The sequence below is a fragment of the Trachurus trachurus genome (genome assembly GCF_905171665.1).
Source record: "Trachurus trachurus genome assembly, chromosome: 10".
NCBI classification, from domain to species: Eukaryota; Metazoa; Chordata; class Actinopteri; order Carangiformes; family Carangidae; genus Trachurus; species Trachurus trachurus.
This window is the reverse complement of record NC_139894.1, coordinates 38,082,241-38,154,329: the sequence shown is the minus strand read 5'-3', so window position 1 is coordinate 38,154,329 and position 72,089 is coordinate 38,082,241. Positions and strand designations below refer to the sequence as shown.

The following is a 72,089-nucleotide window of genomic DNA, read 5'->3' as shown; positions in this document are numbered from 1 at the left end:
TTTGGGGCCGAGTTGCCCCGCTGGAGGCCGTCTGTGTGTGGTCGTAGCTCCTCGCTGGTAAGTTGGCGTTGTTCGCCCTCTCCTTTCCTTTTACCTGCTGCGTAATCCTCCTGGCTAATGTTAATATTCTGTGTCACAGCTGAAGCAGGCGGAAGCGTGCATCCACTCACCTGTCTGCTGTGACGCTGCGCCGGCGAGGTCCACGCCGGTGATTTGTTGCTGTGGCGCTGCTGTCTTGTTAACTGTTTAATCTTGCCTTACTGGAACTGTGTTTTGTTGCTCGTCGGCTTTCCAGAGCCCTACTGGAGTAGTTGCAACGACACGCTCTTCCCTGAGCTGGCTTATAGCCACCGGAATCTCTTTTAATTTCTTAACTGCTGAATAGGATTTATTTTGTATTTTGTTTAGTTCAATTATTATTGAGTTGATTGTTTCTGTTTGGTTCTTCTAGTAAAAATATATTTGATTTTGTTAATTTTGGTTAGTGAATTCTGATTTATTGTTTTGTTTGTTTACCCAAAATATATATATTTTGTGAGTGTGTGTGTGTGTGTGTGTGTGCGAGCAGGTGTGCGTGTTTCTTTTGATATTTTATTATCCTATTGCTGCACTCAGCTGTGAGGCCCGTTTTATTAATCTGTGTCTTTTTCCTTGTGGACAGGTGCTGTGGGCCAAGTGGCGACCCAATCCCTGGTGGTGGTATTTTCTTCACGAACCCCCCTTCATTTGTGTGTGAGTGTGTGCAGTGTCACGGGTGTTTTTGGTTAGTAACCCCTCCTTTGATTTGATTTAGGTTCGCCACGATGAGCCCCAGCCCTGTTCACCCTATTTCTCTGGCCCTAGCTCAAATGTTTATGCAGCCCATGTTGATTTGATGCATTGCATTCCTTAATTGTAACAATAAAAAGAAACTATTTTTATACTTTCTTAAAACGTCTCTGCCCTGTGGTGTTTCGAACTTGTGGTAGCCTATAGTAGACCTAACCGTTCTGATTAGTGTATATAACTATCTCCTGGGGCGAAACTCCCCAGGTGGCGTTGTTGTCAGAGACTTATACAGCCTTCGTCTCGCCACAAAATGAAAAGAAGTTAGAATTTTACCTGAATGCAAGTACACAAGCATAGTTGGATAAGAAGTAAAATTGTCCTAACCATGTCAAGTGCATAAAACTTGTGACATTTGACTAATGTTGAGAAGGAGAACATTACACTGCCTCAATTTTTTTTTTTACCAGAATGACACATTATTGATACAGACAGACATATTTATGCTGAATCACATAAGTAAATTCTAAAGACATGGGGAAAAAATGTCAGGGCGCTGTTATGATGAAATACCTCTGCTAAAACCATCACAAACTTTGCAAAATATAGAATTTTGGTTAGGCCTACTGTGTTAGCTCCGTTTGATATCCTACTAGTTTCTACATTATACATGCTTGTAGCAGTCTGAGAAATTGTTGGGGCTATTAACAGCCCTCTGGCGATATTTTTTTATCCGTAGATAGCAAGAATACAGTCAAGAGGGATAAGTATAACGTTACTACACTATTTACAAAATTGCTCATTCACGAAAATAGCTCGAAGTAACGACGAGACAGCGCATACTAACCGTTAGCAGGAGCTAACATGTAAGTAACAGTTTAATAACTCACACAAAGTAAAAAGTTAAAAATATAAAGACGCATAATATTTGTAATTTACCACTCCGAAACATCCTGCTGCAGCCGCAGAGTTCGTATTTCTGCCGGAGCCTCTCCCTCTGGGTCAGACTCTGGCTCAAACATGTAGGGTTGAACAGAGTTCCTCTCAGCCATGACCAGTGTACACATTAGCACATGGCTACCGGAGCCCAAGCCACAGCCCCTTCCGGAGAGATGGGCGTGAAGTAGGCGTGGTCAGGTGCAGCTCATTACATTTAAAGCAGAACTATGCAACTTGGCCGGAAATAGCTCGCTCCTTCGTTGGTTTCTCTTTTTTTCCCTCTCCGGGGCTCCCCCACAGTTCTGGGAGGCACATGTCACTGTCGTAAAAAAAAAACTCGCCGCCCCACCTCCTCCACCCCCTCCCTACACGTGCTTGTGTTTACTGCTGAAGGTAGAGAGCGGTGTTTGCTAAGCACGGAGCTAACGCTAACAGGGAGCTAATGCTAACACGGAGCTAACGCTAATACGGCCACACACAGACAAAGACACAAAGACACAGACATACACACACACATGAATAAAGGTTCCAAAACGCGAAGGCGTGTGTGTGTGTGTCATGATGTATTACATTATCTTATAAAAGATCCATGGTGTGTGTGTGTCTGTTAGCATTAGCTCCGTGTTAGCCACAAGCCGAACTTCATCAGTACAAACATGTTTCCATGGTTTCCTCCGACTTTCCGAACTCAAACCAATCACGATTCATGACATGCATGACGTCATCTGCGTTCTTATCTCGTACTGCCGTAAGGCAGTTTCTCGCGATAGTTCTATCCATTGATGAGATTTACACCGAGACGGAGGACTGATCTTGCAAGTGCGGTTTTCAGCCGGTGGGGGGGGTGAGCGCATTGGCCTAGACCCCATTCACCTCATAATAGGTCACTCTACCATCACAGTGACTCTGAGCCACAATAATTACAGCCGAAATCCTGCATAGTTCTGCTTTAAAGAGACAGGCCCTGAAACAGACCCTTCTGAACAGAGCTGTTTTTAGCTGATGAAGAGAGAACTACAATGTTTGATCCAAAGGCAATTTTGACCGAAGCATGTCACAGACATGTCTTTAACACACCTGGGAACTATTTTAATTTGTGGAAAAGGGGCATAATATGGGACCTTTAAAAGAAAAAAAACCCTGAAACGAATTAAATACAAACTCACAACAAATCGCCTAAACGATTAACATTTCATAAATTATATAAAGTGATATTTCGGCTACTTTGGCCCACAACTGTCAGGATCCCTGGGGATTTTCACAATAAGGGCACCGAATCGGACAGAGATGCTGTCAACGACGTGAGGTGAGTGTCTCGGTGAGTGAGTCAAACTTTGTTGTGGTTGACGACTTCATCACTGCTTCACTCATGAAGTAGATCACACGTTATGTTGTTATTAATTTTTTCGACCTAACTTCTCCAACCAGTGTTTAAATTGTTGACCTGTAGCTAACCTACCTGCCCAGGGACTACGGATGGAAAGTAGCTAGTAAGCTAAATCCGGTACAAGGCATCTCTTCTCATCTCGAGAATATGTTATGTTATTTTGTACATTGTCCCTGATACAAATAAACGTATTAAACTAAACTAAACGGTTAGCTCCAGAATATAATCAATGCTAGCAATGCTAATTGGTTTACAGGTAAACTAGCTAGCCGTTGTAGCCGGTGCCGCCTGAAAAGTTCAATATTTTCAACTTTATTCACGCCGCTCCAGACGCTTCATTCGCGCCGCGTCTCATCGTGCCAGACGCTCCATTCGCGCCGCCTCCGCCTGAATCGCGTGTCAATGCGCCATTTACACTGATTTTCAATGTAGAGTTGCCACTCCATTCGCGTCTATCGCGTCCGGTGTGAACGCCCCTTAACACCCTCTCTGTGTTTTCCACAGATTTTTCTCGAGCTCCACCTGCAGCGCCTCCTTTCCTCTGCCCCTACACCAACCAGCCTGCCCATCAGTACTCCTGCTCTCCTGTGGATGGAGTGTCACTCAGCTCAGATGCTTTTGAAGGAGCTTCAACATGTCTGCTTTCTGAGTCCCAAACTGTACCTACTAAGAATGGCTTTCACAGCGAAACACAGCTGGCTTTAGTGAAAAGGATAGTGCTAAGACACAGACATGCTGGGTGCTAGGATTTTACAAATGTTGAACAATTAATAAATGAATTTGGAATGTATATTACCTCCAGAACTTCCATTGGCTCACAATTCCTTATCACATTCAGTTCAAAGTCCTTCTCCTCACCTTCAAAGCCCTCCAGAACCAGGCCCCATCCTACCTCACTGACCTTGTTGGACCATCACAGCCCTCCTGGTTGTCAGAAGCGATGCAAGTCATCAGGGGCACTTCATGAATCTTTCTTTTTTTTCCGTCTTGTTGTTGTTTTTGGAAATTTGTTACTTTCTATTGTTTTGATGCATTGTGTTCATGAATTATATGTTGTAAGTTGGAACTCAGAACCTGACTCTGATGTGTTTGTTAACTGCACTGTACTGACATTTTTATTTTACAACTATGAAGCATGAAACTTTTCTCAGTCCTAACCTCAAGGTTCGCACTGATACTGAGACCGACTGAGACTCGAGTCGGTCTCAGTGCGAACCTTGCGCATTGAAATGCACTGCTACGCCAAGACCCCCTGTAACTCAGAGAAGGGACGGTGGACTCTGAAAATTCTTCCAGCCCTTAGTCAACATGAGGGTGAGTAGATAATGAGCGAAATATCATTCTAGGGTGAACTATCCCTTTAAGCCTAGGCTTAAATGTAGTTAGAGTGTCTGCCTCTCTGACCCATGGAGAGAGCTGGTTCCACAGTAAAGGAGCCCGGTAACTGAAGGCTCTACCTCCCAGTCTGTTTTTAGAGATACTGGGAGTCACTAACAGACCTGCATTCTGGGAGCGGAGTGCTCTGGTAGGACAGTAAGGAATGATGAGGTCTTTCAGACTTTGTATACACGACTCAAAACACTGTAGTATTGTGCCAGGCCTGTGTGGAGCTGGCGTGGCGCTATAACACTGCCACACAAATGCACCACATCAAAGAAGACGGGAAGCTTCCCCACTGAATTCAAACTTTAAACATTATAAATCAATAAAATGATGACAGGGAGTCGTGTCCGTGGAAATGTTATCAAAAAGTTCATGCATCAGCTCACGGTGGAGCCACATCTGCCGAATGTTATGTTATGTTTATTTATTTGATATGGACATCACAAATACATTGTGGCATCACAAGGGGGCAGGTGGTAGAGGGCTGCTACATCCCTGACAAGATGGCCGCCGCACACACTACACTTCCCAGAAGACCTCACTGCTCTGACAGGTGTAGGTGTTTAGCCTACCTGATTAAGGCAGAGGAGAAAAGAACAAAGGGAGACAGAGGACAGAGAGCACGGGGTGCTGGAGGTGGAAGGAGCTGGACGGCGACAGAGGGAACAAAGACATCGACCAGGGAAGTGATTTAAGGAAAAACTAAGAAAGACGGACACTTTTTGTTGGACATTTTGTTGAGTATTGAAAGAGAAAAAGGACCCTCCTCCTCCTACGGGAGTGTTTTCAGTTGGACTTGTATGGGGCTGCGGGGTGGAAGAATAAACCGTCTGCTTTTGATTTTTCTGATTCTGGCTTGTTTTTCCAGTTTTTGCACTGCTCCAGCCTCACCTGCCTGGGTTACCTCTCATGACATCACATATGGTGGAGAATGTGGGCACTGGGGCTTAAGTGCTGAAGAGTGAGAGTAAAGATATTGAAGTCTTGATTCACCAGTTTTCTGACCTTCACACCGCCGACGACCCCACTCAAATGGAGAAACTGGTGCAGATGCTGCAGGAAACGAATAATGCCTTGTTGCAACAGCAAATCCGGGCTAATCAACTAAAGGAGCAGGAACTTCGGCAGTTGACGAGGCCAAAGCCCAAGGCGGGGGAGTTCATCCCTAAACTGGGGGCCGACGACGAGGTGGACGCCTATCTTCATGCCTTTGAGGTTACAGCCGCTCGAGAGGGATGGAGGCCCTTAAAGCATTTCAAGACTTAGAGGCTAGTGTGGCACAAGACTATGACATATTAAAGGAGGAGATCCTGAGCCGGAGTGGTCTCACTAAATTTAGCATGGCTCAACGCTTCCATAATTGGTCTTTCCAAAGTGGGTTAACGCCTCGGTCCCAGATGCATGACCTGATACGAGTGACCAAAAAGTGGCTAGAACCCAACAAGCACAACTCCCCCGCCATAGTAGAGACCCTGGTTACAGATCGTTATTTAAGAGCGCTGCCATATGAGGCCAAAAAGATCATTAGTCACCAGGGCCCAGTATTTCAAACGTGATCTGACAGGATTATCCTGGTCGGATTGGATTAAATCTAGATCTGATCTGAAAACTGGGTATTTCAACACAGATCAGGAGAATCCTGATCCTGAAGATCAGGGTTTCAGCTCTGGTAATCCAATCCTCCCTTGAATCCAGATAAAAGGCTGATTTGGGTATTTCAAAAGTTAAGTCAGATATCAGGATCAACTTGATACCAAAATTTCAGGATCATTCTGATCCCACCTCAGAGGTGGATTTGACTTGGATTGACAATGTCTCAGCTTCACTTTCCTTGATTTTGTTACTCAATATGTTCATTACACTTAATCTAAATTGTTAGTTATTAGGTTTTAACAAATAATTGAAGTAATTGAAGAAATTTAAAACATGGCAAAAAAAAAATTGTTTGGCCATACATCTTGAAACTGCTGTATTTATTAATTTAAATCACATTCAAGCACTTTCCAAGCATTTACAAGGCATATTTTCATGCTTCTGATTTAATGAAGACAAATTTGACTTCAAAATAAACTTGAAAATGCATTTTTACAATGCTTAAAGTGAATGATATTTTAAAACATGCAGTAATGTATTTCAAAACGTGTTTGTATACAAACTGATTATTTTACTTCATCAATTATTGTGCGATAAATGAACATACGGTAATCATGTAGTGAGAGGCTTCTAGGCTACATAAGGAAGACAAATTAAGAGGAAAGTGTTTCTAATCGGGTCACTGACCAAGCTATAGGCTTATGCTATGAAAAATAATGCAATCACAATTTCAAGCAATTTCAATGGCTTTATTTCAAGTACAGTTTCAAGCACTTTATTCAAAATCCAAACACCAAGGTTTCCAAGGATTTCCAAGACTCTTGTTGCAATGTTGTCCTTATTAGCAGTGGTATTGCTGAGTGGTCTATGGCTGTGAGTGGGCTCTGTAAGTAAAAAGAGATGGTGTATGAGTATATCTTTGTCATAGTCAGAAATAAACAATAGTCACAGAAATGGTCAAAAACATGATATCACCATCATTACTGACACTTCTGAATGAACTGTATTGTTCACGTGCTGTGTAAGTTAATGTTACGTTTCCTAATTACTGCAGCAGTGTGGTCTGCAGTGCACACAGCACAGGTAGCCTGCTTTAAAAAGAAAAAAAGTCCCCTGCATAACGTTAATAAACTCTGAACAGATTGGTGTAAGTGTAAAACAGTTAAGGTATGATGTACGTCAGATTAATTCCCTTGTAAATTAAACCAAAGTCCGCAAAATTGATCAACACAGCAGCTACGTCGCTAGCCCGCTAGCTGCTTAACACACAAGTCAATGGAGCCGAGTTAGCTCCCGTTAGCACGGCCGTGGATCAATTAGGGATCGTTACGCTCTCGTTTCAAGTAGGTGACAAATCAAATAGCTGGCTTGCATGATGTGTTGGTTGGCGTTCGTATGGTCTTAAAACCGCTACACATTAGACGGCAGTAAACTTACACTTTTGACGTGAAAGTCGTGCTCACAGCTGCTCCTTTGGTGAAGTAGTCCGCCATGTTTCAGATCCGGAGGCGGAGACTTGAGATTTGGAAATCAATATCCGGCCATGTAGGGATCACGGTGATCCACCCTGCCAGTGTTTTGAAATACTCAGATAAAGTCAGCAGGATCACCGTGATCCATGACTGAGAAAAGGAGGATTTCATTATCCGGATTATTCTGATCCAGATTACAAGTTTTGAAATACTGGGCCCAGAAGATCACCACCGCCATGGAGCTAGTAGAAGCGGTGGAGCAGTACCAGGCTGCCTCTGACATGCTGCGCCCCATCCGTAAGGAGCCCACCGCTGCGGTCCCAGTCAGGCAAAGTGTGCCCCGCCCAAAAGGGCCCAAACTTTCCAGCCCCTTGCCTAGAGCTTTTTCCCAACCCGCCCCACAACGATATCCAGCCGCAGAGACTCGCCAGTGCTTCCGTTGTGGGGAGCTAGGCCATATCTCCTGGCAGTGTGAAAAGCCTGATGAATCCATGCCCACTGCGGAGTCAGCCAGCAGCCCCCAGGCCCACTTTGCGGCCCTCCTGGGAGAACAAATAGACCACCGACCGACTTGTCCCGTATCCGTGAATCACCGAGATGTAGAAGCGTTACTGGATTCTGGAAGCGCCAAGACCCTGGTCCGTGAGTCAGTGTTGGAGGCATCGTCCCCTGCTCAAGGTGGTCTGGTCCCCATTGTTTGTGTTCATGGGGACACCCATGAGTACCCCACGACCGTGGTGAAGCTAATAACCACTCGAGGCTCCTTTAACGTGGAGGTGGGAGTGATCAAGGCCCTCCCAGTCCCCATCCTGATTGGCCGGGACTGCCCGGCCTTCCCCCTGCTGTGGAGGGAGGCCCAAAAGAAGCTCCAGCGGGAACCCCGTAAACGTAAGTCCCCACATTGTATGTTGAGTAACCTCAGGCATAAATCTACACAGCCAGGCTCTTCTTCACCAGGGGCAGCCCAATTCTTGGCCAGGGACGTGAGTGGGGAGGGATCAGCCCTGGAGGAATCGGGGGACTCCTACCGACCCCCGGCACAGAGTGAAGATGACACGGGGGGTCCACGACCCGCCCCACCACTTAAAGGTCAGTACGGAACCGCTCAGTTACAGGATCTCACCCTGGTGAATGCGCTGAGAAATGTTCAGGTCATAGAGGGCACTGTAGTGGGACCCCGGTTAGCTCCTTGCTACCCCCACTTTGCAGTGAAGAACGGCCTCCTGTATCAAGTAGGAAAGAAGAAGGATAGGGTCACTGAGCAGCTCCTTGTTCCCCAATCTCATCGTCTCACCGTTCTGCAGCTAGCCCACACCCATTTACTGGGGGCCCACTTGGGGGTAGAGAAGACAAAGGAGAGAGTTTTGCAGAGGTTCTTCTGGCCTGGAGTTCACAAGGAAGTAGAGAATTACTGCCGTAGTTGCCCAGAGTGCCAGGTCGTCGCCCCAAGACAGACTTACAGGAATCCCCTGGTCCCGCTACCCATCATAGAAACTCCCTTTGAGAGGATAGGGATGGACATTGTGGGACCTCTACCAAAGAGTGCTCGGGGACACCAGTACATTTTGGTCTTAGTCGACTACGCCACTCGGTACCCGGAAGCCGTCCCTTTAAGAAAAGCTAATGCAAAACAAATAGCAAAAGAACTGTTCATTTTCAGTAGCCGGGTTGGGATCCCCAAAGAGATTCTGACAGACCAAGGGACCCCGTTTATGTCCAGGGTAACCAGGGATTTATGTGATCTCTTGCAAGTGAAACAGGTGAGGACCTCAGTGTATCACCCTCAAACTGACGGACTGGTGGAGAGATTCAACAAGACTCTGAAGGCTATGCTGAGAAAGGCCATTGACAAGGATGGAAGAAATTGGGACCAGCTTCTCCCCTACCTGTTGTTTGCGGTAAGAGAAGTTCCACAATCCTCTACTGGATTCTCACCGTTTGACTTGTTGTATTCCCACAAACCTAGGGGCCTGCTAGACATAGCCAAGGAAGCTTGGGAGGAGCAACCCTGTCCTCATCGTACCATGATTGAACATGTGGCAGAGATGCGAGACCGGATGGCCGCAGTGTATCCCATTGTGAAGGAACACATGGAAAAGGCCCAGAGAGACCAGAGTGCCACATATAACAGAACCGCCAAACCCAGAGAGTTCAAACCAGGAGACAGAGTCCTAGTGCTGGTCCCCACTGTGGAATGTAAGTTCTTAGCTACGTGGCAAGGGCCCTTTGAGGTAATTGCAAAGGTGGGGGAGGTCAATTACAAAGTATGACAACCGGGGAAGAGGAAAGGTGAGCAAATATATCATGTTAACCTGTTAAAATGGCATGATCGGGAGGCGATGTTCACTTGTCTTCCCCCCAGAGAACAGGAAGTCCCTCCCCGAGATGAAGTGCAGTTCGGTCCAGACCTCTCTCCTCACCAACGGCAACTAGCAAAGGAGCTAGTAGATAGCAACCTGGATGTTTTTTCAGCCCTCCCTGGGTGCACCCATCGGGCAGAGCATGAGATACGCACCCAGCCAGGAAAAACAGTAACTCAAAAACCATACCGGATACCGGAGGCCCGCAAGAAACAGATTCAGGAGGAGGTAAGGAAGATGTTGGAGTTAAATGTGATCGAAAAGTCCCAGAGTGCCTGGTCCAGCCCCATCGTCCTGACAGGCAAGCCGGACGGAACGGTACGTTTCTGTAATGATTTCAGAAAAGTAAATGAAGTGTCCGAGTTCGATGCATATCCCATGCCCAGGGTCGACGAGCTGATTGAAAGCCTGGGCCAAGCTCGATTTATAACCACCCTTGATCTTACAAAAGGTTATTGGCAGGTCCCTCTGTCAGCAGAGTCCAAGGAGAAGACGGCCTTTGCTACGCCGGGAGGCCTGTGGCAGTACCGGATGATGCCCTTTGGCCTGTTTGGAGCTCCAGCTACTTTCCAGCGCTTGATGGATCAGGTACTGCAACCACACCACGAATATGCCTCTGCCTATATAGATGATGTGGTTATCCAGAGCCCGGACTGGGATAGCCACCTACCGCGGGTGCAAAAGGTCCTGGACTCCCTCCGCCAAGCTGGCCTAACGGCGAACCCCAAGAAATGCAAGCTGGCCTTTAGTGAGACCAACTACTTGGGGTACACCATCGGGCGCGGCCTCGTCAAACCACAGGAGGCGAAGCTGGGGGCCATCCAGGACTGGCCCCGACCACTGACAAAGAAGCAGGTGAGGTCCTTCTTGGGACTTGCAAATTATTATAGACGATTCATACCTGACTTTGCTACGGTAGCTGCCCCCCTCACAGAACTGACCACAAAGAAGCACTCCAGGATGGTGAAATGGACTCCCGCAGCCGAAGAGGCGTTTGGTAACCTAAAGCGGGCGTTGTGTTCCAAACCTGTCCTTACGGCCCCTGACTTCAGTAAAGAGTTTGTGGTCCAAGCAGACGCCTCAGAGGTGGGTCTGGGCGCGGTGCTAGCCCAAATCACAGAAGGTGAGGAACACCCAGTTCTTTATTTAAGTCGCAAATTGTTGCCCAGAGAGAAAAACTACGCCACTGTGGAGAAAGAGTGCCTTGCCCTAAAATGGGCCCTCGAAACACTCAAATACTACCTGTTGGGAAGAAGATTCACCCTGGTGACAGATCATTCACCCCTGCAATGGATGGCTAAAAACAAAGAGACCAACAGCCGGATCACTAGGTGGTTCCTAAGCCTCCAGCCATTTAACTTCTCTGTCATTCACAGGCCGGGTCGGCGCCATGGAAATGCAGATGCCCTGTCCCGCCGTGATGCATTCTGGGCCTCCTTCAGCCTGCCGAGGACGTCAGGCCTGGGGAGAGGGATGTGTGGCATCACAAGGGGGCAGGTGGTAGAGGGCTGCTACATCCCTGACAAGATGGCCGCCGCACACACTACACTTCCCAGAAGACCTCACTGCTCTGACAGGTGTAGGTGTTTAGCCTACCTGATTAAGGCAGAGGAGAAAAGAACAAAGGGAGACAGAGGACAGAGAGCACGGGGTGCTGGAGGTGGAAGGAGCTGGACGGCGACAGAGGGAACAAAGACATCGACCAGGGAAGTGATTTAAGGAAAAACTAAGAAAGACGGACACTTTTTGTTGGACATTTTGTTGAGTATTGAAAGAGAAAAAGGACCCTCCTCCTCCTACGGGAGTGTTTTCAGTTGGACTTGTATGGGGCTGCGGGGTGGAAGAATAAACCGTCTGCTTTTGATTTTTCTGATTCTGGCTTGTTTTTCCAGTTTTTGCACTGCTCCAGCCTCACCTGCCTGGGTTACCTCTCATGACATCACAACATTAAGACTGTTCCAGTGGACAGACCAGATGCTTTGCTTGAGTGTGTTTAGCACAAGTGCTTATTTTCAACACCAGTCCAAATAGGGACACACATGACATTTCATATTTCATTTAGACTTAGTTTAGACTGCTTTGTAGTCTGAGTGGACAAACATGATGCTGGTAATAAGTTACACATTTGTGAACACAACTAGCGTTTAATAAATAAAAAACGCGTATTTATTCACTTCTACCATAAATGAGGACATTTCTCACAGACTTAGAGAAGAAAATATTCAAATAAGGTGCAGTTAAAGAGCTGATAATAACAAAAGACGTAACGTTAGCATCCAACAGCTGTTTATTAGCTACAACCGCTAGCTAGTTTACCTGTAAACCAATTAGCATTGCTAGCATTGATTATCTTCTGGAGCTAACCGTTAGCTACAGGTCAACAATTTAAACACTGGTTGGAGAAGTTTCGAAAAAATGAAAAACAACATAACATGTGACCTACTTCATGAGTGAAGCAGTGATGAAGTCGTCAACCACAACAAAGTTTGACTCACTCACCGAGACACTCACCTCACGTCGTTGACAGCATCTCAACGCGATCCAGTGCCCTTATTGTGAAAATCCCCAGGGATCCTGACAGTTGTGGGGAAAGTAGCCGAAATATCACTTTATATCATTTATGAAATGGTAATCGTTTAGGCGATTTGTTGTGAGCTTGTATTTAATTCGTTTCGGGGGTTTTTTCTTTCTTTTAAATTGTCCGCCGCTGTAGCCAACGTGCTTCAAAACGCGGAGCTTTTACTTTGAAGGCTGGTTCCGGCTCTCGACTTCCTTTTTCAATTTTCATTGTATAAGTTGGAGAAAGGAACAAGCGGGCACTTCGGTGCGCTGAATTGCGTTGTACGTCTCACGTCAATCAAACAGGAAATACCCCTAAAAATGACATTTCTCATGGTACGAAGTGAACAACGTAATTGAATTATACTTCGTACACGGACCAACTTGCCCCTATGCTCAATTTACCCCAGTCACCCCTAGTACATGAAATCAACCCCATATTGCCAGCTGTATTATGTAACCCTAACTCATTATTATCCACCCATCCATTTGCTATGGTGCTTATCTGAGCAGCATCACAGGGGGCATGAGTCAATCCCAGCTGACGTTCAGCAAGAGTGGTGTACCATCCATTAGCCTAATCAATAAACCTTTCTGTTTCTAATCCTTCCAGTGTTTTCCCACTTAACAGTTCAGTTTCACTTGTCTGACTCCTTTTCATCATGAGCACAATTCTCCCTCCCAGCTCCTGATTGATAAAGGACAAGGAGCATACACAACTAACTTAAACAGATGTATTTGTCCATCATGTGGACTGCTACTTTAACAAAACAAAGGAGGTGAAGACAAGACAACAGGGTTTAAGAGCTCCCCATGTCCTATATTGCTGGTTACATTTCTTCATCTGGAACTGAAGCTCCAAACTGGATTAATTTGTCTATGTGTAATGGATATCATCTCACATGTCACAACATGGAACATACTGTATAAACCAGGATATATATATATATATATATATATATATATATATATATATATATATATATATATATATATATATATATATACACACACACACAGGACTGTCTCAGAAAATTAGAATATTGTGATAAAGTTCTTTATTTGCTGTAATGCAATTAAAAAAACAAAAATGTCATACATTCTGGATTCATTACACATCAACTGAAATATTGCAAGCCTTTTATTATTTTAATATTGCTGATTATGGCATACAGCTTAAGAAAACTCAAAAATCCTATCTCAAAAAATTAGAATATTTCCTCAGACCAAGTAAAAAAAAAAGATTTATAACAGCAAAACAAAATCAAACATTTGAAAATGTCAATTAATGCACTCAGTACTTGGTTGGGAATCCTTTTGCACGGATTACTGCATCAATGCGGCGTGGCATGGAGGCAATCAGCCTGTGGCATTGCTGAGGTGTTATGGATGCCCAGGATGCTTCAATAGCGGCCTTTAGCTCATTGGCATTATTGGGTCTGGTGTCTTTCAGCTTCTTCTTCACAATACCCCACATATTCTCTTATGTGGTTCAGGTCAGGGGAGTTGGCAGGCCAATCGAGGACAGTAATGCCATGGTCAGTACACCAGTTACTGGTGGTTTTGGCACTGTGGGCAGGTGCCAGATCAAGCTGGAAAATGAAATCATCATCTCAATAGAGCTTTTCAACAGAAGGAAGCATGTAGTGTTCTAAAATCTCTTGGTACACAGCTGCATTGACTCTGGACTTGATGAAACACAGCGGACCAACACCAGCAGCTGACATGGCTCCCCAAACCATTGCTGACTGTGGGAACTTCACACTGGATTTCAAGCAACTTGGATTTTGCTCCTCTCCAGCCTTCCTCCAGACTCTAGCGCCTTGACTTCCAAATGAAATACAAAACTTCTGGACCACTCTGCAACTGTCCAGTGCTTCTTTTCCATAGCCCAAGTCAGACGCTTCTTCCGTTGTCTTGAGTTCAGGAGTGGCTTGACCATGGGAATACGGCTATTGTAGCCCATTTCCCGGACACGTCTGTGAACAGTGGCTTTTGATACCTGGACTCCAGCTTCAGTCCACTGTCTTTGAAGCTCCCCCAAATTCTTCGAGTTAATTAGACGATTCAAGTGATTAGTTAAATAGCCTGCAGGTATACTTTTTCATGATATTCTAATATTTTGAGATAGGATATTTTAGTTTTCTTAAGCTGTATGCCATAATCAGCAATATTAAAACGACAAAAGGCTTGCAATATTTCAGTTGATGTGTAATGAATCCAGAATGTATGACATTTTCATGTTTTTAGTTGCATTACAGAAAATAAAGGACTTTATCACAATATTCTAATTTTCTGAGACAGTCCTGTATATATACGTATATGTGCACTGAATTTTTGAAAGGTGTTTCAATGATAGTTATTAGCACTGTCCCTCACCAATAAAAGGTTCAGTCATTTTCTACATAGAGCAATTTTGCGCAGACAATTACAAAGCATAAGGGCTGAATAATAGGATTAAAATTAAATTGAGCAATTCCGAGTCCAGTAGTTGTTGCTCAAGCCCTAATTAGATTCTAGCGGTGATGAGTTGAGTACAGTTCTGTGCGTCCTTAGGAACTAAAATGGGCATACACAGCTCTACGGTGAAGCAACTGCATCACAATGTCAGAAATATTTTACGAGGCAAACTTAGTGAAGGTGATGATTTGGAAACAGGTTTTTGAGAGGACGACAGAATACCTCAGAGCAAAGGCTCCTAAAGCAAAATAAATAAAAAGTAAAACTAATGCAGACTGGAGAATCAAACGCATCAAGAGATTTTTGTTTGAATGAAAAGTGAGAGCTTAATTTTGCCTGACTGAAGCAGAATTATAGACACACAGTATAAAAGTGGCACCAGGAGGTGGTCTAATCAATCAATAATATAATAATATAATATAAGATCTGAAAGCCAACTACATAAAAAAAAATCTTTACTGTCATACGGTTTCCTCTGTGATACTTGAGATCATTATTTATATTCATTTCTATTTTATTATTATTATTCATATTTTAATCTTGTAAATCTGTGAATGAAATAAAAACAAAAATAATCTCATTTCTTACCTGGAGTTGACCTGCGACCTGTTTCAGAAAGTGGGGTTAGTGAAAACTCTCTGCGAGTTTTCCATGTCAGAGAGCTGGATGAGAGTAATGCTGAGTCAGTTGCTATGGCAGTTGAATCCGGTGGAGCAGTGAGCAGACTGTGGATGCTGCTCTTCTCTCCTTCTCTCCTCGCCCCTCCTTTTATACATCAGGGCTCTGGACTTTCACTTTCACTCCCCTCCCCAATGGATACTTTGAAATCACTCCATTTCTCAGAAACCACATGACCCCCCCCCCCCCCCCCCCCCCCCACTCCACCACCACCACCACACACACACAATGATAAGGACACTCAGCATCTCCACCCAGTGGCAAGGACAAGTTTGTGAACCCTTACTTTTCTATCAGCACTGTGACAGTGTTATGGATATGTTCAGTAAAGACATGAAATATTATAATTGTTTGTGTAGTATTAGGTGAAGTGTAATGGATGTGCACTCACTAACCCATAAAGGACGTGCTAACCAACTTGCCAAGTGGTTGTTAACCTCTTGGCGAAGCGGTTAGCATCGTCACCTGCCAAGCAGGAGACCAGGGTTCGACAAATGACAAATGAATGCAAACAATTCCAAAGCGTTCACATCCTTTCTCTTTCAGTCTGTCATTTCAGCACCATAGACAGAGCCATGGTCTCATCAGTGCACAGCACAGAGAGGCTGTGGGCTGCACAGGGAGGATGGACATTTTTGTGAGCAAAGGGCAGGCTTGGGGAGTAACGGACTACATGTAACGGCGTTACGTAATCAGGATACCAAAAAAGGGAAACTGTAGTCCGTTACAAGTACAGAAAAAAACCCCGTAATCAGATTACCGGTACATTTGATAAAAACGGAGATTACTTAGCTGATTACTTCACATTTTAAAAATCAACCACAGGCTATAGAGCGGCCGTAGAAGCCACTCGCCGTCTCGTTGTAGTTTCAGAGGTGAGGCACAGACAGAGCTGCTGCCTCTTCTGCCCGTACGGTGTGTGTGTGGCTGAGGCTACGCTGCCTCATTGCGTAACTCTACTGAGTGTGAGCGGCACGTACGTTCACGTTGCTTTCGTGAATTGTAAACACAGACGCCCCCTCGGTTTTAGCGTCCAGCCGTTTAGCGGCTAATTCAACAGCAGTGATGGATAACTCTACCGGAGAGGCTCAACAACGTAATGAGCTTCATTTGAGGAATAAACAGCAGCTTTTACCTGACGGAGACCGACGCCTGAGCTACGGTAGCTAACAGCTAACAGCTAGCAGGTTACAGACTTTCTCTATCTCTCCCTCTCTTCTTTACACACACATGCGCGCGCGCGCACACACACACACACACACACACACACACACACACACACACACACACACACAGCCCAGGTTGTCTGTCATATCTGTTGTAAACCTTGTAATACTAGCTTGTTGAGTACAGTTAACATTATTGTTGCTTCGGTTTGAGTGTGTATTAACTCGTGGTTTGTGCCGCGACTGTCACTAATGTTGATAAAGTGATGATTTACAATCGAGAGTTTATCCATTGTGTTTTATTTTGAAATTTAGCGGATGCTCGGTGCGTTTCATTTCCTGTTTCCTCTGCGTGGATTGATGCGTGATGGCTGCGTGACTGAATTTGCATGTTTGGTATTAAAGTTATCCAAAAGTAACTAAATGTAATCCGTTACATTACTTTAATGTTGTGGTAATTAGAGTAAGTTACTAATTACATTTTCTAACAGGTAACTTGTAATTGTACTGGAATACATTTTTAAAGTAACCCTCCCAACCTTGGCAAAGGGCCACTAGGTGTGTGTGTAGAGGTTCTAAGGTCCAACACATGAACCACAGATACAGTGGCTAGTGAGCCAGCAATACCTGAAGCTGTGGCCACGAACAGAGACCCAGTACAGCATGGAGCTTCTACGGTCCCCGACAAGAGCCCAGCCAGGACAGCAGCATCTTGATGTGGTGGCTGATGACCAGCGCACACCAGGACACGACTGAATAGGTGCAGAACTAGTCAAACAGGGAGGGAGCTGCGTTAACCACCACACCAATAATCTGTTTATCAAATGGAGAGTATTACAGTTTTAAAACTGCACAGATAATATACAGATAATAATAACAGATAATAACTGCACAGATAATATACAAAGCCAAGAAAGATTTACTCCCTAATAATATTCAAAAAATGTCAGAGGAAAGAGAGGGGAGATGTGAGCTAAGAGCTTAAAGCAGAAGTAAGCGATCCGGTCGTTTTGGCTAATGCTGCGTTCCAGGCAGGCTTTTGAAACCGTAAATTACAGCTTCAAGTCACAACTTACGACTTTGTAGCGTTTCAGGCAACCCACTCGTGTTTTTCCGACCTGTTTTACCGGTGAAAGTCACTATAACTGCCACTCGTAACTTCCGACCCGTGAACTCGTACCAGATCAAACTGGTATGACTTCACAGGTCGGAAAAACACGAGTTACGAGTTGCCTTGAACGCACCATAACAGTCCTCGTCCCTACGTCACCACATTCACGGCGTCCCTTGGCTGCACACACAGCCCTGCATGCCGTTCTCTCTCCTCATTGGATAAAAACTGTAGGATACGAGAAATGTTTTCTCCTCAGCTCAGAGCAGAGCAGAGTGACTGACAGACCTGTGTTTCAGACCAAACACTCTATGTAAGTGATTGCTGTCGGAAGATATAACTATTTAAGACTTATATTAACACAAAAATATCACTTACTTCTGCTTTAACTTAAAACAACCAAGAATAAATACTACATTAAAAAGCATGTGTATTTCTGTGGTCGGAGTAAAACTGTGGAACAGCTTGTCAGAGGATCTCAAACAATGCAAAAACTTAACACAATTTAAAAATAGATGAAAACATAGTATGATAGAAAGCTATAAACAGGATTGATTAATTGGGTGTTGATTGCAACTTTAATGCTGTTAAATTATTTATTTCTTTTATTTTTTGGCTAGACTTGTTAATTATTGGATAATTATTTTTTTCTATGACTCTGATACTGTTTAATTATTTATTCATTTATTTTATTTTTTGGCTACATTTGTTAATTATTGGATACTTGCTTCTTTCTATGACGCCATGAAGAGCTCTAATGGATTTAATGGAATATTGAATTAAAGGGTAGGCATCTATAAGCTAGATAGCTGCAGCCTACACCTTTTTGATCTATTTATGAACTAGTTGAACGAATGATGGTTTTATGGAAGGTTGACTGACTGATTGATGCTCAACTGTAAATCATTTTGTGTAAAACATCAAATAAACTACTACTACTAATTGCAGCTCCCAACCTGTTTTACTGTAATATCCTCTGCCTTTAAAGGAAGGAGAGACATCGTGTCCTTTAGTGAATGAAGTCGTGGACAAGGAAGAACTTATTTAAAGCTGTTGAAGAGCTGTTGGGTGTTCTGTCGCTCCTGGAGGATTTATTACCTCTATGAAAGACAGCTACTGTTTCACCACACATCGTGGATAGGCTATAATTCAATAATAATTGTCATTAGATTCTTCACCAACGGCAGCTTCTTTAAAATATGAATTTCTTTCTTTTAAGTTTTTTCTGTCTTTTTTTTTATTTAAAACATTTTTTTTTTCCATCGGAGACAGTGAGCGCATCAGCTAGACAACATCTCATCTGGCCGTATATAGCACTCAAGACAAGAGCAGGTTTTCATGTGGGACAGTGTGAGCAGACATTGTTATACTTAACATTGAAGATACAATAAACCTCTGTCGGCCCTTCGGTGTCCATAGCCTAACTATTCAGCAATTAAATGAACCGAAGCCAAATATTACAAGAATTAAGTAGGCTATTTGCTAAATGTCTTACTGTTTGATTCGAACTGGATAGGCTATAGCTGAACAAATCAATAGAGCTATCCAATAGAAATAGACATTTTCGAGAGAGTATATATTATGTGTATGATCATGAGAAAATGCGAGGGTTCTGCCTTAGTGTGGTTCCGTCCGAGCTGGTTTCATACCCTCAAGTTGGATTAGATAGAACAGACTTTGGAGTCAAGAGGTAAATGATAGGACATGAAATTCCCAGCTGACCTGTCTGTGGAAGGTGATGTCAGATGGGATGATGAAAGGGATCATAGGAAGATGAGGTTGGGGCGAAGAAACACAGTGCCTGGTCCTTTTTTCATTTCATTTCATTAACAAATTAACGTAGGCTACTGTGCTTCTCCAGGGATGCTCATACAGCATACAGTCCTATTTACGACACAGGAAGCAGACAGTTGCCCTTCTCATCCAGAGTACGAAATCTTACATTGTGTTGCTTTAAATACCTCGACAACTAAAATGAAAGATTTGAAAATGAATCCTTCATTGCACAAAAAAAGCGTGTCTCCGTGTTCTCAGGATTGGTGACACCCACAGGTGTGAGTGTGTAAAGTTGCTTCTCTACAATATCACACTCCAGTGGTCATTGGAGAACCTGCAGTTTTTGACACTTGAGTATTGACTTTAATTTTTCAGCTCTGGAGTTGATACTTGGTAAAACCTAGTACTGTGACAAATACATTCTAGTTAAAAAGACTAAAATGGAATCAAAGGTAACAGATTCAGAATCAAAGCACATTTATTCTAACATCACCTTTCACAAACCATAGGACATTACAGTGACTTATCAGACACAGAGACATGAGTTGAATTCAACATCAAATCAAAACAGGATCAGATTTAAAACCATTTCCCCCTACAACATTTTTACAATCTAACAGAGCCTGAGTATAAAAAAGAAGAAAAGTGTCTGGAAGAAAGAAGCTTAAAAACATCTCCTACACATGATTGTGCTTTACTAATTAAAAATAAAGTATAGCTTATACCATTCCCTGTTATGCAAATTCCCACATGGAAATAAGGCAGAATCAGCCTCCTTTATTGTATTAAATTTCAAAAGGCTTTGCTGTGATATCCAAAATAATTCATTCATTCATGATACATACACAAAACCAGAGAATAGTAATGATTGATTGATATAATTGTTCTGTATGGTTTCCAAGAAGGGTTTTAATGGAAGCTGGAAATATGTGAAGGTACAATACAGCATGAGTCCTGCTGCTCCGTTGTGTATATAACTTCATGTTTTATTGTGACAATGAATGGTAATCATGTAAGGTCTTGACCTTAACCTGTAAAGTGCCTTAAAGGACAATTCTGGGCAAATTCAACTTGGGGCTGTATTTTCCTAACATTTTAGGTCTAAAAGAAGGAATCTGAAGATTTTCAGTTTAATTGCTCCTGTTTTGCGCTAGTTGTGTCTGTCCCCGCATCGCCACGGCAGCGATGAATGGGAGTGGATGCAAGTTCTACTGCTTAGGCTGTTTACATCCCTCAAAGCCGCATTTTTTTTCCACAGACAGCATCAGATGGAGACTCAAACATGCACAAGAAATGTATTTACTTCAAGCAAGCCGACATGTTTGTAAAACTAGATCTAATTCAAAGTCTCGCGCGAGACCCAAGTTGATGCGCTCGGTGTGTTCATGTGCAGTGGGAAGCTCCCGTTTGTGTCATAAACACAGGAATATCAACTCTTGACTTGCTTCAAGTAAAAAAAACTTCTCGGCACATGTTTGAGTAGCCACCTGACGCTGTCTGTGGGAAAAAATGTACACTTGAAGCAAGTCAAGAGTTGATATTCCTGTGTTTATGACACAAACGGGAGCTCCGACTGCACCTGAACACACCGAGCGGCAACTTGGGTCTCACGAGACTCTGGGAGACTTTGAATTAGATTTAGTTTTACAAAGCATCGGCTTGCTTGAAGTAAACAAACTTCTGGGTGCATGTTTGAGTCGCCATCTGACGCTGTCTGTGGCTTTGAGGGATGTAAACAGCCTAAGCAGCAGAACTTCAATCCGCTCCCATTCATTGCTGCCGTGGCGATGCGGGGACAGATGCAACTAGCGCAAAACAGGAGCAATTAAACTGAAAATCTTCAGATTCCTTCTTTTATACCTAAAATGATAGGAAAATACACCCCGAGTTGAATTTGCCCGGAATTGTCCTTTAAGATGATGTTTGTTATGATTTAGCACCGTACAAATAAAACTCAGTTGAACTGAACTCATCAAGTAGACATTCACAGGCAAATATGGAATTAAACAGTTGGTTAGATTTCACAGACGTGCATTTATTCCATTTACTCAAAATCTCAGAGGTCTCAAACTTCTGATCGGACACGAAGGAGGAACAGAGAAAGTGTCGTTTATTTTCCCTCCTCACAGATTCATTCACCCCTACATGGTCTAAGTCCCTCTACAGGATCAATTCTCTCTACTCTCAGATGCCACAAACACTAAACCGGTCCATGTGTTAGTCCCATTGTGCCAGCAGTATTCCTAACAACCCCATGCAGCTGGTCCAGAAGGCTGTGGACTGGGGCGGGGGACCAGCAGAGCTGTTCAGGAGGTATTCCACCCGAGACCAGGAGCCATTATTGGGCAAAGGTGTCACTCCCAGCGTCCGGCACATCACGTTATAGATGTCCACTGATCGGATTGGAGCTGCCCGGAGATTTCGCTTGAAGTCTGGATGAAGTGGAGTAAAAACAAGGATCAGATGTTACGATATCCTGATGTTATGATTCACTATATTTCACTTTTCCACAAACATTTCACCAGCAGCTCACTGGCTCAGTAGAGACCGTGGCAGACAGGAGAAGAGCATGGCCGCTGAGGGATGCTGTCAAACAAATCTGTTACTTGCTTGACAGATTAAAGGTGTCAATAAATTACCCAGAATGCACTTTAAAGGGGACACATTATGGAAATGTCACTTTTTGAAGGCTTTTGCCTTCTGGCCCCAAAATGTGAGAATTGACAATAAAATCAGTAATTTTCAGGCTCCCTAGGTTGAAATCCATGTGGTATTACAAGCTGTTCCCTCAGTTGTCTTTCAATGATGTAACTAGTTTTCTAATTTGCATAATCCCTCCTCTACCAGTAGAAGGGGCGGGGCAAGCAGTGGTTCATTTGCATTTAAAGGGACAGACACTGAAAGCAGCCGTTGTGAACAGGGCTGTTTAGAGAGGATGAAAAGAGCTGTGATGTTTCACAGACATGTCTTTAAGACACCTGGGAACTATTTTAATTTGTGGAAAAGGGGCATGGTATGTCTCCTTTAAAGATATGATGCGTGTGTTACCAGGTCCCGTTGCCAAGAAAAAGCCTCTCATGTCGAGGAACTCGTTGTCGTAACCATGCCAGCCGTTCTGCCAACCTGAGGCCGGCCCAGAGCCATTCTGCCAGAACGGGAGATTCGACTTGTTCTGGAGTGGACGCACAAACACACACACACATAAACACACACTTTTTAAAGGGATAGTTCACCCAAAATTCAAATTTCACTCATTTTCTACTCACCCTCATGTCGACTAAGGGTTGGGAGAAGTTTCAGAGTCCTCCGTGCCTTTTTGGAGTTACAGGGGGGCAAATCGCGCGAGATGTGCACTGACACCGGCAGAGCAGTGAACTGAGACACTGGGAGCTTCCGCTACAAACAAGCTTAAAATATAGACTTATTTAACTTTTTTCAGGACAATTTCTCATGTTGGGGCTTCAATACAAGGCGGACATTACATACGAGCACTATGTCCAAAAAGACACACCAAAAAACATCCAAATACCTCCAAAGATAAGTGAGCCCCGTTTACTACCGTCATATGGACATGCAGTGCTGCACCGAGCCCCCTGTAACTCCAAAAAGGCACGGAGGACTCTGAAACTTCTCCCAACCCTTAGTATGTCGAGGGTGAGTAGAAAATGAGTGAAATTTGAATTTTGTGTGAACTATCCCTTTAACAACAAAAGATAAACAACGTATGCAGTACTGTCATGATCACAGTGTATGTCTGAGCTCTGAAAATTGTGTTGAATGTATGAATGAAATCTGCAGCCTGGAGAAATCATTAGCAAAGATAATACTTGTTTTTTATTTTCTGCATTAGTCACATCCATAATTAAGAGATACTGCTTCTTACTCACTGTCCTACTACTTGGCGATCAGTGGCACTGGAAGCTATGAGCAGTTTTGATAAAAAAAAACAACCTATAAATCCTATAAGTGTGGCAACAAGAGATCCTGTCTTATTTCTGGATGTGATGGGTCTAGATTGAAGAGGAGCAGGTGAGGGAGGAGTTGATGTCTGCAGTTAGATAGAACTGCTGTTGTGTGTTATGTGGTAGTTTAGCTGTTTATGATGATGGTGATCCCACATCAGTGAATCTGTTGTTTAAGGCCACCTACACGCAGAAAACCCTGGCATAAATATGTATCACATCACCCGCATGCATGACATACATGAAGCTAAAACCAGCTCCATAATGATCCTTAACCCTCCTGTTGTCCTCCTGGGTCAAGGAAGGACGAAGGGAAAAAGGAAGGAAATATAGAAGGAGGGAGGGAACCGATTAGGTGAAAAAGGAGGGAAGGGAGGGAGGGAGGGAAAATGGATTGTGGAAAGAAGGAAGGAAAGAAAGATGGAGGGAGGGAACAGATTTGTTCAAGTAAGGAAGAAGGAAGGAAGGACAAAGGGGGAAAGAAGGGAGGAAAGAAGGAAGGGGAAAAGGATGGAAAGAAAGATGGAGGGAGGGAACAGATCAGGTCAATTGGATCAAAAGAGGAAGGAAGAAGAAGTAAGAACAAAGGGAAGGAACGAACGAAGGAAAAGAAAAAGGATTGTGGAAGGAAGGGTGAAAGGAAGGAAAGAAGGAAAAATGGAGGAAAGGAACAGATTGGGTCAATTTGACCCAGAAGGACAATACAACAGGAGGGTGAAGTTTGCAGCGAAAACAAATGATGATTTTAAATCACATCACCCTACTGCAGGGTTTTCAGCTCCCCTGTTGTTTACCTTCATCTAACCCTCATCTCTGTGTTGACTTCAAGTTGAGCTGTTCTATGTAAGACAAGCATGAAGAGAAACACACTTGTCCTGGTCAATGTGACAATAGAAGTGACCTGTGATGCGTTACCTCGGTGATAAACCAGCCCGGCTCAGCGACCAGCGTCAGGTGGGAGACGAACCTCCCTCCTTTATAATGGAAGCGCTCTGGGATCTCCTGTTTCTTATACACACGCATGTTAGGGACCCGCGACAGTGCATCATACACCTGGAATAACACACACACACACACACACACACACACACACACACACACACACACACACACACACACACACACACACACACACACACACACACACACACACACACACACACACATAACAGCTTTACAGAACTACTGCTGGTTAATAAGACACCTGCATCTTCACATGTCAAAGCTTGTCAGATGCATAGTTCCTCCAAAAAGATCTGAGACTAGTTGCATTACAGAAATCACCGCACATGTGACTCAAATAAAGGTTTGACAAAATCAAAAATGTAGTTGTTAAATACTTTTTTCTCTCTTACAAACAAAAGTGCTTCAATTCTGCTTTACAAATAGCTAATTCAGAAACTAATGAGTAGTGAACGTGATGTAATCACACACTCCTGAAGAAGGGAAATACAGAGACTGCTTGCTGAAAAACTGTCCCTGAAGGCAACGCGCATCAGCGGTTTTGTATCAATTTCCCTCTAAAACAACTCTGTCTGGTAATGTTGTGTTATTATCTCATAGCGTGGTGACAACGCTGGTCACAACTTGTCCACCAGAGCGTTTTGGAGTTGTTGGGTTGTGTATTTGATGAGTTTGATGAGGGAAACCAAGAAATCCCATGAGCCACTGTAGCGTAGCTCTGAGCAGCTCACGACAATAGGGATTATGGCAATGGGCCAATTTGCCAAAATGTTGACCTATCCCTTTAAAGTCTCTGAGAGGTTATACCATGAATCTCTCCATTAAAATAACCCCAGGACAATTTATTTCAAGCCGTAACCCCCCTTTAACGACTTCAAGAAGATGACCTCCGTCCTGGCTTTCTTCTTTGGGACATTCAACATCGTTCTGTGTATGTTTACCTGCTCATGTATTTTATCTTAATTTATTTTTGTTAAATAATAATAATAAAAAAAACAGCTAAAATATTGGTATATCTAAGCACAATATGAATATCTCCATGAATAAGGTATGATGACTAATAGAAAGATGCTGGTCCTGGTCTCACCTTCTGGGAGCTGCTGTCTTTGGTCCACAAATTAACCACCGGTCCCCTGTCCATCATCTTGAGGATGTCTGACATGTTGATGAACTTGTCCAGCTCTATCACCTTCTCCATCCAGTGGATCTTGGTCATACCGTGGTCTGAAAACAGCACGATGTTCAGCTTGTCCACCAGGTTCTTCTCCTGCAAGGCCAAACAGACCAAACCAGAAACAGATAAACACACCGTGCATGACAGAGGAAGTGGAGCTGTAATAACAACATAACAACATAATGACACACTCACTTTGACTTTCCTGTTGAGTATCTGCAAGGCTCCATCCAGCTGCTGCACAGCTGTTCTGACCTGTTGAGAATCCGGACCAAAGTGATGGCCCTCCACATCCACTTTCTCATAATATATGGCTGCCATGTCTGCTTGGCTTTTGCTGTACATACACACACAGACACACACACACCACCATTAGAACAATTTATGAATACCGGTACTTTCATTACTGCAATTTCATTGTTAAATACATTCCAATATGTTTTGCACAATTTGTTGGGCAGTGATTTCAAAGTAGCCAGCCCATAGCCCTGTCCAGAGATTTACAACATACATTGTTGTGAATGGACCCAAAGAAACGGGGTGGCGTTGCTAACGGGAGGAGTGCAGAGAGTCTTCTACTGCAATTAAAGTACTTAGGGGCTATTTGTAGATCATACAACCCCACTTAAAAAAAATGCTACTATCCCTTTAAGACACCCAGATAATGCGATTGGAATTCGATTTTCTCCGTCATCCGAAATTGCCGCACGTCAAAAAATAAATTCGACCTCATGTTGTGTCGATCATGTTTACACACTGAGTCCCAAACTTTTGTCCGTCATTAAAGTTTTCGGAACAGGTTTAATAATCAATATCTATCAAACTGGACCACTGACACAATAATAAAATAAACTGTTGAAGTGATCATGATAATAAGCAGGCAGATCCCCGCTATTGGCTCCTCTCAGGATGGACACAATATTTTAATTTTTCTCTTTCATTTCTCAACAAGTGAGAGAACCACATCACTGCGTGACAATTTTTATCTCCCTCTCCGAAATTTGGAACACAAAATAAAAACGCATGCGAATAAAACGGAACGGACTCAGTGTGCAAGGAGCCTCTACGTAATGTTTTTTGTCGGATGACGGATACGAAAAACGCATGCGAAAAAAACGGACTCAGTGTGCAAAGACCTTTAGTCGGAGTATAACTGGACAATGCACGTGTGCATGCTCCACAACAGTAGAGACGGCACCAAGTGGAGCAGAGAAGCCGCCCGAACCCGGCAAAGTAAAGAAAAAAACCCAACATCAGCGCCGAGTCAATGCATTTCACACAGCGCAACCAGCGAGAAGAGAAAGAGATAGAGAGAGGAAAAAAGGAAGCCCGTATCCTATTCTCAGCGTGAATCCGGCCCAGACTGGCGCGTCTGGTCGGGAACTGCAGTTGAGAATTTATTATTAAGCTTACTACGTTGTTTATATTCAGTTTTTTAGCCCGCTGAAACAACGGGTGGCGCTGCATGAGGGGGCGGACCCGTCAGTTATTCCATTTTCTCAGTTGCATGTTAATTGAGACAAGGACAGAAGTCCGATTAGACGCCAAAATAGAGTTTTGGGCATAGCTGGATTAAGCTCTGCATGTAAACGTACTGACTGACAGAACAGGAACAAACACTCTACTGAAATTTAGCAAGTGATCTAAGTCTGATGGGAAATAGTGTTTGCTAAGGGCTGATAACAAAATAAATAGTATACAACAATGATGTGAACCAAAAAACTACTGAACATATGAGTTGAGTTGGGTTTTAATGAATTTCTAATTCTAGAAAAGAACAAGGAAGTTGTAGCTTCACCGTGGCTTGCTAACATGGGGCGTTTGTGAACCGTTCATTGATCCGGCTCAGGTCTTCATTTTTATTCTCATGACAGTCACTCTGGCTCTAAAAGCTGCTTCTCTCTGCTCTACTGCTCTGACAGGAGAAACACCTGAGGGCTGCAGGTCACGCTGGCTGTGTTGTTACCTCAGGACATTGAGAGCGTTCTCTATCGCGTCTGTGAGGTTCTTCTCTGATGGGCTGCTGGCGTATACTTCGCAGAAAGATGGACGGACACCCAGAATCTCTACCTCACAGCCTGAGGACACACACACACACACACACACACACGCATAAACAGGGATGTAAACTTACTGCATTATTTAGAGACAGGTTCTTTGGAAGCTTTTCCATTTTCATTTTCCAACATGTGCCTCCGTGTCACAACTCGGTCCTGAAGCTGATCCCCCGGTACCAAGATTTTATGAAAAATATTCCTTTTTTAAAATTGACTGAAACTTTCCTTATGTGAGCAAATCATGTTGTGTGTCCGTGTAATGTGAGTTTTTCCAGACTTTCAGATTTTTCCATTAGTCATTTTTGGTGTATATAAAAATGTGCTTAGTCACCGTTTCATCACTCTCTACAGGAAGCATTTCAGTGCTCCAATGTTTTATAGGAATAAAAAAGACATTTTAACCTTATCCTAAAGATACAGTGCAGTAATATTTCAAATTAGTCAGCTGCCCTCTGTCAGCTACATCAGCTCCATAACCCCACCACCTTTTCACAGACAAGCAGTATAGTCAGTGGACAGCCCACTGTTCACTTTTTAAGGGATACAGTAGTTCAACATTTTGGCAAATTCGCCTATCACCATAATCCCTATAGTCTTACCAGTAGGTTCATTACCTTGAATTGTCGGTGCAAGCTGTTTTTAGATCAGCGGGGCAGAGACGTGAGCTGCTCAGTACTTTCACATTTCCCCCATCAAACTCATCAAATACACAATCTAAACTGCAAAATGCTCTGGTGGACAAGTTGTGACCTGTACATTCATCACGCTATGAACTACAACTGGAAATCATACCCAGACACGGCTGCTGGGCAGAGTGATTTCAAAAGCATAAGTAGTTCTAAGTATTTGCCTCATGTGTCGTAATGTTACATAACTATACGTCATTATTTCATAGCGTGGTGAATGTGCAGGTCACAACTTGTCCACCAGAGTGTTTTGGAGTTGTTGGATTGTGTATTTAGTTTGATGAAGGAAATGAGAAAGTACTGAGCAGCTCACATCTCTGCCCCGCCGATCTAAAAACAGCTTGCACCAACACTTAAAGGTAATGAACCTACTGCTATGACCATAGAGTGCCGAAGCGGAAGCAGGAAGTAACGGCCGCATGGGTCCTCAACTCGGAGAAAGGCTCCATGTAAATGAACGGGAGTCAAAGTTTTATTTCGTGATCCGATTGAATTGTGCCATGAGAAAAAAATATGTCCTCTACCTGTTTAAAACATCACGTTTCATGAAGAGAAATCAGCAGTTTGTTGTAAAACTATTGTAGAATAAAATTCAGAAGAGTCCGTAACCAGAAAGACTACAAGTCGCGTAGGTGACGTCACCACATGGCGCCCTTTCCCGTGTCAGCTGGTGACGTATTTTTTGTGGGACACCAGATCTGTAGTCCGTAGAGCGTCTTCACACTAAATACATTCTTCTGTTGCTGTTTTACGATAAACTGCTGATTTCTCGGCATGAAACGTGATGTTTTAAACAGGTAGAGGACAGATTTTTTTGTCATAGCACAATTCAAACGGATCACGAGATAAAACTTTGACTCCTGTTCACTTACATGGAGACATTGGCCCAATCCCAAACCAGCCCCTATCCCCTAACCCTATCCACTACCCCTCTGTTTGCGCGTTCACACGGAGATCCGCCATATTAAGGGCCGTCCCAAACCAATTCCCACTGAGTGGAAGTGGCTTGTCAAGCCCTTAAATAGCGAGTCTGCACCGGTGCAGGCTCGCTGGTGGTTGCAGCAGAAATTACGTCCGGACAATGGAGGAAACGTCATTCAAGTGTAGTTCCGTCTACTTGTTCCAAGTATTTTAGATCAAACACACACTTTATCCGTGGACGTCGGAACTCGGCTATTTTCTGAGAGGGAGGGGGGATTTTTGTTGGGAGAGTTGGGGGAGAGACGCACACTTATCAATGATTAAAGATTCTCTCAAATAATAGCCAGTATTCAATTGTTTACACAGACAAATAAAGGCCGGCCCTAAATACAAGCTGGGTAAAAAAAAAAAAAAAAAAAAACTCAGTCCCCTGGAACAAACTGACAACGATCAGAAACTCTTTCAACTTTGTGGACTGTTTGCATGTGAAGACTGACTGGAGTGAAGCTGACCTCATCCTCTGCTTTAGAGAGAGACAATCGGACCTGAGTCTCTGCTCCGTCTCCGGTCCCGAACGGGCTCGGACACGGAGCGAGGGGTGGGGGGGGGGAGTGAAGCGCTACAGCGCAACAGTGACAGAGCTGCAGGTCTGACAGCGCAGTGAGGAGAACAGTACGTGAGGATGAAGATGAACTAATGAATGATGAGCTTGGTCACTAATGTGTAAAAAATAAACTGAGGGATTTAGAAATTGAAGGCTGAGCTGTCACGCTGATGCAGGCTGCTGATGCAGGCTGCTGTATAGAGCCAGGCACCAGCAGGCTGCATATCACATCAAAAGCATAGATCTATGCATTAGATGAAATAAATGTTAGTCAGACAAATTGAGTTTAAATTCAGATTCTTTTTCTTTTCTTTTTTTTAAGCGTAATGCTGTGGGTATAGGGAGGCTGATTTTAGGTTTTATGTTAGGCTATTATGTTATTCTTGAGTTAACCCATTCCAATTCCTATGTAAATATTTTGTCCTTCATATTGCACTGTTTTGCTTCTACCCTCTGTCCTCATGTCTGTTCTTCATTTATATAAAGCACTTTGAATTGTCTTGAGTTTAAACTGGTAAACGGCATGACAGCTGCAGCACAGGCAACGCGTCTCCATGATAACGGTTCCTTCCTGTTTCCGGTAAGGTAGCGAGGGCGTCTCACTTGTTTGGCTTTATGTTTATACCCTCCCCCTTAGTCAGGAGTGCCCTCCGCAGCTGGGAGTGGAACTCCATTTGGAGTGACACTCGGTAGTGAAGTGGTAGTGAGTAGGGACTAGTTTGGGATTGGGCCTTTGAGGACCCATGGGGCCGTTACTTCCTGCTTCCGCACTCTATAGGGATCATGGCAATAGTCGAATTTGCCAAAATGTTGAAATATCCCTTTAAACAGCCAGCCTGCTGACTGTAGCTGGAGACAGAACAGGAACCAGCAGCTGTGGTCAGGAGACGTAGCTACCGGCCACGAAAAAGAAAGCAAGATGTAAAATCAGTGGATGAAGAGCAGCAGCAGTCAGACCAACATGTGCCTCCTAGGCTTCGTTCCCTCCTTGCACTGTTTTAAATTGTGCTAAATAAATGTGACAGCCGTGCTCACCAGGCCAGTAGTACATGTAAACCTTCTTCCCCAGCTTCTGCAGCGTGACCCACAACGGCTCGGACCCGTTCCACCACAGAGGCAGCCGGCTGTCGGCATTCAGCCCGATCAGGAACTCCTTCTTCGAGTCTTCGTCCCACATGAAGTTCCCAGTCATCTGGTGGCTGTCACAGTGACGGCCTGGAACAAACCCACACACAACATCACAACAACAGTTAGCACTAAGTCTGAGAGAGCAAGCTTAATGACACACTGTAGTTTTAGGAAAATAGGAAATATTCAGTTTTATGTTGTTTCAGTTTGTAAAGACGCTCAGAGCCACAGACTGACACACCAAAGATTTTACACAAAATCATTTGAAAGCAAAACAGAGTCAGCATCAAGCAGGCTGGATGAGTGTGTGTGTGTGTGTGTGTGTGTGTGTGTGTGTGCGTGTGTGTATCTCTAGCCAGTCATCCTTTCAAAAGAAGCTCCATAAAAAACACACACATCAGCACATCATGAGGAGGCAGGCTGCAGAGCTCACAGCCCATTGGTCAGGACAGCCTGTTGTTGTAGGGCTTAGAACCATAGGGCACTGCCACACACGCACGCACGCACGCACACACACACACACACACAGCAACCAACCAGTGAAAACAGCTGATAAGTTGTGAGGTTTTTTCCTCCATGACATATTTTCAATTCCAGAAAACCAAAACATCCTCATCCGTCTCACTTTATTACAAAGGAGCACTTTTTAAAGGTTCGGGTTTGGCTTAGATCATGTTGGACTGTCTGAGTCCATCAGGACCAGACTCAGTCCATCAGGACCAGACTCAGTCCATCAGGACCAGACTCAGTCCATCAGGACCAGACTCAGTCCATCAGGACTAGACTCAGTCCATCAGGACTAGACTCAGTCCATCAGGACCAGACTCAGTCCATCAGGACCAGACTCAGTCCATCAGGACCAGACTCAGTCCATCAGGACTAGACTCAGTCCATCAGGACCAGACTCAGTCCATCAGGACCAGACTCAGTCCATCAGGACCAGACTCAGTCCATCAGGACCAGACTCAGTCCATCAGGACCAGACTCAGTCCATCAGGACCAGACTCAGTCCATCAGGGCCAGACTCAGTCCATCAGGGCCAGACTCAGTCCATCAGGACCAGCCTCAGTCCATCAGGACCAGACTCAGTCCATCAGGACCAGACTCAGTCATCAGGACCAGCCTTGTCCCTGTGAGTCAGCTCCAGTCCTGCTGATGTCATGGACCTTCTGATAGAACATCTACACAACTGGCTCTGTCATCAACACTAACACTGATTCACTCATTATATTTAACACTAGCACCGCCGTTGGACACTATCTACCTATAACCGCCTTGAGTCCTTCATTGGACCAACTGTAATAAAGCGTTAATTAGAGCTGTATAGGTGTTACATTTGTCGTAGTCTTTTAACAGCTAGTCTGGGCCATGAAGTAGGCTGCACCCCGCAGCCTCCACGAGGAGGGGGGGGGGGGCATACCGTAGGAACCCCGCTCCCGCCTGTAAAGCTGGGTTTCCACCGTATAAACAATCTTTTTTCTTTTTTTTCTTTTACGGCAACACCCATAATCCTTAGTGTTCTTTGTTTGATATGTCAGGTGGAGCTGCTGCCCATCATACCGACGCAGGATGGGATCATTCTCTACAGAGAGGGACACAACACAGAAGCACACAGCAGTCTAGTAGCTCTTCTTACACTGACTCCTAAACCTCTGGCCGTCTCATCACAGTCATAACACAAAGTCATCAGGGTACAACACATGTTTCTCAGATGTTGTCCTACAGGACTTTACGCCACAGTCCTAAGACTAGGTTATCACTGATCATTCTAACAGACTTCCACAGAATAAGACCACACATTTTTCCACCACATAGACATCCAATCCATCATGTCTTTGTTATAATCAATATAATCTAAAGAGGTGTAATCCACATTCAGTAACAATGCGCTTTCCTACATTTTGTCTTTGTCGACTCATTATGTCTTTCTTTCTTTTTATTTATTCCAACCAAGGCAATTTCACAATTTGACAATATCATCACAACATTTCTTCCATTGGTTGGAAGGGAGCACTTAATATCTCATTTTCCAAGTAATCTGTCACTGAGCAACATTCTTGCTATAAAACATACAAAACAAAATAAACAAAATGACAACAACAACCAATCGCCATAAAATAAACAAAACAACAACAAAAACATAAACAGAACTTAAAGTTGACTTATCTGTCAGTCACTGAGCAAACTGTATCTTACCATAATGTAAACAAGACAAGCATAATGAAAACATAAAAAACAAAAAACAGCATTACAAACCATAAGAATCATTGGCTACATTTATCATCATTAGGTTCAGGGCTGCCTTTTCTTCTTTCTTCTTCCGAGGAAGTCATACTTCCCATGGGTGAAAACTCACCAAACTTTACAGAAATGTTCGACCCCATGCCAGATTTACTCAACTCCAAGGACATGTGCCCCCCCCTCCTCGGGGGGCCACAATAAGCGTTTAAATTTAAAAACTTTAAAAATTCCTACAAAGTTAACGGTACGTGCTTCAGTGCTGAAACTTCACCACAATGTCGCCTCAATACTGCTGAAACTTTTGTCCACTTAAACTCATTACAAATTATGAAGTCCATCACTCTGTTTTTTTCAATAACTGTAAAACTTATAAAATGAATCTCCCCCTACAATTTTTGCTCAATTGTCACCAAACTTGCTACAGAGCATCTCCAGACTGTCCTCCACAAAACCCGTTTCTCGGATTTTTGATTGATCAAAAATTGAGTCTACAGTGCATGAAAACGTTTGAATGTAAACACTACTGTAAACATAGACTATCCAATTCCAGCTAAATACATTTTCAATCTTCCTGAAAAAAATTGAGAATATTTTGGAGTCATGGTTGATGAAGTTTAGTATCAGAATAATATAAATATCAGAATCTTATCTCAAAAACTGAATTTTTGAGAACATTTTGAATTCTGCTCTCATGGGAACAACTGCAGTGCGACAGCTTCACAACTTCCATTTAACTGTAGCCCCAACATTGGAGAAAGTTTTGTACATTTTTTTTCCTTCACTCTGTTTTTTCATAGACCAATTATGCTTTTCCAGCTTTTCAGACTCATAATGATCAATACTATCCTGTCTTCCTATTCTCCCGTTTGTTGCTCAATTGCCAAAATTTGCCAAAAATAGCCCGGAACCGACCCATCACTGACCCATCTGATTGCTATTTCCTTAAACATGTTCTTGTCTTGGAAAACAATAGTACAAGTCTTCAATTCATTACTTTGAGAGTTCCATAGTTTGACTCCAGCTACAGAGATACACATCTGTTTCAAAGTTGTCCGAGCAAACGGGTGTTTAAAATGAAACTTCCTCCTTTCTTCTTCATCCTCTGATCTAAGAACAAACAATTGTTGTAAACTTTCTGGCAATATTCTATTTTTTTGCTTTATACATTACAGCCAGTGTTTGTGTTTCTACTAAGTCTTTGAATTTCAGTATTCCTGTTTTAATAAACAATATGTTAGTATGTTCTCTGTATCCTGCATTATGAATAATTCTTACTGCCTCCCACCAGAAGGTGGCGGTGGCGCACCACAAAGCTGCTACAGAGAGAGAAGAACTGCTTGTTGACTAAATTATGGCACAAATGTCACCATGTGACTGTGACGCAGCTGTAGGCGGAGCTTGTACCAACCCGTGATGTCATCAGGGCACTCAGTCTTTTCCCAGTCAAAGCAAATCCCTTAAACTAACACTAAACAAAGCATCACACCTACATATCTATAGGAGAGGTTTATCAAAGAGGAATAATGTATATTTATTCTGTTTCCTTTTTTTCTTATCCCTAACTACCAACTTTTTTCATTATTATTATTATTATTATTATTATTATTATATTGTTAATACTAATCATGTAATTATATGTGTGATATATTGGAGCACCTGTCCACTGTTCTGTCTACATCTGTTTGTTTGTATGAAGAGAGGGAAAAAACTATTCCCAGTCAGAGCTAGAAATAATCACCAGAACAACAGTGGAACATTATCTCTACTGACCAACAAGCATAAACCTAAGCCTAGCATGCCAGTGTAGAATACCACTTATGACTGGGGTCACTACAATGACTTCTGTAGCTTGATTACATTCAGGTAATACACCTACTTAGTAAGCTTTATGATTCGAGTCAGAATCTTAGATGATATCTGTAGTCATCATTTCTATAATATGAACTTTTTCACTATTATGTGAATCACAGCCCACTCTGCTGACACAGACTTCTATTGCCCTGACCATCCACCATGACCTCATCCTGACATGGATGTGCTCCTGTCTTTACTGCACTTTTCCCTCTGCTCCTGTCATGGTTACTAATTCATTAATTTAATTAAGTGATTACATCCAGCACGACCGCAGTGAGTCACTGTTAATAATGGTAAACACATTGAAGCTCACCACTGAAATGAGTTTTAAATGGGTTTTTTCCTGCCGTTTCTGCTGCTTTGGATGTTTACTGTCAGTTCAAAGAACAACCTCTAACGCTGCTGATTCTCTCTCTCTCTCTGTATCTATGTAATAAAAATGTCCATAGAACTGAATTACATTTGTACGTTGATCTTTGTTGAGTTGACCTGTTTTATGACACATTACATTAAGTTGTAAAACACAGCTTATCAAAGTAAGTAACTTATTGACCTTGATCTGTGTGAACTGAGCCTTGAACCTTGTGAAATTTAATATGAACAATGTTATCTGAGTTAATGCAGCAGCGTCATGTAGTCTGATCAAACTAGACACAGGTCTATCTGTCTCAAACACACCTGGCAACTTTGTGTACTGCAAGGCCTTAAAGGGATAGTTCAACATTTTGGCAAATTGGCCCATTGCCATAATCCCTATGGTCATAGCAGTAGGTTTGTTACCTTTAATTGTCGGTGCAAGCTATTTTTAGAACGGTGGAGCAGAGCCGTGAGCTGCTCAGAGCTACGCTACGGAGGCTCATTATGGGATTTCTTGGTTTCCCTCATCAAACTCATCAAATACACAATCCAACAACTCCACAACGCTCTGGTAGACAAGTTGTGAGCTGCACATTCACCACGCTATGAGATAATAATGGAACGTGACGAAACGGAGCTGTTTTCGAGGTAAATACAGAGTCTGCTTGCTGAAAAACTGTCCCTGAACACAACGCGCATCAGCAGTTTTGCATGAATTTACCTCTAAAACAACTCCGTCTCGTAACGTTGTGTTATTTTCTCATAGCGTGGTGAATGTGCAGCTCACAACTTGTCCACCAGAGCGTTGTGGAGTTGTTGGATTGTGTATTTTATTTGATTGGATTGAGTTTGATGAGGGAAACCAAGAAATTCCCTTAGCCTCCGTAGCGTAGCTCTGAGCAGCTCGCGGCTCTGCTCCGCCGTTCTAAAAATAGCTTGCACCAACAATTAACGAACCTACTGCTATGACTATAGGGATTATGGCAATGGGCCAATTTGCCAAAATGTTGAACTATCCCTTTAATTACCTCAATGATGTTTCCATACAGATACAACAGATATTTAACCACGGTCCCGCCATGAGCATAAACTGTTGTTCAGTTTCCCTTTTATATGTGAATTTAAACTTATCAAAAAGTTGGAAAGAGCCCTTTTCAACATAATAAAATAGCAACTGCATTTTTAATCCGGTCTTGTAACTTGTGGTGAAATGCTGTGTGAATAAATCTGTGTTTTTCAGCAATTTGTGTAATTTGAAAATGTCAAACGCAACTAGATAAGATAAGATAATTTGCATCCCTGAGTTGCTCATTTAACAACAAAATAATGAACATTCACAAGGACAAATACAACCCACACAACAACAACTTACATACACCATATTGTACTGAAGTGCACAGATGGCATACAACATTAAACAGGTGAACAAATCATTGAAAATTAACGTGCTGTCTCTTTTTTTACAAAGGAATTCTATGCATCATGCTTCGTCACACAATCCCCCTTCATTGCTGGCCTTCAATTAACCATAGAGGGTGAGGCTAACGGTAACAGTCAGTTTTTTTGCCTGCTATGCAATGTCAGCTACAATCATAAAGGAAGCCACATTAAAAACCTAATGGGAAGGTTTTTTTTAATAATATATTAATAGGCTAATAATATATTTTTATTTTAGTGTACTTGCCAATGAGTCAATTTAAGTGCTGGCTGCAGTGCAGGTTAAAGTGATACGCCAACTTTTTTTTCGTGTCTTGCCTCACTCCCGAGTCCATGACCAGCAGATAGACACCATCCTTTCGACTGTGCGTGCAGTAACAAGGGAGATAGAGCCGTATTGCCGTAATTAGCTTAGCTCAAACACTGGAAGTGTATAGGTAGTGTTAGCCTGCCTGCTACCTGAGCCGAAATCAGCACAGAAGCTGATTTCATTTTAGCTCTAAACTCTGTAAATATATCACTTTATCAACATTTCAAACATGTTTAGGTGAGAAAGTAGCCGTTTAGATCAGCAGTGTGTCGTTAATTTGTCTAAATACCAGCTGTTTACAATTTTGTTCGGACGAATTCGGCGCTACTCAAGCTAGCCGTTGTGACCAACGCACTTCCAGTTACTTTCACAAAATAACACCCGTTGCCCTTTACATACAGAAAACCATGACGATAGAATTTGTGCTTTTACTCTGAAATAGGAAGCTAACCTACCCTCGATGTAGCTAGCTTGAACCAAAATAAAGCGTCTTTGCTTGAACCCTCCGTTTTGACCGATCTCGTCCCGTTAGTGGCATTTGACCGCTCAAGATGCCTTACCAGAGAGTTTTGTCAGCTCTGAGACCAAGATCGGTCCGTTTAGAGTTGCTGAAGAGTTTCTCTGATGACTTTAGGTGGAGGCAGGCTACTATTACCTATACACTTCCAGTGTTTGAGCTAAGCTAATTACGGGTGATACGGCTCTATCTCCCTTGTTACTGCACGCACAGTCAAAAGGATGGTGTCTATCTGCTGGTCATGGGCTGTGTTCGAAACCGCATACTTCTCCTACTACTCGTACTACTCATACTAACGATTTGAGTATGCAGTATGTTCACACTGCGCAGTATGCGATTTGCAGTAGGCGAGAAGTTCCCGGATGCATACTAGATTCGGCCGAAATGTTGAGTATACATCATGAGGTCACTACTCAAGATGCAACGCAACGTGACGTCAAGGACCGCCTCTTCCTTGCTTTTTTTTTTTTTATTTATTTAAGTGTTCAAAGTGTACAAAAAGTGTCAAACACTGACACATAACACAACACGAGAGCTGTTTCATATTCAGAAAGACAATGGATAAAATAAATAAATACAGCAAGGATCTCATTCAAATAAGTAGAAAATGAAGAAAATTAGACAAACAGAAACAAAACAAAAATAAATAAATATTGTCATGTCAATACATAGGTGTGTAATAATCACTGTTAACAAATTCCATTAAATGTCAGGAAGTACAATAAATACCTTTTCATAGTTTTCTAAAAAAGTTGTGTTCTTCTTATTTTTAACTAAGGCTAGGGATTTATAGAGAGAATTGAATTCAATTAAAAAATGAGAAAAGGTTGGTTTGGAGGTTGCAAACTTTTGCTTATGAATAAAGTATTTACCAAATAAAATGAAAAAATTAACTAAATACTGAAGACTCCTGTTCTTCTTATTTTCATAATAACATATAACATCTTTAAGGGAGAAGCAGTATGACATGTTTACATGGGAGAAAATATAAGAACACAAGTCTGACCAAAATTTCATTGTTACATTACATTCAAAAAACAGATGATTTAAAGTTTCTTCAGTATGGCCACAGAAAACACAGGAGCTGTCCAAATCTATACATTTTGAAATAATCCCCAGTCCAGAGCAAGTATGATGTAGCGAAGACGGCGGGCGGATCTTCGTCTCAGAGCAGGCAAAACTCTCCGGTAAGGCATTTTGAACGGGCAAATTCCGTTAACGGCACGAGGTCGGTCCAAACGGCGTTTCCAAGCTAGCCACAGTGGGGACAGGTTCACTTCCTGTTTATAAAGTAAGAGCACTGACGTCATTGTAACGGCTTATGGTCAATTGCAACGGGTGCTTTATTTTGACACAGAAACCGGAAGTACAGTGCTCACTACGGCTGGTTTTACTAACGCCAGAGAAGTCCGACTTCGTCCGACTAAAATTGTAAATAGGTGTTATTTTGTCATTTTTTCAACACCATGGGGATACGAAGTAGTACTTTCTCGCCTGAAAATGTTTCAAATGTTGCTGAAGTTATATATTTACACAGTTTAGAGCTTAAGTGAAATCAGCTTCAGGACGGCTGATTTCGGCTCGGGCAGGAGCGAAATGCATTGTGGGTTATCATAGTACGCAGCAGTGTGAACGCTCTGCATACTGTATGATCGATTAGTATGTAGTATGGAGTATGGAAGTATGCAGTATGGAAGTATGTAGTATGGAGTATGTGGTTTCGAACACAGTGATGGACTCGGGAGTGAGGCAAGACACGAAAAAAACAAAATGTTGGCGTAGAGATGCAATGCTGTAGCATTTCATTTTTTATATTCATTTCTACATAGACTCAAAAGACACACATGAATAACCCTCCACAACGACTCTAAAGTCATGTAACTTGAGACTTGATTCACATGAATACACAGATACACAGAGCAGCTGCTGAAAATATTCTAGGAGTAACAATGTATCTTGCACAGTGGCGGCTCAGCTGACTGACAGTAACACAGAGACACTCAGTGACCATGACCTGGACACTACATAGTGTCCGTGACCATGAGGCCTGCAGGTGAAGTAGAGTCTTGGGTTCTGCTCTGATCCAGACTGCCTGCTGCTCTGAGCTGCTGCCACCGCTCTGACATGTTCAGTAGTGATTCTGCCTCGTCAGCATTCTGCATGTTCGCTCACAAGGAAGGACAGTGTCGTCCAGCACAATCAGTGTCACCTCAATTCACAGTCCAACAAAGTGAACATTTCTGTGTGTGAGGCAGCAGCTTCAGTTCTCCCTCTGCTCAGCTCTTCTTTTGTGCCTCTCTCTCACCCTCTCTCTCTTTCACTCCCTCTCTCTGGAGGCACACTGACAGGGTGGGAGTCTTTGGCAATCTCATGATCCACTCTGATTCACATTTGTTTTTGTCCTGATTCAGATCAGCATCATTAAATATTAAAGTAAGACATATATGGCTTGGTTAATGCACATGGAATACACTATTTCAAGCATGTGTGTTTTGGGAAATGGATTTGGGGATTTCAAACTGCCATGTCGTCCACATGAGTCTAGCGCAAATGGTTTTTTTTGTGGGATTATCTTTTGTGACATTCAGAAAAAAAAAGAAGAAGAAAAATGGAAATTAATAGAAACATGACATGACAACATGACACAAGTAGTGACATTTTGGAAACCAGATATATAGAGAGGTAAAACCCTGAAAATGAATGATAAGAAAGAATAATAGTAATGTTACAGTAACTACTGTTGTTGCAGTTTTCTGATTTGTTTTTGTCCCCTGAGGACCTGACAGGACATGAACTGGATCCAGGCTGAGCAACCGGTCGCTAGCTTCCACCACTGTGCGCTGCTTGTTAAAGGGATAGTTCACCCAAAATTCAAATTTCACTCATTATCTACTCACCCTCATGTCGACTAACAGCTGTGAGAATTTCCTCCGTGCCTTTTCTGAGTTACGGGGGGGTCCGCGCAGTAGTATTTGTCCATATAATGGTTGTCAATGGATACCAACTTTCTTCGTCCAAAAAGACACACCAAAAAACCTCCAAATACCTCCATACTGCTCGTCTGTAATGTCCCTCTTGTATTGAAGCCCCGACATGAGAAATTGTTCCGCCGGTCAGTGCAAATCACGGACACAGGAAGAGCAGTGAACTGAGACACTGGGAGCTTCCGCTACAAACAAGCTTAAAATATAGACTTTTTAAATTATTTTCAGAACAATTTCTCATGTCGGGGCTTCAATACAAGACGGACATTACAGACGAGCTGTGTGGAGGTATTTGGATGTTTTTTGGTGTGTCTTTTTGGACAAAGAAAAGTTGGTATCCATTGACAACCATTATATGGACAAATACTGCTGCGCGGAACCCCATAACTCAGAGAAGGAACGGAGGACTCTGAAAATTCTCACAGCTCTTAGTGGACATGAGGGTGAGTAGATAATGAGTGAAATTTGAATTTTGGGTGAACTATCCCTTTAACGGCACACTCCTCTCGGGCTGTGAGGACTGGGCCCAGTCTGTTTCCAATGAGTGAGCTAACACACTGGACTCCAGCCTGTGTTGTGAGATGACATAGTGACCCCCCCCCCCCCCCCCCCCCCCCCTGCTCATGCGCTGAATAAGACTGCACTGCACAAAGGCGCAGCTGTGTCAACAACTGGCAGCCGTTGTCTGTGTCCACTTGAGTGACACCTTATAAGGGGGGGCTCTGCAGGCCGGGCTGCACCGGGACTGTCTTAGAATCAGCTCAGTCATCCTGAGTGTGACTAATCCCTCAACAACTACAACTATGCTGAAGTTTCCACCTCACAGACCCAGCAAAGGCTCTGACAGAGAGGGGGGGGGGGGTCTTTGTTTTTGGTCTGCAGCATTAGTCTGAATGATAATACCTGATGAGGCCAAGAACAGTTGATCTCACTAACCTTGTTCTCTGGCTTCTTAGTTAGGAAAATTCCAGAATGATGACCACATCACATAACACGATGAAGTGTCCTTGACGCAGATGTCATTTCTCCATTCTGTGCCCAGCTTGTTTCAGCAATTGTTTTAGCATCTCCAGCAGGTTGCATCTAGTTTGATTCTTTGACAGTCTGAACAGCCAGAAACCCACACCAGATCCCATTTTTACAAATCCAGATCATGAGCTGTCATGAGACTTTGATCGTCATCTATTTCAGTTCTGCTCGTCGTAGAGTCCCCAAATTTACACATAATGTGTATTAAAGTGTCTATTTTCATAATTAAAAAAAAAAGCAAAAAACGTAAAATCTCGTTTTTGGCACTCAACGCATGGGAACGAAAAACGAGAAATTACGTGGTTGGCACTCAATGAGTTAAATAACTTTTTTTTAATAATTCTATGTGTTTCACAGTTAAAGGTATAATACGTAGGAATTCTCCCCATCTAGCAGTGCGGCTACTATTCTAAAACCTTATCACAGCATAGGCTATCACTCCGCCTCAGGCACGTATGACTCGTATGAATGGAAGTTGTTGTCATGTATCCATGACAATGGACTGTTGCAGTCCGTAGCAAAAGACAGTCTGTGTTTTTACGATGTTAAAAAACGGACTAAAGTAGATGAATTCACATGTTTAAGGTGAACTTTCACCTCCGGGGAGGGTTAACAATGGTAGAGGGGACTGAGCAGTGACTTTCACCTGAAAAAAAGCGGAGGAAAAGACGAGATGCAGAGCTACTTGGAGCTAACGTCTAGAGAGGTGGGACTATTTTTTCCACAGTGGGGCTATTTTATTGGATAATATGTATTTCTGGTTGAATAAAACTACATGAAATTGATTGCGTATCCCTCTTCCATATTGCCTTTATTGGTAACCGTTCGCGTCGGGCCGAACAACGCCCCTTAGCCGCGGTATAAGCGAGCATATACCACGGCCTGGAGTGATATATTGCTTAAGTATTCTTGATGTTGCATTCACGTGAAATTGGGCAGACGTCAGACAGACAACAGACGCTGCATGTAACAGGATAAACAAGCATCTATGTAAACAAGTGGTCCGCCAGCACGAGGCAAAACAATACAGGCATGACAATATGTTGTCATGGTGATGTCCGACGGCCGTCTGCCTGACTGCACCTGAATGCAACACCAGTGCCTCTGTCCTTCCTCACACTACACAGTGGTGACAGTTTTAACAGGCCGAGCCCACAGCTCCGCTCAGTTTCCGTGGTTACCTACGGTCACGCTGCCACTCAACGTAAAAAATGGCGATGCAACATGGCCGCCTCGGTTCGGTGCATCGCCCTCTTATGTATTTGTAACAACTCATTCTAAGGTACCAGAAAGCTTTCATTTGTATGCGGGTGTGATTCCACTTCAGTGAAATACGTATTTATGAAAGACATATTTGATTTTTGTGAATAAAAAGCCAAAAAAGTTACATACTGGGGCTTTAAAATAAAACGTTTTTCACAAGCCACAGCTGATTTACAGAAGCATAGTTCCCATGGAAGACACATGTAGATCAGATTGACTGTCAGTCAGTACCATCTGATTCTGATCAGATTTGCAAAGAAAAAAAAAATTGGATTTGGGCTGCAGTCTGAACAAGGCCTTTAGTTTACTGTAGACCCAGGAGCTCTGTTACCACATCATTAACTTGAGGTGGCAAAAAGCAATTGGCCGACTGTGTTGCTGTTTACACAGGAGGGTGATGATCACAGTTACCACTGGAGTGTTTAACCAAAGGAACATTAAAGTCTCTGTGACACACTGACAATCAGGGGAATCATTTTACTCCACTGTTAACTGTCCTCAGTAGGGAAGGAGGGAAACACACACACACACACACATCGTCCCAAAGCCTGGATGATTTTACTTCAAATAAATACTAGAATTATTTCAACAACCCTGATTATGTTTATTGATAGATTACTTTGGTGCTAATTAGTCTCTCTGTTGTCTCATGCCGTCATTGACACCTTTGATCAATATCAAAGTACACAAGTTTCTTCTAATATCTTCTAAGAAAACAATTTATCATAACGAAACTAACAAACTGACGAAGATTAGGTCGGTAAGAAAGAGGTTCTAGCTAGCGGTTTGCTAGAATATGTAAACTTAGACCCCACAACACACACTCACACATGCACAACTACAGTGAGTGATGAGGGATCACTTTGAACAATCTCAACAGTTTGATAAAACAAAGTTCATGTAAAGAGGAGGAAACATGAAATGGCTACGCTGCTGGCTGGTTGGGCTGGGGACAATTAAGTTAAACACTGAATTGAGAAAATAATCAGAAGATTAACCCAGAATGGAAATAAGGAGGAGTTACAATTGGATATAAATGATCCAATAAGAGCTTCAGCATGACGTACAGTGGGTACTAGTTTCATTTGGACGGTTTCACGCGAGATTCACGCGTGAGTCACGGGAGAGTCACGCGGATTTTTTGTGGAGGAGTAATTGTGTTTTCACCAGAAGCTGCAATGTGCCCAAACAACCGCCAGGTGGCATCTGTGAGCAGCAGATCGCCTCCATAAGAGAGCAGCACGGAGCAGTGAACACGAATGGGGAATGCAATAGGCTATAATAATAATACAGTATAGTTTTTCAATGAGAAAAATGTAACGATGGCAGCTATACGTCTCACTCTCTTTTATCGATCCTCTTGTCAGCTCCAAACACACCCATCTGCACCGCGATTATGGACCACAGCGTGGTTTTCCACACAGCAGTTAATTAACTCAGTGGGTGATGCTGCCGGTGTGTTTTTAAAATGAGCCAACTACTGTACAGTAGTGTTCATTCCCCACCTTGTTTGACTGAGAGTGTAGCTGGTTGATTTCTCATGAATGAACGGGCAATAGCCTATGTCACGTTCGGGCTGGGCGATAAAACAGGATATCCTGAAATAACTTTCCCTCCATAGAAATAGGCTACAAGATGTGTGGATATAGGTTTCATTCATCCATGTTTTGGATGAATGGCCACAGCAGCCGCGACCGAAGATGCAGCCGTGCTGATGTGACCGCAAAAAAAAAAGTCAGTCGGGGTCAGCTGGTTTACAGCCGGCCGACTCTGAAACACTCGAGACACAATAACATTAGTAACGCAAGAAAGGTATAGTTCACTTAGTAGAGCAGCTCTCACTGTAAGAAAATATTTTATTTCAGTCTGGGATCGAATCCCAACGTGCAGTTTTAGTGAACAATACATTTTATCTTATCATCATTATTATGATCACTGATAGCCTATATGTGCGGCTATATCTATACCGTATGTGTGTGTTTGTGTAATGCAGGGGTGCTTTAAAAAAAAACACAGTTGTCTGCACAGCAGGCATTTTTCTCACAACCGACCTCAAAAGCGAGGGCAGGTCCGCCGAAGCATCATTCCGGGTGTTGTCTTTGTTGTTACTTTGTTGCTGCTCAACAGAGCGCATATGGCTACTTAATTATGCACGTGCTGACCATATATGATTGTGCTGAGGAATTCTGGGGGTGGAATATGAGGTGTGTTCATGCCCGCACCATTCTTGGGTCCGGTGTGATTTATCAATGGAATATTGCGGAGTTGTGCGTACGCACAGCTTGATCAGTGTTTCCCACAGAAAAAAAAAAATAATAATAATAAATGTGTCCGCGTCTCACGTGTGTTTACGTGCGGTGCGCCCGCACGCGAGAGAGGCAGCAGGTTGAGAGGCTGACTGGCGGAGAGGAGAGCTGGTGAAACGCATGGTTATTAAAAAAAACACCATCTCTGATCTCTGCCTGCACATAGACAGACGCAGGTTCACATACAGACAGGGGCGCACGGCAAATGCAGCTGCAGCACTATTAAACTAGAGCAACAGCAACTCTCATATTTAATTGTGTTTTATATTGATTTCATATATTTCACTGATTGCAATTAGGCTATAGAATGCTAGTGTGTGTTTTATTGAAAGTGAGGCTATAGGTGAAAATCGCTACAGTGTGGTTTATATGCAGCGGTCTGTAGGACCAGCTTAATAGACACATCAGCGACACATTAGCACCTTCATTTATCTCTGATCAATAGGTGTGCTTGTGGATACTTCACTCAAGTAGGCTACAGCCCTGCCCCCCACAGAACTTCACACAGCTGTTCAGTCAGCTTAGAAAAACCGGTTCTTACAGATAGCTACCTCTCCTCACACTTTTCATAAGCCGGAGGACAAAACTGTAGGCTTCATTGTTTCGTTTCATTTCATTAAATGAAAATCATCTCTGAATTATGGAACTAAAAATAAAATAGGCCTATCTTTAAAAAAAGATCCTATGATATTTAGCCTAATTGCATTATTTTTATTCAAATGTGACTGAGACCTTTATCTACCTAAACAGAGGGTAACATGAATAAATATCCTGTTTTGTATTTTTCTGGAAACTGTTACATTATGTAATGTGACCGCGGCACTCTCTCCCCCCTCTCTCCCTCCCGAATTGGGCATATTATGATAAATATAACTGTAGATGAAAACAATAATTGAAGAAAAAATAAACTATTGTCGGCCCGAGGTATAAATGCCCAGAAATCAAATGTTTCATTTGTGTAAGTTGTAGCTTCAGAAACCATCACACATGGAAAAGTCACAGACTGAGAGACCTGTAGTTTTAATGTAAACAAAGTCATTTACGTAAGAAAAACACAAACGTCTGTGTGAGACCATCTGGGTGGTTCTAGTGTTAACATTAGCCTAATGAAGAATGAAGAAAACACGTTACAAATGAACTATGACCGAATTGACAGCAGAAACAGTGTGCACTTATCTCAAGGAAATTTAAATCGAATGCAACTGTAACTTGTAATCCAAGATGCTTCAGCCTCTTGGATGAGAGGTGAAACGTCTTCCTAGACAAATAACCAAGTCCAGTTGCATTCGATTTAAATTTTCTTGAGATAACTATGACCGGGAGTCCGGGACAAATGAGAATATTCACAGGCTTAGTGCATGTGCACACGCCGGCCGTAGTCACTCGCAATAATGTAGCTTTCCCTCGATTAAAGTAGTTCTGTCATCTCCCACTTTGTACCGGATAAGAGACAGCACCCGACAGATATGCTAAATGTTTGGATGCAACAAAGTCACTGTTAACAAAATCAGCATCTAATCTGTCCCTTCAAGAGCAGCTGCTGACAGATGTGCATTATTGCTCCGCTCGTGAGTCCAGCAGCATCGGGTCCAGGCTGCTGGCACGGACGTAGCGATCGTGGGCTGTGAGTGGATTGTTACATTCACCAGAACTTGCAGAACTCAAACTAGGGGAGCGCCGGGTCGATTGATACACGGGACGATTGATACACAGCGATTTCCTCGAAAACCACACAAGCTTGAGCCGTCAGATTTTGTCACTATGTTCAGCACTCAACACCGACCAATCCTGGGAAAGCTTGTGAAATTACGTCACACAATTCAAAAGTTATTAGCGCGAACTGGTTTTTGACTACGGAAAGTAAAATGTTACGTGCGGTAGTTTTTTTGTGATCAAAAGTTGTATTGTGTGTTTCATGCAATAATAATATGACCTACAACAGATGAATTCGTACATAAACAGGTCCTAAACTATGCAATGTCATAGTTTTGAAGTTTAGAGGCAAAACAGGTTGAAGTGTCAGTAGTCGCTGCAGGGACGATTGATACAGCTGTTTCAAATGTCCCTCACGCCACCGTGCGTAGTGACTGTGGTCACATTGCGCGATCAATATCTGTATATAAATCACCGAATTAATACCCTATTGTTCTGCAATGAACAACAACCGATTTGAATGAACAACATATTTTTAATAAACACCAGATATTTTTAATGAACAAAACGTGTATGACATGAATCAACAGATATTCAGCAAAGTGAGGGGAAAATGCCGAGGGGAAAATGACAATATGTTCAACTGTGTATCCATAAACATGACTTAGGACAGGGAAATAAGTAAATGAAATGAAAATGCAGTTGTCCAACAACTCGTACAAAAGAAGAAAGGTGAGTTTAATCGAAATGTGGATCCTGACAATTACGCACGGGACAAAAATATTTATTTGACCTATTTATATTGTGAGAAATTATGTGACATTTTGGCAATGACGAGTACAGTAGTATGTTGTCTGATATGCTGCATAAAAACGAGAGTAATGACAGTAGTTTCTGTTTAAAACATGCTGTTTCAACCGTCCCTCCTCTGTGTCTCAAACGTCCCGCATAGGTGGGGCGTTTGAGACAAATGTCAACTTACGTTCAAAGTTATAAAACAGCGCGATCATCCAACATATGTGTTAAATTACACTTGTAACTAAGAGAATACACATGTGAGTTGTTGATCACATGATAAAAATGTTTGTGTACATAACGTCAAGGCTGAGAACCACTGATCCTGTTGAACGTAGGCTACTGTAACCACTGTGAAACAATAAAAAAACAACATTGATCTGATTTACCGGCGTAGCGGTCCCTCTCTCCATCCACTCTCTAGCTCTCTCGACCACAGCTGCAAATGAAGTACCTATGGCCTATGAACAGCGCCACTCTCCATTGCAGCTACGTTGTGGTCAAACGTGGAATTACCCCAAAATCTTTTGAGCTGCATCTCAGTACGATGCTTCCACCTAGTGGCTACAATGTGACCTACAATTTCACGCAACGCGTGAATCACGCTTTCCGTGAGGGAAACGTCCAAATGAAACTAGTACCCACTGTATGTACATGGCAGGAAGTTCAACACTTAGACACGTCCTTCATTCTCACCACAAAATACAGGAAAGCACAAAGCACAGACAGAAACACATGAACAGAAACATGAGCAGCTACCACATGAAGGGTATGAACCCTGTCACATCACTGGTTCCTCTGTCATCCCTCACTCATGTTACACTCCATGTTTGTGCTGCGGTGTGCAGAGAGGAGAGCTGGGACACTGGGGCGGCAGCCAGGTACTACACTGACACTGCAAGGTTGGTTTTCAGCCGTGAGACGGCAGGTGAAGGCAGAGAGCCTCCGTTGTCACTGGTAACAAGTCACAAGTAATGTAGTTAAAGGGATAGTATAATTTTTTGAAAGTGGGGTTGTATGATCTACAAATAGCCCCTAAGTACTTTAATTGCAGTAGAAGACTCTCTGCACTCCTCCCGTTAGCAACGCCAGCCCATAGCCCTGCCCAGAGATTTACAACATACAGTGTTGTGAACAGACCCAAAGAAACGGCCTATTTTCACGGCCTAAAAGAGGTTTTACCTGGAAAAAAAAAACACAGTTCCATTGATCGCTATATTTTTTTTTTCCAGCCCTTCAAAGTGCAGGAAAAACACAGTTTTTATTTGGACCTAACCAACTCACGTATCCCTCCGCCCAGGGTTAGTGCCCGCCGATCAGCAGTTGGTTAGCTCCAAATAAAAACTGTGTTTTTCCTGCACTTTGAAGGGCTGGAAAAATTATATTATAGTGAACAATGGAACTGTGTAGTTTTTTTCAGGTAAAACCTCTTTTAGGCCGTGAAAATAGGCCGTTTCTTTGGGTCTGTTCACAACACTGTATGTTGTAAATCTCTGGGCAGGGCTATGGGCTGGCGTTGCTAACGGGAGGAGTGCAGAGAGTCTTCTACTGCAATTAAAGTACTTAGGGGCTATTTGTAGATCATACAACCCCACTTTAAAAAAAAATGCTACTATCCCTTTAACGATCACAATTACTCCGGAGCTTTTTAATTAAGGTAAAAATGTAGCATAGCCACGGGAGAAATCCTGCTTAGTTCCTCTTTAAAACAGAGCGCGTGAATACACAGTGTGCAGAGGGGGTCTGTCAGAGTGGGGGCGGTGGTGGTGGCGGTGGTGGTGGTGGATGCCACTGCCAGAGTTCATGATGGCTCAACTGTCTGACTCTGTCACCATGACAGTGACAAAAAGTAGACAACAGACGGGTGGGGTGGGGTGGGAGGGTCGCGGTTACTGTGTGTGAACTCATTCAGTGAATGACTGACCACAGTTTCACAGTCTATGGATGCGTACACAATGGATGCACACAGCATGTGAGACCCAACGCCTCTATAATTTACATGAAATGAAAAGATTTAGCAGGCGGGGCGCTCCTCAGTGTGCGACCCGTGGCAGTTTGCAACGCTGCGTGTGTGTTTTTAGTGGATTTTACTGAAATTCTGAAGTGCGTCTTTTCGTGTGCGGTGCAGTTTTTTGTAGTCTTCTTCTCAGGAAAGCAGTATGTGGACCCCTGGCTCCTTCACACAGCTCCTGCTGCTTTTATTCGCTCTAACACTGTCACTGGCGTTTGTGGACAGTTACAATGGAGGAAGCGGCGGAGGCCCTCTCAGCCGCGAGTTGCTGCTGTCACTACGGTTCACCTCGACTGTGGACGTGCCGACAGGAATACCGTCCGAGCTATTAACAACAAACAGCTCGCATAAGACTTCTATCCATGGAAAGACCCCCGAAAACGGGGGAGAAGGGGAGGAACATGGAGGAGACCGAAAAATCTCAGCCTCGACAATCGCCGCAGGCATCCCCCCCCTGCCTATGATTTTGCTTGCGAACGTGCAGTCCATAAGGAATAAAGTAGATGAACTGGAGGCGTGGGTCAAATGTAAACGGGAGATCAGAGAAACCTGCCTCTTAGCGTTCACTGAGACTTGGCTCAGTGACGCTGACCGCGAGGAAGATCTGGCTACAAGTGGGTTTGGTAGCCCTCTTCGGCTGGATCGGTCACCTGAAATCACAGGGAAGCGCCGGGGAGGAGGCGTATGTCTGTATGTCAATCAAAGGTACTGTAAGACCGCCGTGGTTCGGGAGAGACTTTGCACACCTGACATTGAACTTTTATCTGTCTCCCTCCGTCCTTTTTACCTGCCTCGGGAATTCCAGCAACTGTTCTTCACGATTGTTTACATCCACCCGAGAGCCAATGCAACAGCTGCCGCACAGCTGATCGCTGACGTCACACAGAGGCTCGACTCAATCAGCGCAGAGGCACCCAATTTCATTCTCGGGGACTTCAATCATTGCTCACTGGTGAAATCCCTTAGGACTTATGAGCAATACGTCACGTGCGCCACAACTCATAAAAAAACAGTGTTGGACCTGTGCTATGGCTCTATGGGCGGGGCGTATAAATCGTTTCCTATGCCCTCCCTAGGATTGTCATATCACAACTCTGTGTACCTGATGCCCACCTATAGACCTCGCTTTAGGAGCCTCGAGCGCACGGAAAAGACACTCAAAACAAGCATGTCTGTTGTGCACTGACTGTGACTGTTTCTTTTCTGATGCTTGTGATAATGTGGATGAAGTTGCAGATGCTGTATCATCTTACATTTCCTTTTGTGTTGATTCTATTATTCCTACTAAAAAGATAATTTTATACCCAAATAACAAACCATGGGTGACTAAGGAACTTAAATCAGTGATTAACAAAAAGAAAAGAATATTTTATTCAGGAGACCCTCTTGAGAAGCGGGATGTCTCTAGGGAAGTTAGGAAAGAAATAGTCAAGGCCAAAAAGGATTATAAAAATAAAATAGAACTGCAATTTACCAACAACAACATGAGAGCTGCCTGGCAGGGAATTAAAACTATGGCATCCATCAACCACCACCGAGATGTGGCAAAAGACCCTATCAGAATCATGGGAGTTGGAGATGGCAACCTGCCTAACTGTTTTAATGCTTTTTTTACTCGTTTTGAAAGACCTGATGCTGCACAAAATATCCCCATGGTCACAAACTCTCTAGAACCCCAAAAAACGTTAGTGATATCACAGGAACAGGTAGCAATCTTATTCAAAAAGACTAATATTAGGAAGGCCGCAGGCCCTGATGCTATCTGTGGGCGCACTATATCCTTCTGCGCAGATCAGCTCAGTGGAGTCTTTTCAAAATTATTTCAAGTATGTGCAGATAAATGTGTGGTACCTTCAACTTGGAAGACTTCTACAATAGTGCCTATTCCCAAAATAAACAAGGCCAATAAACTGAATGAATTTAGGCCGATCGCCCTCACATCATTAATTATGAAACATTTTGAAAGAATCCTGAAAGATGAGGTTGTGTCCTGGGTCGCAGGCAAACTAGACCCCCTGCAATTTGCCTATCAGGCTGGGAAGGGGGTAGAAGATGCCAAACTTTTTATCCTTGATAAGATTTATAAGCACCTAGAGAAACCAAATTCACACGCAAGACTTCTGTTTGCTGACTTCTCATCAGCTTTTAATAAAATGCAACCGCATATTTTAATCAATCATCTTGATGCTTATTTTAATCTTCCTCACCAGCTTTTGCTTCTTATTTATAATTTTTTAACGGAGAGGAAGCAAAAGGTTTTAGTAAATGGAGCTATATCAGATGTCCTGATATCGAGCACAGGATCACCCCAAGGGTGTGTTCTTTCACCCCTTCTTTTTATTTTATACACGGATAGTTGTAGGTCCATCCAAGAGGACAGCTATTTAGTTAAGTTCTCTGATGATACAGTTCTTTTGTCCCTCCTTCAAGGGCCTGTATCTGGTCACGGGGGTGCTCTTACAGCATTTGTCAACTAGTGTGACATGAATTTCCTAGACCTTAACGTGTCTAAAACAAAGGAAATTATCATTAACTTTGGAAATTTTTTTTACTAAGCCCCCTGCAAATTGTATTCATGGTAAGGAGGTAGAAATGGTGGCTTCATACAAATACTTAGGAACTGTTTTTGACTCACAGCTAAGATTTGATGTCAACACAGATGCTATTGTTAAAGGGATAGTTCACCCAAAATTCAAATTTCACTCATTATCTACTCACCCTCATGACGACTAAGAGCTGTGAGAATTTTCAGAGTCCTCCGTTCCTTCTCTGAGTTATGGGGGGGTCCGTGCAGCAGTATTTGTCCATATAATGGTTGTCAATGGATACCAACTTTCTTCGTCCAAAAAGACACACCAAAAAACATCCAAATACCTCCATACTGCTCGTCTGTAATGTCCCTCTTGTATTGAAGCCCCGACATGAGAAATTGTTCCGAAAAAAATTAAATAAGTCTATATTTTAAGCTTGTTCGTAGCGGAAGCTCCCAGTGTCTCGGTTCACTGCTCTTCCTGTGTCAATGCAAATCTCGCGTGATTTGCACTGACCGGCGGAAAAATTTCTCATGTCGGGGCTTCAAGACAAGAGTGACATTACAGACGAGCACTATGGAGGTATTTGGATGTTTTTTGGTGTGTCTTTTTGGACGAAGAAAGTTGGTGTCCATTGACAACCATTATATGGACAAATACTGCTGCGCGGACCCCCCCGTAACTCAGAGAAGGCACAGAGGACTCTGAAAATTCTCACAGCTCTTAGTTGACATGAGGGTGAGTAGATAATGAGTGAAATTTGAATTTTGGGTGAACTATCCCTTTAAGAAAGGCCAACAGAGGACTTACTCAGGAAGTTAAATTCATTCAATGTCAGTAAGAGGATTCAGTCCTTGTTTTACAAGTCTTTTATTGAAGGTATCCTGACCTTTTCTTTTATCTGTTGGCACAGTAGCTTGGGTGTTAAAGACAAAAATTGTCTGAATAAGATTGTAAAGGTGTGCTCCAAAATAATAGGGGTGCAGCAGGATGACTTGAGTTCCCTTTGGGATAAACGTGTGGCTAAAAAAGCAAAAGCAATTATTAATCAGCATGACCATATCCTGTCATCTGAATTTGTGCTGATGCCCTCAGGGCGCCGTCTTAATGCTCCACTACGGAAAACCAACCATTACTCCAGATCATTCATCCCGTCTGCTGTCAGACTCTTAAATCTAGACCCAAGCTTGTGGAAATAATCATTTTTATCTTTATTTTGATTATTTATTTATTGATCTATTCCTTTTTGATGTTTGACTTGCTTTTTTTTTTTTTACACGCTGGAAAGCCAAACGGGAGACAAAGGTCATCTGACATTGTAAATACAAACTGGCATCTGTGCATATGTACGAATGTGGATGAGATTGTATTGTTGAGTTTGTATTGATGTGTTGTTGTGGATGAGCTTGTATTATTGTTCTTGGTGGACTGCCGAACAGAATTGCCCTCTGGGATTAATAAAGTTGATCAAATCAAATCAAAATGCTGCAGTCGTTTTTTTTTTTCATTTTCTTTTTCGGTTGCTGTTGTAGCACTTTGAGATTTCTTGTTAACTCATTGAGTGCCGCGCTCCTTTCCAAAGTTTTAGTCAAGTGTACCGGCAATTTAGACCATTTTTGACTTTTTATGTAGAGCCATAGTGTATTCTATATTATTGCCACCAACACATACTGTGGCTCAATTGAAAGGTTTAACTTAATGCTTCAAGTGGCCACAAACCGTTTGTTTCTACGTGCCTCCGTTCCTGAGAAAAGTCAAGCTAAACATGGCTGGGTTTCACCAAAATCCCTCCTTTTTTTCTAGAAAAGGAGATAGAGCGTCTTTTATGAAAGGTGCTCTGTTTGTGTCTGTCGCTCTTCTCACACTCGCATTTCTGGATCAAAGGGCTCGTATAAGATAAATATATACAACAATGGTTGTTCTATTCACAAAACCACCAGCGGGGGCGGGGGGGGCGCCACTAAACAACAATAACACAGACGCACCGTGCCGTGTCACAGCTTCTCCCCGCGGAGCGTGAGGGTCTGTCGGCCACCGCGGCTCGGGAAGACCGGTCCCGCCGGTGGTCGCGGTCCTTCTGTGGTACGGGTCGGTGATGCCGGTCTGCTTTGGCCCAGAGACCATCAGATTTTACCGCGGGAGGACTTTGGGGAGGACACGGTGTTGCTCCAGATGAAGACCGGGCGGACTGTCGGCTGAGAGCTTCCTGGTTCTGCTCCGAGCAGCTGCAGCAGCTGGAGCAGCAGCGCGGGTGAGAGCAGAGCAGCTGCGCTGCATCTGCATGCAGAACTCGTTTGCAGAAGCCGAGTTATGATAAAAACTTCCAGATCATGAGCTGTCATGTGACTTTGATCGTCATCTATTTCAGTTCTCCTCGTCGTAGAGTCCCCAAATTTACATATAATGTGTATTAAAGTGTCTATTTTCATAATTTTAAAAAAAAAGCAAAAAACGTAAAATTACGTTGTTGGCACTCAACGCATGGGAACGAAAAACGAGAAATTACGTGGTTGGCACTCAATGAGTTAAATGTAAAGTGCATTACAAAAAAAAGTATTATTATTATCATCTGTAGTCCCACATGTAAATACTGACTCAACAGACACAGAGCACAATCTAAAATACTGGAGAAGACCTGATAGATTAATTGGCAATGGGTAAACAGTGGACATCACAAAGACGATTACCACATTGTTAGATGACCAAGTCATGTGACAACAAGTGTTCATTGTATCTGTGTACACTGGACAGCTTGCTTCACTTATGATGTCTATCACTATTACTACTATCATACTACTGCTGGTGAATGTGCAGGTCACAACTTGTCCATGAGAGTGTTTTTGAGTTGTTGGATTGTGTATTTAGTTTGATGAGGGAAACGTAGAAATACCATGCGCCTCTGTTGCGTTACCTGAGCAGCATATGTCTCTGCCCCGCAGATCTAAAAATAGCTTGCACCGACAATTAAAGGTAACGAACCTACTCCTAAGACTATAGGGATTATGGCAATAGGAGAATTTGCCAAAATGTTGAATTATCCCTTTAATGGTATTAACTTGTGACCGATATGGGGCATCGCTTAGCTCAGTTGGTAGAGCAGCCACCCCATATGCAACCAGCCCTGCATCGAATCCCGACTCAGCATGTCATTCCATCTCTCTCTGCCTCCCATCTCCTGTCTCTCTCTTGACTAGACTAGAGATTAAAGTTTATGACAGGTAGAATGGCAAGATGATTATAACAAAGGTCAGGAAATGAATGTCAAATATATTTGAGGTCATTTAGAACAGTATCTCCACTAGGGCTGGGACAATATGCTTTTCTCCCGATTCGATTCTTCTACGATTTTTTGGATGGCGATTCGATTTAAATTGCGATTCTACGATATTGCCGATTCTCTCGATTTTTAGTCTGCATTTTTAACATTTATCTGCACACAAATACTGTAGGAACCTATAAATTAACATACTCCATTATAAAGTGAACTTAAACCCTTTTAATAACCTGTATTCTCTGTATGTAGAAAAGGCGAACAAATGCACATTGCACAATATTTCAAAAAAGAAAAAAAAAAGAAAATCGATTAAAAAATCGTCAAAAAGGATATCGCGATATTTATCTGAATCGATTTTTTCTCCCACCCCTAATCTCCACGACAGTTTGAGTCTCTCCCTGCTGGCTCTTGAACCACAGGTATGGAGAGTTGGTTGAGCCACACCTGGGCCTGGGGGGCTTCACCCCCTATAAGTACATGCACCGTTGGCTGTTCCTCCAGCAGCATGGCATGAACACGAAACATGTTTCATGCACTGGCAACAAGTAGCAGCAAGTCCTTGTAGTCACTGTTGTTAAGTTTGATAGAGAACGTGATAAACAGGTCTGAGGAACTCCTTGCTTTAAAGTGTACCACCACAGTAAACATCCCATACTGGCTGATCTGAAGGAAATGCATCATGGCTGGATATTATGGCAAAGCTCAAGGCTAGGAGATGGGACTATAAGGGCAGGTCCCTGACTACAGACGTCCTCTAGCAGAAGGGACGGAGGCTCAGGTCCTGCAGTGAGATGCTGCTCATGTTCTATCATTGAACGGTGACCAGTGTTGTGCTGCAGTCTGCTGGAGCAGCAGCATGTCTGACCTCAACACAAGGAAGCTGGACAAGCTGAGTCTGTGAGATGCAGGATATCGCCAATCAGACACTAGATTAGAATAACAAATACACTTGCCTTGCCTTGTGTTTGGACTGTGGGAAGTTGGAGAACCCAGAGAGAACCCACACAGACACAGAAAGAACATCAAGGCTCCAACTCCAAAAGGCAAGGAGTGTGTGAATGTATACAGACAGCATGTGAGAGGCCTGAAAGAAGATCCCTGCAAACAAAAAACTAACAATACAGTACAGGGTTTTCCCCAGTGTATTATAAGACTCTGCTATAGGCTAGCTGGTGTTTAAATAAGTTACATAATAACAGATGTATATGATCATATTTTCAAATTTCCAGTCAACTTTTAACATTGATCTTAAGGCCTTATGGAATCACGACTTCTAAATGCTACTGCTCCATTAATGAATCTGTTCCCTACAGGGCCCTGCCATCAGTCAATGGTCAGTCAGGCCCCTGTCACAAAAAAACACACTTGGGCACCGGTGGCCCGCCGATGGGCCGCCGATGCCACCCTAACACCGGGCTTAACAAGTTTTCTGGGGGAAACCCTGCAGTATAAGTGATGGCTTGCATGAGATCTATCAGGAACCAGCAGAGCTCCTTCAAGACACAGACTGTGTAGAGGTCACACCATGTACAGGTAATCAACACTGGCCAGGTGAGTTCTCTGAGCGGAGACCCAGTAACATCAGAGATGGGACACCAGTTTGATGAAAGCTGCTGCCATAGGGCTGGGCGATATGAGAAAAAATCCTATCACGATAATTTTTTTCATATCAGTCGATATCGATATATATCACGATAGGACTCAAGTCACTGTTTTTGTCAAGCCTAAATGTTCTATCATACTCACAAGTGAGATTTGAAGATATCAGAAGGTTATTTCTGATTTAAATATTTATTTTTCGTCAAAAATTGAACATTTCAGATGTAATGATTAACCAGGGGTGCAAACTCATCAGGGGTAAAAAAGGTGACAAGATACTGACCCCCTAGGGGGGTCCGGGGGCATGCTCCCCCGGGGAAATTTTTTTAAAAACCAACTTTAAAGGTGAATTTACAGTCAATTTTAGCATGAGACTAGGGTCCAGATTTACTCAGGTTTGCACAGCTTTTGCTCCTATTAAACCTGCACAATCTGTCTCTCTGTGTTTGGTTTTGAAACATGTGAAGGGGGTCTTCAGCCTATGCAGGTTTAGCATGAGCAAAAGCTGTGCAAAACTTAGAGAATCTGTCCCTCGATGTCCATCAGATGAACCTTGCAAACCTTGCCTTCAAACTAAATAAAATTTAATACAGACTGATTGGTTAATTGTGAAACATTTATTTATTTCTGTAAATGTGTTTTCTGTACGTAGGCTATGCTCCGAGGCAGCGCTGCTCTTTCTGTCCAATAACACACATGAAGCTTAAAAATGCCATCTAGGCTACATAAAATATATTAAGCGGCAATATGTATTTAAAAGATGTTCAAGCAAACGGTTCGGTTCACGGTTTTGTGGTCATGGTTTTCGGTTCGGTTTCTTGGGAAAATCAATCATGTCTTGTATATTCAGGTTAAAACTGAAAGAATGAGGCAGTCTGACATCTGATTCATCATTGTGACAGTCTGAGGTTAAAAGTTGGTGAGATTCTGGCGGCAAGAGAGGAGACATTAATAGTTCCAACATGTTTTAATTTACTGGGCAAAGAAAGTTATCTAACAAATGCTAAGAACAATTAGATATTCACTGAAATATATAACCTATATTTATTAATTGTGGTTCTTACAAAAAATATATCTTATAAAATATAAAAGCTAAAATGTCTCTTAAAGCTCTGCCCCTTTAATTAGTGCATACAAAATAATTTAACTTTAGCCTACTAGCCTACTTTTACAACCACATTATTTACCAGCAACATAAAGTGAAACAGAGGCAGAGGTGTCCTGCCACAGTCAGTCAGCCTCCTCCTCCTCCTCCTGCTGCTGCTGCTGCTGCTGCACAGGTCGCACTGGAGCTAGTCTCGCTCGCCAGACCCTCCTCCAGAGAAGAGGGAGACACTGGAGCTAATAAATGCTAAACGCGCTAATCGCTAATTGGCCGCGATCGCGATCATCACACACACGCGGTCCCATACCATGCTCAAAAAGTCGCGTTAGTTAGTCTGTATTAAAAGTGAAGCTTCAGGTGTGTGTTGCTGGACAGAAGAGGAGCGCTGCCACCACTCGTTGTCATCCAGATAAGGTGCATGCGCCTTAAAGAGACAGGTGCATTGCTTCGCTTCGCCTCGCCTCGCCGGACCCCCCCCCCCCTCAAATTTTTTTTTATTGCGGATTTACACGAATCACACAAATGACCAATTTGGGATCCAAAACGGCGAATTTCGCCGAAAGGTGACGAGTTTGCACCCCTGTTAACATATAAAAGCAATGAGTAGCCTAATAACAGTTTCAGATAAATAAAACTGGTATTATACAGTTAGTTTCAACCAAATAATTTGATTGGACAAGAGACATACATGAGTGCTGATATACAGTACAACAGCACTGGGTCTTTTTACAGACATTATCACTCCACTGTTCAGGCGTTCTTTAACATTACATCAGACAGGAGTTAAATCAGAGCCACACTCCCCTTACAGGAGCTGCTCCATCTCTCTGCTGCTGCTACAGTTATAAAAGGACGTGAAAATTAAAACCCGGACCTGACGTGGTCCGTCTAATTAGCGATAATTCTCAGTCTAAACCCGACTGAAAAAGAAGAAGGAAGAGAAATCGCCGCGGTTAGCGCTTGCTTCGCAAGTGGCCAGTGTTTAGGTCGGCACAGCTGAACAGTGTCGCTCTGGTGTGAGCAGCAGCAGCAGCAGCAGCAGCAGCAGAGCGCCCACGCCGTGACTGCGCTCCCTTTGATGTGTGACGGCGGCCGGAGCTCGACCCGCTCCGACTGCCTGGTGTCTCCGTGGTTAAAGTTTAGCGTTGTTTACACCTACTGTATTAGAGTTCAATCAATCAGGGTTAATGTAAACATGACGTACCACGTCTTTTCGCGGTCACTCGTCCTAGTTCTCCTCCATTTTTTCTTTCGAGGCAGCACTCATTCTCTCTCTCTTTTTTACTGGCGATGCCCCGCTGCTGACGCCAGGCTGCAGCAGCCCAAACATTACCACATGTTGTTGTGCTGTGTACAGTCTTCCTGTGCTGTGTCAATCTAACCTGGTTGGCTCAGCCAGTGGTTCAGCGCGGCGCAACTCTCGTTTTCATTGGCTGTTTCAAAACATGAATGAATGAAACCTATCGACTTTCTATCGACCACGTTTCATATTGCTATTGAGTAAAGTTATATCGCGATATATATCGTTATCGTTTTATCGCCCAGCCCTATGCTGCCACCACAGAGACAATACGACTCAACTTACCAGTCAGGTTAACAAGTCTCACCTGCATGTGCAACTCACACTTCTGATTTAGCTTACTAAAGAGAAAAGACAAAACCAACATGGCCAACAGGGCCTGCATTTAAAAGAGGTGGAGTCTGGTGTCTTGGCTGGTTTCGTAACTCCTCATAATATAACATCAAGAATACGTTCTGATATGCAACCGCACCGCTAGATGGGGGGAATTCCTACACATTAGACCTTTAAAAGAGACCAAAGCTATGAAACACTTTCAAACCTATGTCTTTTTTAATACGATAAAAAACCTGAAATTTTAACTCAATGTGATTAATTGTGAAAAGTGACAAGGAGCTTAAGACATGTACATACAGTAAATATTGACAGACCAACGGGTCCATTGTGTGTGTGTGTGTGTGTGTGTGTGTGTGTCTATAATAAAATAATGAGTTCAAACTCATTTGAAACTGTACATGATTTTCAGCTGATGAAACTGTGACAGAGGACATCAGTGGTGTGTGATCTGTGTGATGGGGACAGGCAGTGCTCACACTGCCAAGACAATGTGGACACACGTGCAGCATCCCAGAACCACCTCTGAATGAGGTCTGCGATCGCATCTCCAACATGTCCTAAATGCGTCTTAGACCGACAGGCACATTGCAATACAGTAGTAGACTATGATGGAGGTCAGCAGTCTTCACCATGATAATGGAGCTACTGAACCAGACTAAGAGACTATTAAAGGCTCAGGAATCCTTTGCAGGTGTTTGGACTTCATCAGCTGATGTGTGACACCATTAGGTTACAATAGTCAACTTTTCTATTTTCTCATTTTTTGATTTACTGAATTTTGGGTTTTCATTAAATGTAATCCATTGCAATTAAAAGAAATAAAATAAAATATTTCAGTCTGTGTGTAATGAATCTATATGACACGAGTTTACTATTTCAACTGAGCTACTGAAATAAATGATCTTTTCCATGATATTCTATTTTATTGAGATGCTCCTGTATACTGTATTTTCAGCTGACCACTTGTGATTGGATCACCCTCACGCATGGGTGCAGATCCCGGGGGGGACATGTCCCCCCCAATTTCTGAAAAACATGAATTGTCCCCCCCAATAAAAATACCCTAAATTATTCAAAATTGAACAAATGTATTTTCAGATTTCACATTTTAGATTCACATCTAAAAATAAATGATTGAAATGGTGAAACAATGTTTGACAAATATATTTCTGACTCCATATCCCATCTCTGGTCTCCTCCACTACAATGCAAATGAATGGGTAGTTTCTTACACAGATGCCGATGACATCAGCAGGCTTTAAAGAAACAACCCCCTCAATCTTAGGGCTTCATATTTTGATATTCATCCATATCAATTAATCATGCATAAAGTAGTCCCATACACTGGGAGAAAGGGAAGATGGGGAGAAGAATTGGGGATCTGGGAAGGGGGAGGCGAAAAATAAGAACGTGAGTAGACATTACATGTCCGAGACCTGAAACCATTATATGGACAAATACTGCTGTGCGGACCCCCCCGTAACTCAGAGAAGGGACGGAGGACCCTGAAATTCTCACAGCTCTTAGTCGACATGAGGGTGAGTAGATAATGAGTGAAATTTGAATTTTGGGTGAACGATCCCTTTAAATTATAATTTACTACTATAACAGCAGTGATAAGGCTGTTGGCTGTTTAGGACAAATAAACAAGAAAGGTAAGCACATGATAAATGATCCCTCCTCTGTTGCTCACCCTGAGGTTTCTCTAATTTTTCCCTGTTAAAAGGGGTTTTCCATGGAGTTTTTCCTCAGTGGATGTGAGGGTCTAAGGACAGAGGATGTTGTTATGATGCCATGTAAAGCCCTTTGAGATAAACTGTCTGATAAAATTTTTTTTAAAAATCACTTTTGTGTCCCTCCCAATCCTGACATCGGATGTCAGACATGAAAACGGGTCATGGGTGAAAAAGGTGAGAAGGATGCGACCCCTCTAGGGGGGTCCAGGGGCATGGTCCCCCGGAAGAATTTTTTTAATATTTCATATTTGAAAGCATCAATCTGATGCATTTTGAGAAGAAATTCAAGCAGAACTACAAGACAGTATGAGTTCATAATAAAGTATGGTCACATTATGCTATATAACGTTATAAGTGTTGTCACGATACCAACATGTTGGTACTGGTATTGGTACTAAAATGTTTTTTAATACTTTTCCAAATACAAAGAGAACACAAATGTCATTATTGACTTTATTTTAATAGAAAATCTTAGAACTATTATGCATCAGTAAATAATCAATCACTGCTGCTGCAAGATTAAAATAGAAATTTCCATCAATATTAATCTGAACTCTTCCTAAATTAAAACATTAGTGGTCTGTTTAAAATGAATATCAACGTGTTTTCTTTGCATTATTTGAGGTCTGAAAACACTGCATCTTTTTTTGTTATTTTGACCAGTTGTCATTTTTGGGAGAAATTGTTATCAGTAGTTTATAGAATGAAACACAAACGTTCATTTTACTCAAACACACTGTTGTTTCCCATACGTAGACCATGTGTGACGCACTTTTTATATACAGTCTATGGTGGTGCAGCTCCACAGAATCAAGACCAAGCCACAAATGGACTCTGCTTTTTTTTTTTCCATCAACATTCATCTCCTCTTTCTCTGTTCACTCACACACAGCAGGGTGGCGACAGACAGCAGCACCGACAGAGTTGACCTTACCCGTCATCAACGAGTAGTAGTTGGGGTAGGACAGACTGGGGAAGTCCGGCGTCATGTAGTCCACCTTCACGCCGTTCGCCACCAGCTCGCGGAAGCCGGGCAGCGCGTGCAGGTCGTCCATGTAGTCGTAGCGGAAGCCGTCGATGAGGAACGCCAGCAGCGGCGTGGCCGCGAGACACCGCTGCCTCGCGCCCAGCAGCGCGAGCAGCAGCAGCGCGAGGAAAGGAAGGGAGCGCATGGCTGTCTGTCCCCGGGACATGGTCCTGTCGCCTCGTGCTCAGCCCTGTCTCCTCTGAGGGAGATGTAACGTCCCCTAGGGTGGGGTTAAAGTTTGCCTGCGGAGATGAGTGACGCGCGCGCACGGTGCCCCGCGCAGAGGGGGAGTGAACCCAGACATAGAGCAGCTGACGCTAGAAGCAAAGCCCTGCAATAATACAACCAGCGTGGTGGCCACTCCCCTTGGAAAATATCTAGCAATGCTTTAAAGACTGTTTTTTTTAAAAAGCACAGTAGCTTGTTCAAACTTTATGTAAACAAAAACCAAAACATTTTAAACTCTTATAATACATTAAAGGGATAGTTCACCCAAAATTGAAATTTCACTCATTATCTACTCACCCTCATGTCGACTGCTGGGAGAAGTTTCAGAGTCCTCCGTGGCTTCTCTGAGTTACAGGGGGTCTCGGCGTAGCAGTGCATGTCCATTTAACGGTTGCAAATGGATACCAACTGTCTTCGTAACAAAAAGACACACCAAAAAACATCCAAATACCTCCATACTGCTCGTATGTAATGTCCCTCTTGTATTGAAGCCCCGAAATGCGAAATTGTCCCGAAAAAAATGAAATAAGTCTATTTTTCAAGCTTGTTTGAAGCAGAAGCTCCTCTTCCCGGTCCACTACAACACAAGCTTGAAAAATAGACTTAATTAATTTTTTTTGGGACAATTTCGCATTTTCGGGCTTCAATACATTACATACGAGCAGCATGAAGATATTTGGATGTTTTTTGGTGTGTCTTTTTGTTACGAAGACAGTTGGTATCCATTTGCAACCGTTATATGGACATGCACTGCTATGCCGAGTGAACTATCCCTTTAAAGGGCAGCAGTGACCTGAGCCCACAAGCACCACATATTAGTTACTGAGCTTCCCCTGCCTCCATCATCCAGCTTTTGTACCTGTTGGTTCAACATTTTGGCAAATTCGCCTATTGATAGCTTTCATGTGACGTCACGGCCCGTATGGAACGCCCCCCTGGCGGTCAAAACAATCCACTTCCCCGCTGTCCGCTGGTTAGGACAAGGCAGAAAAACACACACTGCTCCCTGCTGCTTCAAAAATACCGGTGTTATGGCCCAACTGGTGTCTGATTTAACTGGTTACCGTACCGAACAACAGCTGTGCTGCACTTCCGTCCACAGATTTGTCACAAATTCACAAATCAAGCCACAGTTCACATGTTACTGCAGCGTTGTTACTATGCTTCTGTGAGTGAACCTGTTCCTCCAATCTACAGACAGTCAGCGCCACACTTCTCTCACTCTGCACAATACTGCACACTATGACAAAGCCTGTCATGTTAAAGTTACGAACTAATGGAAAACACTCTGAAAATACGCTAAACAACACCAGTCATCGTCCTCGCCGCGCCGCGGTCGGTCCCGACCCCCGTTACCGTGTCGCTGCCGCCGCGGGCGGTGCTGTTGCCGGTGTCCAGTGGCGGTGGTCCCGCCGGGTTACCATCGCCGCCGCCGCCGGTCCCACTGCTATCGGACCGCCGTCATCGTTGCCGTCGGTAGCGGTGCGTAGCAAAGCTCCGGGGGGAGGGGGGGCAGCTGGTCACCGTGCAGCCCAGCTAAGGGCTCTGGTTTGTGGGTGAGAGGAGCAGGGAGCCTGGGCTCAGTGGGCTGGAGCTCAGACTGTGGAGCTCAGCGGAGCTGCGGTACCAGGACGGTGTTCCCACACAGGAAAGCTACAGGTACATTTCTACCACTTCAATGAGTTCAGAAACATTATTTTAAGATAAAAAAACTACAAAATGGGGCTTTTAATCAGAAACCAGTTGAGCCATAACACCGGAGGTATTGGTTGCAAGCGGTGGAGGATGATGGATTCTCCACCAGGTAAATGTAAACATCGCCCAACTCGAGCTTCGGCAGGGAACTGGTCATCTCAAACAGCTCGTATACAGCAGCTGGTGTTGAATATGGGCCACAAGTGCCCAAAACTTCAAAGTTGTTTTTATATCTTTCTTTCTCGGCTGCTGGCAGATGATTTAAGTCATTACTCGGTTGTTTGTCCATAGAAAGTCCGTTGTGCTGCCATTTTGGAATGTTGCTTTTGACCGCCAGGTCCCTGGGAAGTCACGTGACTGAAAGCTATCAATTGCCATAATAGTCCAGTAATTTTAAGCCAAAATGGGGCTCAACCTTGAACAAATTGCAACAAAAGCAAACTCAACTGATGTATCCTCAACATGTCCTGAGTGAGGGGGGAAAAAGCCAGAAGAATCCCATTAGGGGAAAGTTTCGAAAAAGACCAAAATATAGCCCATTCATACGCCTATTAATAATTTTATCACGTGAATATGGTAACATTTTTTACCTTAGATATCTCCATGAAAATTACCCAGCTGATTACTTACATTAAAACAAACAAAAAATGTATTACAAGTTTTTTTTTAAATATTGTTTGTTAACATGTAAGTAATCAACTGGGTAATTTTCATGGAGATATCTAAAGGTTAAAGAGATAGTTCACTCAAAATTGAAATTGCACTCATTATCTACTCCCCCTCATGTGGACTAAGGGCTGGGAGAAGTTTCAGAGTCCTCCGTGGCTTCTCTGAGTTACAGGGGGTCTCGGCGTAGCAGTGCATGTCCATATAACGGTTGCAAATGGATACCACTTTTCTTCGTAACAAAAAGACACACCAAAAAACATGAGTAGATATTGAGTGCAATTTGAATTTTGGGTGAACTATTCTTTTAAAAAAATGTACCCTATTCACGGAGAAAAATAATTAATAGGCTTTTTCCCCCCTCACTCAGGACATGTTAAGGATACAAAATCAGCTGAGTTTGCTTCTGTTGCAATTTGTTCAACCCTTTTTCATAAAATGACTGGACTATAATCCCTATAGTCATAGCAGTAGGTTCATTACCTTTAATTATCGGTGCATGTTGCTTTGAGATCGGCGGGGCAGAGACGTGAGCTGCTCAGTGAACACAGTGGAGATGAATGGTACAGGTCCCCTGTCCCTCATCAAATTAATCAAATACACAATCCAGCAAACCGTTTATACTAAAATATTTAACTTTATCTGCAATTTTTTTCTCATAGGAAATGAATGGAAACAGTCTTCAAACTCTTCAAATCTTCTGCTTCTTTCAGCCTCTATAGCTTCAGCATACTTTCAGCTACAGACTTCATTCAACTTTTAAACTGTTCACAAACCTTTCAACTATTTAACTTTAAAATCCTGCATGGTTTAGCTCCTCCACCATTGAACTCATTCATAAACCAACGCAATAACACTGGTCAGATCACTAAAAGCGCCACTCGTGGTGACTTAACAGTCCCATTCAGGAAAAGTACATTTGGCCAGCTATCATTTTCTGTTAAAGCATTACAACACTGGAACTCACTTCCCACCCATATTAAAGAAATACATACATACTGTACTTTTACATCCAAACTAAAAATATGGCTCGCTCATAATTACACCTGTACCCACTAAGATATTGTGTTATTTGCGTCATGATCATGCTGTCTGTGTTTTATCTGTCTATGTGATGTCTGCATGCACCCCTGTCTGTCTGCATCCCAGAGTGTGTAGTACAGTATGTGCTGATGTAGCCTATTGTGTGTGATTACTCGTATATTGCATGTGCTGCTCTTGTATGTTTTGTATGTGCTGTCCTTGCATGATTGTACTGATGCCTACCTGTTCTATCCTATCCCTATTGATTCTTTTTAATCATTGTGTTGTAATATATTGTGGTTGTTGTTTGTTTTTAGGATGCCCATTGTCATCTGGCCGGGGACTACAGCAGGATATTAGCCATGCTGGCTAAAGCTGCCCTTTTTACTGTATTTAATGCAGTTGATTAATTGGGACTGTCCACGTACAATAAAACAATAAACTAAACTATACTAAACTATTCAGCTATTTCTCAGGGACATCCCCTTGGCCAAGTAGCCAGGGCGCATGATCAATTGGAGGCATAGTGACAGGACCCTCAACTGTCACATGTATAATAGTGTGTGTAAGAGAGTATAATAGTATGTGTAAAAGAGTATAGTAGTATGTGTAAGAGAGTATAGTAGTGTGTGTAAGAGAGTATAATAGTATGTGTAAAAGAGTATAGTAGTATGTGTAAGAGAGTATAGTAGTGTGTGTAAGAGAGTATAATAGTATGTGTAAGAGAGTACAGTGTTTAGCACCATGCCCTTGTCTATAAAAAGGGCAATAAAGAAATGTCAATGAATTACAGACACACTGAAGCCGCTTTGTCCACAAACTTTTATCTCACATAATTAAAAAAAAAAAAAGATAACATTTTATTACATTGCCCAGATATCACTCACTGAAATTCAAACTGACCTCATTAAAAAAAATAAAAAAAAAATAATAATAAATCAATCAATCAATTAAGAACAGTTTCAGTCAGTCAGCTCCACTGTGGCTTGGCTGGCCCAGTTTACACTGTAACAAACCATACAAGTCCATGCTAAGTCCTCGGGTCCAAACTTACCCAGCTGTGTTTCCTGACCCAATATGCAACCAGGGTTGTAGGCCTACCTCTCTCTACGTCAATGACTATACCTCAGGGAATTCATCTTTTGAGCTCCTTAAATTTAACCTTGAATTTTTCCACAATCAAAATTTTTAACAGATTATTCTAGAAATATTTGACACACAGACAAACCGAGGGTCAGAACCTATCTACCCTCTGAGACCCCTTCTGCCCCACTATCCCCTACGTCTCCCAAACCCTCCACGACTCACTGTGTTCATTGTGTTTGTAATGATTGGTGTTGGCTTCAAGATTGACTCATCTGACAACCAGAGCACTAGTGTCTGATCACAGGACACTTTTAAGTTTTCACTCTTCAGTATTGATCAGTAATATTAGTGGTTATCAACAAATATCCAGTCCCAGTCATTAGATAGAGATAGAGAGAGAGATAGAGAATACTTTATTCATCCCTAGCAGGGAAATTCAAGTTAGTCCAGTAGCTCACACAACAATGACACAAAAAAGATGAACACAAAAAACATTTTAACAAGTGTTATATAAAACGATTGCAGCAGGAACAAATGACCTCCTAAATCTTTCAGTTCTGCAGGTCAGGGAGATGAGCCTGTTACTGCAGCTGCTCCTCTGACCTGAGAGGGTTTTGTGTAGAGGGTGTTGGGGGTCACCCAGGATGGTCTTCAACTTACACCCCATCCTCCACTTATCCACAGCCTCTACCAGCTCCGCTCCCTCCCCCATCACATGAGCCTGTCTAGTCTGTTCCTGTCCCTGACCTTGATGTTGTTACCCCAGCAGACAATAGCAAAGAATGTGACACTTGCAATGACAGACTGATAGAACATACGCAGCATTACATTACAGACATCAAAAGACCTGAGTCTTCTTAAAAAGAAGAGCCTGCTTTGTGTCTTTTTGTACACATCATTTGTGTGTACGGACCAGTCCAGCCTGTCATCAAGGTGTACTCCAAGGTACTTGTATGACTGAACCCTCTCCATGTCCAGCCCATCCATAGTCACAGGCCGGAAGGATCTTTTGGACATGCCAAAGTCAATAATCATTTCTTTGGTCTTTGATGTATTAAGCAACAAGTTGTTGTTGTTGCACCAGACTGTGAACGCCCCCACCAGGTCCCTGTATTCATCTTCCTGTCCCTTCTTCACACATGCCACTATGGCCGTGTCGTCAGAGTACTTCTGAACATGGCAAGATTCAGATGTAGATGTGAAATCTGCAGTGAAAAGTGTGAAGAGGTAAGGTGAGAGCACAGTACCTTGTGGTACTCCTACACTGCTCACCACTGTGTCTGACATGCAATTCCCCAGCCTCACATACTGTGGCCGCTCTGTGAGATAGTTATAGACCCACAAGATGATGGATGGATCTACACCCATCTTCTCCAGCTTTCCTCTCAGAATACTAGGTTGAATTGTGTCAAAGACACTGGAAAAATCTAGAAACAGCAGTCTCACATATCGCCCAGGTTCATCCAGGTAAGAGTAAATCCGATGCAACATGTAGATGATTGCATCGTCCACCCCAATGTTCTCCCGGTATCATTAACAATGAGGCACTGAATATCTTTTTGAATTAGACCTACAAGTGTTTACTCATTGATGAATGTGAACAAAGGCAAGTGTAGGGACTAATCATTGTCTATGACGTGCCCTCACCTACATTCTCTTCCATTCCGTTACCATCATTATTATCAAGTCCACTTTGCAAGGAAGATGTGCCTTCACTTTCATTCTCTTCCGATTTCTACATTTTCCTCAAACTTTTTATTAACATGTTTTACTTTTACCCTTCAGATATGTTGTAGTTATTTTTAGTTATTCTGCCCTTTAACGGATTGCAACTACTTCTATATTATTCTACTTTTACACTTCAGATATTGTTTCATCTATATTAGTAATGGTTCAACAATGTTTTCAAACTGTTTTAAATGAATCTGAGTACACTTTAACCTTTCAATTTCTTCATACTGATCTTCAACAATTCAAGTAATTTCCAACCATTTCATACTCTTCATATTTTTTCATCTCTTCAAGATTGTTTCTTTAGTTTCTTCACTTAATTCAGCATTGTTTCAACAACAGTTTTCAGCATTCACCCGTATTTCCTTCAGGAAATGCATTCTCTAGTTTGCATTGCTGTTGTATCACTTTGTGAAGAGTCATCAGTTTCTTGATCAGTGCTTCTTTTGCTTCTACCATAACCTCTTCTGCCCATGGCCCTTTCATTTCCTCGGCTGCCCCGAGCTCTACCTGTGTCAAGACTAAGGCCCAATTCCAATTCCATTTTTCATCCCTACCCCTAGCCCTACCCCTAGCCCTTAACCCTTGCCCTTGAAACGGAGCTACAAGGAGTAGGGTTGAAAGTCAACCCCTACGAATTGGGACACCACTTCAACAATCACATGCGTCATCAGTCGTCTCTGCTGGCTTTCACATAAGCAGACATGACGAGCTTTTGCCACAAATCCTCTATTCAGAACCACGTTAACTTAATAAAATAAAATAAAATTTAATGAAGAATGATCGGTTCATTGTAAAACATTTATTTATTGATGTAAATGTGGTGATTTCTGTATAGGCTACAGATCCCCCAGGCAGTGCTGCTCCTGTGTCCAAAACACATGAAGCTTCACTTTTAATTCAAACAAATTAATGCGACAATTGTTACATTTCATCAATGAGAGCAGCATTTATCTCCTAAAAAGAATGTAATTACGCGGCGGTAAACCTTTAAAACCCTGCGGGTAAGTTAATTAGCGGTCGTCTTTTCTACTGGGACGAGGTCGGGAGGTTGGCCGGCTGACGATCTCTCCGGACGGGGTGGTGTCTCCGTGACGAGCCGTTGATCTGCTCCACAGGTGGAGGCTCCAACGTGGAGCTTCACTTCTCCGAAAAACATCGGAGCAAACGTCTAAACAGCCTCATGTGGATAAACCGACCGCACATTGGGGATCTAAACAGCTACTTTCTCGCATGAAAAAATATTAAAACTTAACAAAATGACGTAATAACAGCGCTACAGTGAGAAATAAAACAGCTGCCGGTTGCCGCAAGATGCATTCTGGGAAACTTGCCATAGCCCTCGGTCCGTAGTGTGCCCCTGAAAAATCTCCGTTTCGAGGGCGAGATAGCCCTACCACTTCCCCCTAACTCTCGTCTGAACCAGAATTGGGACACCCCTACCACTTCACGTGAACGCGCAAAACGAAGGGTTAGGGCCAAGGGCTAGGGCTAAGGGGAGAATTGGAATTCACCTATTCACCTTCTATTGCCCATGTGAAAACCTCTTTGTAAGGAGGAATCGTCTCTGCCATGCTGAGACTGTATGGATGTGGAAACAGGGAGTCGGCTTTGGCTGATAACAGGTTGTATATCATCTGAAACACAGTAGCGTGCAACTTGATTATAACCAGAGCAGCTGATGCATTGCATGTGACCATCTTGGTTGCTACAGCGGAATATGTTGTTTGGACCAACTGGACCTTGGATACCTATGTACATCCCAAGTTGTTTAAGGGCTTCACTACGCTCTTCCTCAGTATTGGCTTTGTCATTTTTGGACTTGAATATTGTTGAAAACACAATGGCATAATTTTTCCATTGTCGAATGAGACTGATCCTTGGCAGAATGCTCTCCCTATGAGTGCTGCTTGTAAATTTTGCGACACATGGGGAGGCATAAACGTAGAAAAGCAGCAATACTGAACAGGTGGTTCAAGAGGTCTAGAACACTTGACTCTGTATGTTTGTCTGTTTCAGAGCGTGGGCTGCAACTACTCTGCTGCCAATGTACACATCACCGTTCTTCACACCGTTGGCAGGATCACTTATGAAGACTTGATGAAGAATTTGGTCAGTGGTCTGGTGCTGGTTGTCTGGGATCCTCGCAGCCAGACTGAACATGCCCTTTAATCCATACCTACAAGAAAAAAACACGGCATGGAGAAGCAGAACCCAATACACAGAAGGTTGAGTAATAAAGGTAGTCAGATTAATGCACATTAAAACTTAAATAATAATCATGGCATTAGGATGTGCATTAAAAACTACACCTACTGGTCTCACAGTGATTACTGTAACAACTGTTTTGAGAATAGGGTGCAGTTACCTAAAATGACCACTAAGTGGTGGCCTTGCACCATTTACCAGCGCTATTGTAGTGCAGTGTTTTTTTTCTCTCTTTGTAGGAAGTCAGTAGTTACAGAACAGAATAAAACAACAAACATAGTCATGGATAATATGATAAACATTGTGGGGTTTGGGGAGCACATATGTCTGATTATGGTGTTATTAGTTGTTGACAGCAAGACTGAGAAAACCTCTTTATGTACTGACCTAACTGAAGTTGAAGTATGGATTTAAAATTAAAAGTATTTATATACTAGTAGCTTCATCAATATTCAGTATGCTATCTATACACAATGGTGACCTCCCCCAACAAATGCAGCAACTTGAGATCTTAACACATTGAGAGATAAAATAAAAAGAAGTATGTATATATTTTAGGATATGATCCAGAAATTGACTCACTCTCTCAAGATGCCATTGACAATTGCTGCAAGCCTGTTGTGGTCCACAGCAGCCAAACTGT

General features: G+C 42.9%; 1 protein-coding gene across 1 annotated transcript; it reads right to left on the bottom strand.

Annotated features, from left to right (window-relative positions):
• Nucleotides 1-21,616: 21,616 nt before the first annotated feature.
• On the bottom strand, nucleotides 21,617-62,975 carry enpp6 (ectonucleotide pyrophosphatase/phosphodiesterase 6; the record flags this gene model as incomplete). The annotated part of the gene is made up of 8 exons (XM_083980319.1): nucleotides 21,617-22,081; nucleotides 22,698-22,821; nucleotides 24,527-24,664; nucleotides 25,662-25,841; nucleotides 25,944-26,085; nucleotides 27,715-27,826; nucleotides 31,052-31,231; nucleotides 62,717-62,975. 8 exons carry the CDS (start codon nucleotides 62,973-62,975, stop codon nucleotides 21,867-21,869), a joined length of 1,350 nt encoding a protein of 449 aa, XP_083836445.1. The 3' UTR covers nucleotides 21,617-21,866.
• Nucleotides 62,976-72,089: the final 9,114 nt, after the last annotated feature.